The sequence below is a fragment of the Saccostrea echinata genome, unplaced genomic scaffold (genome assembly GCF_033153115.1).
Source record: "Saccostrea echinata isolate AGI-Se365-2 ecotype Australia unplaced genomic scaffold, CSIRO_AGI_Sech_v1 ptg000019l, whole genome shotgun sequence".
Taxonomy (NCBI): domain Eukaryota; kingdom Metazoa; phylum Mollusca; class Bivalvia; order Ostreida; family Ostreidae; genus Saccostrea; species Saccostrea echinata.
The window spans coordinates 4,987,059-5,059,147 of record NW_026889768.1 but is presented as its reverse complement, the minus strand read 5'-3'; the positions used below and the strand labels follow the sequence as shown (position 1 = coordinate 5,059,147).

Here is a 72,089-nt window from a genome sequence, read left to right as displayed (position 1 = left end):
GATGCTGAGTCAGTTGTCATGCTTGGACGACTCGGGCCTCCCCCTGGATGACTATTATGAGGAGCCCCCTCACACTAAAGTGGAGAAGAAGGGGTATAACTCAGAGGATTTTAAGAAGCTGTGGAATAAGTGCATGGAGAGTGACAGTAAGTGATGTCAGATAAATATATATCTGTTACAAACTATGAATTTTTTTATCATTAGAAGGTAGCTTCTGTGAAAATGTGATCAAAAGTTGTGTTCCATAGTTGCAATTTTGTTATTATTTTCTGTACATATAATTTTTATGAAGAGATCTTGCCCATTTATGAAGTTGATAGTTTTATATGAACAGTGACAGACAACAATATTATTATTCATTTATCTTGGATGTTATATGCTGATTATAATTCCCTTGATTAAACTAGTAAACACACTATGTGATCTAATTGTAATCACTTGTCCTAAATAAACATTATTTCCTATTTTGGTAGACTCATTAGTAAAAAAATAATCAAGTATTATGAAAATTTGTAATGTCTGTTCTAAGTTTCCACCCTTCTCCTGAAGAGTTTAGAGAAATGCAACATGACTATAAAGGTATAGGTAAATAGCTGTTTCATTGTCATTACCTGGATTTAATCTCTTAAGATATAGTGATGATGCTGAGCTGATAAAATTTTATATCATTTCATATATAATACTTGCATTCATTTCATCTGAATGATAAAATTTGATGTAATTATCTATCGTGTATCTCAAATAAGTATTTATAGTTACATAACCATATGTTATTTTTCCAAAAATCATAATGTGTTCAGGTGTTGTATCCTTATATGTATCCTTATATGTTGAATGACAATATGAAAGAAAAGTGGCAGTACTCTAAAATTATAAAATTATACACTGTACATGTAATACTTGGAAAATTATCATGTCCTTGTAGTGCAACTGGAGAGAGATGTGGAAGAGAAGGACAAAGAAATAGTGGAGACAAAGAGGGAGGTGGAGGAAAAAGACAGGGAAATAGTGGAGACAAAGAGGGAGGTGGAGGAAAAAGACAGGGAAATAGTGGAGACAAAGAGGGAGGTGGAGGAGACAAAGAGGGAGGTGGAGGAGACAAAGAGGGAGGTGGAGGAAAAAGACAGGGAAATAGTGGAGACAAAGAGGGAGGTGGAGGAAAAAGACAGGGAAATAGTGGAGACAAAGAGGGAGGTGGAGGAGACAAAGAGGGAGGTGGAGGAGAAGGACAGACAGATGGAGGAGACCAGACAGGAGATGGAGGAGACCAGACAGGAGATGGAGGAGAAGGACCGACAGATGGAGGAGAACAGACAGGAGATGGAGGAGACCAGACAGGAGATGGAGGAGACAGCTGAGGCATTGGAGATGTCTCTGAGGGTAGTGGACGAGACCACACAAGACGTAATGAACAGTCAGCAAGCCCTACAACAGGAGATATTGGCTAATCAGCAGAAGGATCAAATGATTCAACAGAAGGACAGAATGTTAAATCAGAAGGACAGCCTACTGCAACAGGAGAGACAGAGAGTACGAGAGCTGGAGCAGAGTCCTGAGGGGGAGTGGCAGAGGAGGCTGCGTGAGTTGGAGGAGGAGATTCGTCGACTGTCCGCCCAGTCTAACCGCTCCAAGTGTAAGATCTGCCTTGTGGAGGAAGTCCAGGTGTCCTTTACCCCCTGTAATCACTTAATCTCATGTCAGGGATGTGTAGACAGACTGCCGGAGAGAGTTTGTCCTATTTGTAGGGAACCCATTCAGAGGACAGTCAACATGTTCTTTGCATAAAGAGACAGGTGAAGTGTATGTAAATGCTGCAGCTATCAAATATCTGTTTTATAGCCCCTTTATATGGTTGTCTTATTTTTTTGTAGTTAACATACCTTTAGTTGGGGGATGAATTAGCCTAATATAAAGCAAAATTTATTTGTAATTAATGTTGAATGCATAGAACAAAATGACTTGTAAAGGGATTTTATTGTAATTTTATAACCCTTGGAGAAGATTCTTTATTATGTTGTTTTTTCCTATACAAAATTTCTCTTTTTTAGTATATGTACAATCTGTTATGACAAATTTTAAAATGAAATCCATTTCAATTCTTAGAAAAGCTTTTTTTGTGTACAGCAGTTTCATTTGACAGAGATTTGATGAAGCATGTATGATATTGGTTAAGAATGGCATTTTATTTCACTGTGTTTAATTGTATACTTAAGGGCAGCTTGTGCAATACAACATAATGAATGGATGTTTTACATATCTTGTTGACAGTGGATGAAAGTACTGTATTTTAAGACACATGTACCAGTATATTATCTCATCACTTATTTCTTATAATATGTGAAAGGTATATAGTTTTGTTGTCTAATGATATTTGTGAGGGTGTGTGTGTGTTTGTGTTTGTGTGTGAAACCAAGCTTTAGGCATGAAATGTAATGAGTTATGTAAGTGGATTGGATGTGGTTTTTATGAATATACATGTATGTATAAAAGTTAAAAAATATGAAAATTTCATGAAAACAAATGGAGAATGGCAGCACTTGTAAAAAGTATTCATATTACAAAATGAGATGAATAGCAGCTTTATAGACAATACTGATTTTTTTTAGATAAGAAAAATGCATGTGAAGGGAGTCTTTTATAAGAGATAAAACTTCACAACATTGTGTGTGTGGTTATTTAGAAAGCAATGTAAAGTGTTTTAAGTTTTTCAGCATTGTTAAGAGTATAGGAGCAGTAGATGACACATGATGTTTGTGTAATCACAATGTAACAGTGTAATCAATTTATTGCAATTTACCATAAAGAAAAGGACAGTAAAACTCGGTTATAGAGAATCCTGTAGGAGACTTTGTACTTTGTTCCTCATACAGGTATAAAAACATCTTGGTTATAAGGAAGCAAAATTCAAATTCTTAGTGAAACCAAGTTTAACTGTAAGTAAAAAAAATATCCATCATACTTAAATTCTGTCAAATGTTTCTCTTATATTGGAAGCAGTACAGTCCTTTACATTGTATATTGCAGCATCAACTGTGCTTTTTCAAATAAATATAAATTTTTGAAATGGTTTATATCAAGAGCAGATTCATTTCATAGAAGAGGATGAAAACAATTAATGGGTTACAATTCTTAAAATAGTGCTAATTTTAATATACATGTACATGATTTTGTTTGAGGTTAAAAAAGTAGTATTGTAAATAGAATATTTTGTTGTATTTTTGTTTATAGGGTACACTGTGTCTCCCTACACAAAAAGAACACAGAACAGATAGAAATATGTGTATAAATAGTGCTATGTACGAGGGTTGTTCGGAAAGTTAGTGGACTATGCCAATCTTCGTTATACTAACTTCAAGAAATTTAGAATTAACACATTATCATATGTAAAAATACTTATTTTGTTTAAGTCTGATGTTTCATTCCATGCGATTTAATAGAATTTATGTTATTTAATTTTAAAATCAACACGTTTTGTAACCATGGAGCAAACTCAACAACACTGTAACGTCAACAACTCACCGACATGAGGTTCTCAAAAATACTACTCCTATACATTTCACACAGTATTGCCCAATACCAGTGCACTCATTAAAAACGTTTCTCTATCACTTGAAATCTATTTTGCTAACAATTGTTCGAGTAGCATTATTTTGTTTGTCCATGTTATATTTTTTCACTGCATAAGTGCTTTCACAAGATCAGCATCTGTGAAGCGCCAAACTCTTATCAAGTCGTTACTAACTTTTCAATGTTTTTGATAAGATTTTTACAGATAATCCGTTTTCTCACAGACCACCATCGTCTGAGCAGAGTAGTCTATCATTCAAATACTGCTTGTACCATGCACACACACATGCTTGGCTCGCTTTTGACATATTTCCTACTTCCTCTGGCATTTTCAGAGTTTTTTTAGCTCTTCTGAGCCAAAGGCTCAAAGAGCTAATGCTATGGCCATTTGTGCGGTGTGCGTAAACTTTTTAGAATATGGGCCATAACTCAAGAACCCCTTGGCCAATTATTGTCAAATTTGTCACAGGGTATCCTTGGCCCAAGGGCTCCCTTTTATACTAAAACTGGGGTTGTGACCCTTTAACAAGGGGAGATAATTAGGAAAATAGAAACAAAAGTACTGGTTGCTAAAAAATCTTCTTCTCAAGAACCACTGGGCAGATTATCACCAAACTTACACAAAAGGATGAGGATATGTTGTAGATTAAAATTTGCACGGGGATTTACCCTGGGGCAAAGGGCGTGTTCTCAAGGTCACTTCAAAGTTGACCAAAAATTACATTTTATTAAAATGTTGATATTTTGCTTACTATAAGGACTAGGATCATCAAATCTTGTCAGTTGGTGCATCTAAGGACCTCATATCATGTTGACTCAAAAGTAGGTCACGGTGACCTACTTTTTAAATTTTGCGGCCATTCTTTTTCAAAATGATTTAGAGGTATATTTTGAACAATTTAAGGCCTATGATTATCAAACTTTGTCAGTTGATGCATCTTGGGTCCTCAAAGTACGTCAACTAAAAAGTAGGTCACCTTGACCTACTTTTTGAATTTTATGGCTAATCATTTTTAAAACAATTAAGGTCATTAATTCGAATACGGGGAGGCTTAGAATCATTAAATCTTGTAAGACGATGCATCTTGGGGCCATAAAACATATTTATTAAAAAGTAGGTCACAGTGACCTACTTTTTGAAATTTGCAGGCATTCGATTTTAAAGCGTTTTAGAGGCATAATTTGGACATTTTAAGTCCTATGATCATAAAACTTTGCAAGTTGATGCATCTTGGGTCTTCAAAAAAGGTCAACTGAAAAGTAGGTCACCGTGACCTACTTTTCAATTTATATGACTATAATTAAATATTTCAGGTACTAATTGGCTTAGAATCATCAAACTTTGTCAGTTGATGCATCTTGGGTCTTCGGAGTAGGTCGACTAAAAAGTAGGTCACAGTGACCTTTTTTTGAAAACTTATGGCGTTAATTTAATATTTCGGGTACTAATTGGCTTAGAATCATCAAACTTTGTCAGTTGATGCATCTTGGGTCTTCAGAGTAGATCGACTAAAAAATAGCTCACCGTGACCTACTTTTGAAAATTTATGGCTTTAATTAAATATTTCGGGTACTAATTGGCTTAGAATCATCAAACTTTGTCAGTTGATGCGTCATGGGTCTTTGGAGTAGGTCGACTGAAAAGTAGGTCACCGTGACCTACTTTCGGAAAATTTATGGCTTTAATAAAATATTTCGGGTACTAATTGGCTTAGAATCATAAAACTTTGTCAGTTTATGCGTCATGGGTCCTCGGAGTACAACAACTGAAAAGTAGGTCACAGTGACCTACTTTTGAAAATTTATGGCTTTAATCAAATATTTTGGGTACTAATTGGCTTAGAATCATTAAACTTTGTCAGTTGATGCGTCTTGGGTCCTCGGAGTACAACAACTGAAAAGTAGGTCACGGTGACCTACTTTTGAAGTTTTATGGCTGTATTTAATATTTTCAGGAATTTTTTGGCTTAGAATCGTCAAAATTTGTCAGTTGATGCATCTTTGGTCCCCGGAGTAGGTTGACTGAAAAGTAGGTCATTGTGACCTCCTTTTGAAAATTTATGGCTGTAATTAAATATTTTGGGTACTTATTGGCTAGAATCATCAAACTTTGTCAGTCGATGTATCTTTGGTCCTCGGAGTACAGCAACTGAAAACTAGGTCACGGTGACCTACTTTTGAAAATTTATGGCTTTAATTAAATATTACAGGTACTAATTGGCTTAGAATCATCAAACTTTGTCAGTTGATGCATCTTGGGTCCTTGGAGTAAAACAATTGAAAAGTAGGTCACTTTGACTTACTTATAAAATTTTATGATTGTAACTTTAAAAAATACTTTAGGTATTAATTGGCTTAGAATCATCAAACTTAGTTGATGGGTCCTCAGAGAATGACAAGTGATAAGTAGGTCACCATGACCAACTCTCAGGTACTAATTGGCTTAGAATCATCTTGGGTTCTCAGAGTGTGAATTGGAATTTCAAGGGTTCATGTAAATATACAGGATACTTCGAGGCTTCAAATAGAAGTGATAGGTTGTACAGTTTATTAGAAGAGCGATTCAAGGCCCATGGGCCTCTTGTTTATGGAGTTTTCCAGAGTACAACACAAAACTGTATGGTTAACTGCTGCTCCGTGACGTTCTACGACATCATCTTTTTTTGTCTTTTTCAATGAGGACTACCTATCTTCTGAAACTGATTTCTTTTCAACGAAGCAAAATATTAAGTCATAATTTGGAATCAGAAACGATGAAACAATACTTACTTTGAAGCTGTAGAATTTTTTCTGTTTTTATGTCATTTTACAGAAGATATGACTTCAGACATTATTTAGTGTCTTGATTGTAAATCGCAAAATTTTGACTTGCTCCGTGATCCGATTTTCGCATTATTAAAGTCTAAATAAGTTTGAAATAAACCACGATATTTTAAAAAATTTTAATACACATCATTTGAATTTACTGTTGAAATATTTCTTCCAAATTTGGATATAATATGGCGTTCAGTATAAAAGTTATGACGGTAGTCCACAAACTTTTTGAACAACCCTCGTATGTATACATACAGTATGATTGTATAATTTTGTGGTAGCATAGATCTATTAACTGAATAATGAGCTCCTTTGTTTTATGACTTTTTTAAAGTATTGAAAACTCTGAGATCTTTACATGAATCATTCATATTTTTGTAAATATTTTTGATACTCTGATGTTATCTCATTTTAAGATTAAGCTTCCTACAGATCTGCACTGTAAAAATTGTGTTTGGGAAATAAACACTTCTGATACATGTTTAGATCTAAACATGTATAGTATTGTGTTTAACAACTAAACACTTATGTCTTAACATGTTTTATATCTAAACGCGTTTAGAAATTAAACACGTTTTACTGTAAAGTGCAGAGTTATCTTCCCGGAAATGACACACATATATTTGAACGTTAATTTGAGCGGCTATCTAAACAAAGGAAACACAACAAGCTAAGGTGATGTATCAATGAGAGTTATGACAACCCAATTCAAGGGATAACCATGACTAAATAGTGAAATACGTGAAAGAGTATCTTGCTACTGCAATACATTAAAGGTTTGTTTTCTTTTTCTTTGAATTAATTAACCACGATGAGCAATGTAAATAAAGTTGACTAGGGATATCTTGAATTCGTTAATAGACTTGTAGGAGAGGAAATAATATTCAATGTCATTAAAAACATTTATATTTATATCAGTGTAGTTTCACTAAAATTTGAACAATAATCTGTTTCAATATCAGTGATAGTGTACTTATTCTAAAATCAGGCTTTCTTTCCTACAGGCACTGTACATAGTCCAGATTGAACTCAAAATACACGTATCAGAGTACCTGGTGTCATCTTCAAGTGCAATTTTGTTGTTCCGTAATCAACACTTTGAAACTTCATTTGTTGAAGACTACTTAGTTAATTCGACAGTGTTTACAATTATCCTCGTGCATTTGAAATGGATTACTTTCTGGCAGTTATTGATGGGATGTAGATTATAATATGTGGTGCTTTGAGACTTGCTGAAAGTTAATAAAATTTGATATTTTTGTGATTGACATGAGGAAAACTCTGCAGCCGATTCAAATTATAATGATTATAATAAATATATATATATAAAATAAAATAAATATACATTTTGTATTTTTAATTTAAAAATTCTTTAATAAAGCCTTTTAAAAATATTCAATGAAGTTTTGATATTAAATTGTCAGCTTAATATTATCTATTTAATAATCTTGAAGATTAAAAGTTTGTTATCTATGTGTACGTTATAAATTATGTGTCATTCTGATTGAATTGTTGAGACTAATCAAATCTATTCAGTTCTATCTCCTACATTATTTGTGTAAATTAAGTACATGTACATCGCACAGTGTCCATTGTATTGTATAATTAAATACATATCCCAACGTTCAGTGGCTTTATAGAAAATTGATATTGTTTAAATATTTTGAAAATTTTGACAATTATGCGCATTTAAAAAACATATACGTTTTGTGCCTAAATTTACTAAGAGTGTTTTGTTTGTGTTTAGATATTAAACACATCTGCTGTTATGTGTTTAGAATTTAAACACTTGTGTTTATGTGTTTAGATATGTTTAATTTCTAAGCACACAAGTGTTTAAATTCTAAACACTTTCTAAGACATGTTTAGGAATTTTACATGTTTAGAAATTAAACATATAAAAAAGGAGGTGACAAGAAAGTGTTTAGAAAAGTGTTTGAATTGTAAACACATTTTTTACAGTGTGTATTTAATTCTCCTCATCTTTTCACTTTTTTCTACGCCTTTTGTATAATTTCCTTTCTGTACATAACATTTTGTCGTCTTTGTTTGGAGAAACAACAAGAAGATCAATTTTAAAGCAATACTTGCAATGTACATAGAATATCATTCAATAATTAATAAAATATGCATAAACATGATGTACATTGTTCATTGATGTTTTTTGCTATCCTGAGCCAAAGGCTTTCAAGAGTGAACTTTTGCTATGTCCTTTTTGTGCTTCGTGTGGTACAGAACTCTTCAATACCGGTAGCTCTTTTTCTTACACACTTTAAATACTTTCTAGGTGTTTTTTTTTTTATAGAAAACTTGCCTTTTTAAACTTTTCTCACTGCACATAAACTTATCCATCTAGATAATGCATTGAATTTCACTGAAAACTGATCGAGTATCAAATTTACCCCCATTTTCATTATGGACTTTTTTTCATATTTTATTCCCCTTTGTATTAATTTTATGTTCAATATCTTCCATTCAAACCTACAGTTATGTGCAAACCCCTGCGAGATGAAATTCATAATTTCAGGAACTTTGATGAATCGTTCATGAAAATTCATGATGTATTCATGACTGGTTCATGACTGGTTCATAAAGATGGTTCATGAATTTTATTCATGAATATATTCATAAAATGTAGTTCATGAACAAATGATGAATATATATGAATATAGGTAATTTTCAGTTTAAAAACAGAAAAAAACATTTAGTTCAAGGTAATGAATGTTCATGAATTTTCATGAAGACTTAATTGACATAAGCGATTGCCAGAAAACACTCATAACTCCCATAATACAACTTTTGCATGCAAATGCAGTGTTGAACAAGCCCATGGTATAATCAGGTCCAGTCCAAAGACTATTTCTACCTACGTAGCTATTAATAGTAATTAATGCAAAATTGTTAATTTACGACGTAATCAATTTGTGGCCAAAATTTTGTTGTATTCATCATCAGTGTGACTGCATTTAGAAATTTGGTACTCACCATGTTGCGCCATTCAGCCGTTTGCCCACAAAATGCAAGTAATGCAAAAAGTAGGTAGAAATAGCTACTTTGGGTAGGTTTAAATACCTACGTAGCTATTAGTTAATAGACTTTGTACTGGACCTGATAATTTTTCATTTATCTACTATCTAAAAAATATAAATCATGAAATCTGTATACATTTCGTGTTTTGATTATAATTAAACAAACACTGCATCATGATAGCCAGCAATTTTTTTTTTATTGAATTACCTATGTTCCTTTATTATTTTAATTAACCAGTTACATTGAAAATGTGCTTTAAATAATCTTATTTTTCACGACGCAACGTACTTTGTTCGACCGAATTTTCTCTAATGTCAAAATTAAAGCAAGTTGTGAGAAACTGAAACAATTAAGAAAAAACTTCGTAATCTTCGTTAAAACACGTCATATATTTATTTACAACTAAAAAATTATATGTCTTATCCGTACTGTACCGTACTATTCGTGGGTCGAAACGTTAAACGCTTTATCCCCATACAAAAATATTGATGTAGTTAAAAAGTCATACTTTTTCCATGCATCGTGTCTAAATGATACAACACAGATTGCATGGTTGTGAAGTATCTATGACATGATCCACATTCGTATTTTTTTCGTCTATTCTCCCATACGTCTTCATAGTTGTTGTCCTCCCGTTCCCTCGTCCGCCATATTTGTTATGATAATACGAAACGAAGACGCTCATTGAAGACGTAAAAATTTTCTTTGATTTCATTAATTGATAAAAATTATATTCATTTTTAAAATTTAATTCCAGTGAAAAAATATTCAGATAGTCTTTGTTATTTTTTTAAAATAAAAATATTGAGAATTCGAAACTATATCCTAGCTCTGCCTTACATTTTTAAGAACCCAAGTTTCCATTGGTCAAGACGAAAGGCGCAAACTTGAAACGCGCAAGACGTTGGAAATGTGAATGATAGAGTAGGAGGATCGATGTTAAAGTATTATAATTAGCGTAGTCATTCTTTGTCAGCCTCTTAAGGAAATGTCAGAATACGAAGAAGGAAGAATATATATATTCAGAGGATAAATCTACTTTGCAGCCATAACTTCAGAGATTAGTGGTGAGTTACAAAAAACGGTAGGCAATCACTGATTTAATCATTTAATCAGATATCTGTCGGTAGATGTTACTCTATTTGTTAAATTATTATGCCTTTTTTTAAATGAAGACTTTGCCAAACTTTGCTTTGAGTGGGGATCCAACCAAAGTAACATACATTAATTATAGATAAGCTAGTTTATCAAAAATTGACCTACAACATGACAGCCGAGGGAAATAAGCAAACTTCCTCTCAGACTGCTCTATGGAAGAACTGCTACCCCTTCTAGATCTGCTTATGATGCATAAAACTAAAATTAATAAAACTTGCAAGAAAAGTATGTTTCTTTCTGTATCTTTAGCTAATGGCAGGGAAGGGGATAAAACCTAATTTTGGTAAATTTACAATAAGAATTCAAACTTTTTAAATTTAGAGTATGATTTTTTTTTGAAAGGGGGGGGGGTGGGTGGGTGGGGTTCCTGACCACTTTTACACTTGTAATCTAATGGTGCTTTAATTGATTAGATAAGGCACATACAAAGTGTTTTGACCCAAGACTGGATGCTAATAAGAGTTGTGTAAAATGAAAATTCTAAGTTAAAAGTCATATAATTGTTTTATTGTAAATTTCTAGATGACAAGAAACATCTTGAGAAAATAAAAGAAGGAACTGGAGAACTTAACCATACATTTCAGGATGCATCAGTACGTATGAAAAGTTTCTTTTAAAGTGTAAGCCAAACAGTTCAGCTCTCTTAAGTTAATCTATTAGAATAATTATACTTTCACAAATTAAAATGATTACACAGACACAAATAGTCTATCATTGAAAATGAAATATTTTTTTTCTAAATAGCATCCTGTTCGAGCAAATATTTTCAAGGCAAACAAATTTGCTCCTTAAAAAAAGCACCAGCTTCATCATCTGATTCAGCAACAGAAAGGCAGTCACCACCTGCCACATCACTAAATACTACAGGTAAATCAAGCAGGTTAATGTACAATAGTAACCTTTGAACTGTTTGCAGCATCTCTCTGCACTTACCTTTTTAATATCTTTTTTTTTTTTTTAAGGGAAAAAAAATCTTATTTTTTTTATAAATTGCCTGAAAATTTCTTTTAATTCTGTTTTAATAGGACACTTTCTTCAGAAAGTGACACTGAAGATTTAAACCATAAATTTAGGTCCAGGGAATCTTTAGACAAAGACAAATTAGTACTTTTCATATTTAATTATGTTATAGTGTTTAAGCCATGATAAACTTTAAAGAATCATTGTTTTAATATTGGATGACCTGTAGTCCTAGGTAAATTTATGAACCCCTTTGCAGTTTCCCCTTTGCAGTTTCGTTTGCAACTTTATGTCAATCTGTTTTGGTAAATGTAACTTTTTAGCATTACACACCAAAAGTTGCTTTTAATACTACACTTTTCAGCTAAATAAAGAGTATACTATATATTTAGGTCTTTCCACCTTTCTGTGGAAAGACCTATTGAAATTGTTCTGTTTATTATTATTTTTATTATTTTTCCGCCGGACGATTTTTTGTTTCAAGATCTTTCAAAAAGATTTATAGTCCATGAGAATGTACTCCGTAAAACATTTTTGCAGTTGACCCTGTGTATATGAACTTTGACCCCTCGAGGAGTTACATCCCCTTTCGAAATACAAGCTTGTTATCGCTACTCCTTTGAAACCGTAAACCGTAGAAATATGAAACCTTCACCAATGTCTTCAACTAATTTAGGAGATTCTTCAATCTATTCATTGCGAAAGTATTCGTCGACCCCTTCAATGAGTTATTGCCCCTGAAAGTTTTTGATTTTTACAAATAATTTAAAATTTTTAAAACAATAAGTCATAGAGACATGAGACCAACTGCATTAGATTCTTTGACATCAGACCTTTAAATTTTTGTAAAGGTCAAAGGTCAAGGTCATTCAAAATTTGAAAAATAATGCTTTTTTTATAACTCTTTTGTCTTTCATTATATACTAAATCTCTTTGCATCTTTAATATGTCCTCTTAAAACTATTGCAAAGATTTCATACTTGTCCCCTAAGATTTACCCCTTTAAAAGTTATTGCCCCTTTTACTGAAAACCTTGTTATCGCTACTCCTCCGAAAGCGTAAACCGTAGAGACACAAAACCTTCACTAATGTCTTTAGGGTCTTTAGACACAACTTCAATCTATTCAGTGCGAAAGTATCCGGTGACCCCATATATGAGTTATCGCCCTTTAGCGTCTTTGCGCTTACTAGTAAACCTTATAACTTTAAGACTAAAAGTCGTAGAATCCTGCGACCAATTGCATTGTGACTCTTGACCTTTGACCTTGAATATTTGTTCAAGGTCAAAGGTCAAGGTCATTTCAAAAATTTTCAATTTTTATTTTTTCCATCTTTCAAACCATTTCTGGTTTCTTTTGTATAAGAATAATCAGCAGAGAGTTAAATATGAAAAATGTATGAAAATTAAAGAAGGTGGAAAGACCTCTAATTGTTCGAGAACAATTAGTCTACTAGTTATAGATGAATTTTTTTAGGTGAATGTTCTTGGCAAACTTCATTATAATACCATGTTCAAGTGTAAAAATGTTAAAGTTTAAGATTTGTTGATTCTCATTAGTTAAGAAATGTAACAGAAATCTTCATGGACATTTTCAGAAAATCTTTGTTCTTGTAGGGAAAAGGGAAGCAGTTCATAAGCAATGTTGATGAGTTGAGATCAGAAGATAAGAAACTCTGCAAAAAAATCTGGGCTCTTGAAAAAACAAAAGAAAGAAATGAAAATATGAATGATATTCGATCAAAGGATCCGAATGATGAAATTCTGGAAATTCCAAATGGAGAACCAAGAAGAATCTTGGAATTGACCATTTCTGCTCGAAAATGCTTGAAAGCCCTCAAAGCTGTTGCCCTATTGCTAAACAGACTTTTCTCCTACACTGGAATTAAAAACTGTTCCATTTCTGGCGAAAAAAAAAAAACTTTGAATTATGCTGAGGAAGGACCCCGCCCTCCTCTTGACCAAGTAAGGTTTAGGATTCTACAAAGAGTCGTGTTTGAAATTTTTCATAATTTTACCAGGAATAAACTACATGTACACGAGAAATTCAAAACATTCAAAAAGTTGCAAGTAAGTGGTAAGGCAATTGTAAAGCCTTCAATTCTATGAAAATGTGTTGCCATTTGAATGCTGTTTTTTTTTAATTGTTATTAAAAGAAGAGGGAGCTCAAATTCAGCTAATATCAGTTCTTTATGTCTGTCTGTAAACAGTGTTTCAAGATACTTCAACTCTTTCTAGTTTGTCACTTTAAATATTAAATAAGAGTAAAATAAGATATACATGTATATATAATTATGGATGTCAACTTATCAGAGTTGTTTACTTTAAAAAAAAAAAACATTTAAAGACATTTTGTTGCCATTGTTGGAAAACAAACAGAAATTTTGTGAAATCTTTCAAGATGCTGTATTATAAAATATCTTCTTTTACAGTTTTTTGCTTGATTAGACTTCTTGCATTTTCATGAATAAAAGTGAATAGTACAATTGCATTTTTGTATACAAATAAGCAAGAATATTCATGAATAGTTCATGAATTTTATTCATTCATGAACATTCCTGAATAAATTTTAAAAATTATTCATGAACAGTTCATGAAGATGCAATGAACTTATTATTGGACAATTCTTAAAATGATGAATCTTCATGAATATGACTCTTCATGAATTATTCATGAAAAAATATATTCATGAATATTCATCAACTTTCTTTCATGAATAAAAATTCATGATTTGAAAATGTCCAATAATAAGTTCATAGGATCTTCATGAACATTTCATGAACATTTCATGAATAAAATTCATGAATAATTCAAGGAAAATCATGAATTATTCATGATCATCTCACAGGGGAAGTATATACGAGGGGTGATCAAAAAGTTCACGAACCAATTGAATAACTTAGATAAAAGAAATAAAATTAGATGTTGATGTTTATTTGTATTTAAAGTAGTCCTCTCTGATTTTAATGCACATCTGCCACTGTATAGCCCATGCGCGAATCACATGCTTTAGACGGTCACGTGACATGCTCCAGAGCGTTCTGTTCACAGAAGCTAAAAATTTTTCCGAGTCTTATATTTCTTACCATGCAAGTTATTTTTAAAACAAGTATTGCCCATTTGTCATAAATGGCCAAATCTTGGCAATAGGATGGGTGGATAAGGATATCCTTTCCCACAATGAGCATGGTGACCATCACAACCCGACTTCTCTGTCTTGGGTGTGTTGTTTTTCCACTGTGGATAAAGTATGGGCGCCTTCTTTTTATCATATCTGATATATTTAAAGTCTAAAATAAACAATGCTTGAGGGATTTTATAATTATAATATTCTTAAAAAATTCAACTATATTTCTAACTAACTTGTTGATCTTTCATAACAAATTGCTCAACTAAGGACACATATCTTCCCCAGCTTACTTTCACTAGGCACCAGAACAAACATTTTTAACCATCTCCCTTTCTTCACCAAAACAATCAATCCAATGAATGATTGAACTTCTAGCAAGTCTTTTGTCTCCATAAACCTTGTACGAATTATTATATGCTACTGCAAAGGAATTTCCAAGATATACGTTTAACTTTACAGCCTTTTATTTGCTCGAGTACGACCGAGTCAACCATTTTTTATTACAAGTCGCCTACATATTGACGTAATTTTCACATTGTGACGTCACAAACATGGAGCAAAACATTACATAACATCTGCTATTTATAGAACATGTGTATGACTATATGTGTGTCAAATTTCATTCTGATCTGAATAGTGGTTTTGTAAATATAGAGATAGTTTGTGAACTTTTTGATCACCCCTCATATAAATGATCATTCTCATTTCAAAATTATGAAAGGTGTTTTTTTTTTTGTCATCCATTTGACATTTTGGAATGAGTCAGGTTTTGCAGCTCTGTGTGATGTCTCATACATTTCAGAAAGATACTAGTTAATCAAGAGGGGAAAAAAAAAATTTGGGGAATCGATTTCAAAAACATTTGCATTTTTTTTAATCACATTCACAGGAAACTAACCCCCTCCCTTTATAGATCTGATGAAAAATCCACCAGTGGTAAAATAAATATCCTGAACTGGGCTGGTTATTCTTAATATTAAGTTCATTAAGATAATTTTTTTAATACTTGAGTCATTTAAGTCTGCTCAGGATTTTAATAATGATTTAAATGCTGCTTCATCTTGTCACCTAAATATTGGTAATATATACACTGTACATGTTTCATAAAATTACGATTTTTGAAAGATCATGCTATAAGTCCTTTAACTAATTCTATTGATGGTCATGTTCTGCCATTTTACAACGAGGTACTGAATAATAACAGCATTAATTCATTTCAGGCTGAATTCAATCCCAAGTAATAAAACAGACCAGAAACAAATGTACTCTCAAAATTTATTATGGTTATTTTTTGTAATTTATTTATCATTTTACATTTATGTACCAATAACTTTTAAATATGCATAAGTACAGACTCCACTGCATAGCTACAAATAGCAATAAAACTTGATCTAAGGAACAATTTTAACCAAAAAGTCCACATAATATTTTAGTTGGAGGTCCTAAATTATTGCATGTATACTTGACCAATTATTAATGCAAAGTGTTGCAACTGGGTAGTAAAATTTAACACAAGTCACACCTAGCATATACATGTATATCTACAGTATCTCATTTTACCTACATTGATTATTTTTAGTCTTACATTAAATCCTCTCAGTCATAATTCATTTCACATACCTCTTTTTATGAAAGAAAAATTATTGTTTGCAATGTATAAAATTGTAATAATACAAATGGCAAGTGAATTAATTTCAACTTAATGTCAGATGACGAGTTCCTCAATAATATATATGAAATGATTGTATATATACATGTACATGTACTGTACATATACACATATTCTAAATTGTAGCAACACTGACAACCTAGAGGTGGAAAACAGCCAATTATACATTATATGTATATTAATAAATTATTAAATAAAGATATTTCTCCCTAATGTTTATGTGAGACAAGAATGAAGAGGGATAATTCAAACTAGAACTGTCCAAAAGGGACAAATACCCCCCGCTGGGTTTTTCAGAGAAGGTACCAAATCACTAATGTTTTCTAGATGTGAGAGGTGTTCACAATTTGCTTAAACATTTAGAGTGAAAATTTAATTACTCATAATATTTTTTTTTTAATGAATGAAACTAAGGTGCAGCCTAATAAAACATCAATACTAGTAATTTTTATTACATTGATAGTTTGCAACTATCTTTCATCTTTGTGAGACATGACACTCTGCAAATTGATTGTTGAAAAAAAAATATCATAATTAATTATACAAAATCAAATTGATCTTAATACTCAAACTCATTTAAAAATAGAAGGCTGTTTCCAGTAACTATGTGTTTTGACAGACATAAATTACAATTAAGAGACTTAGACAACAGAGATCTTTATTTCTTTCTGCCCAATTCCCAGGAGATATAGATAAGACCTGCTTGATCAGAGATGCCCTAACAGCTTCCCACACTGAACTCATTAATTAAGGAAGCGATTGCAAGGCGTCACGTGATCGACTCATGTGATGTTTAAAAAAAGAAAGTTTACGGTAACCATTTCTGGAATAAGGGGCGTGGTATGATTGCGCCAATGACAAAAAGTCATTCATGAACAGAGAAAGAAAAGGACGTGACGCTGCAGAGTGTTGGGGAGCGTCGAAGCAGATTTTTTCATCTACGTATTTTGTTTTTGACGCGTCTAGCTTTTTTGTATATAGTTCTGAACATTGAAATCTATTTCATTAATAAATTGAATTTATATCTGGATTTTTATGTCCTCTTGTTTTAATTAATTAAAATATTAGAATTTACTATTGGATCTACATCAACCTATGTTTTCATTTCCTAGAAGCTTCAGACGACGTGATTTTCTCAGTGATTAATGAATAATGATGAACAGATGAACGAATGCGATTTTGATATACAGTATATACGTTATAGACTAGTTTCAGGTTGCATGCTGGACATGAACGTCTTTTTTTTTTTAATATTGCAGAGGAAATTTGTTTTAATATATTTTGTTGTAAGATGTTTTGTGCGTCGTATTTTGTCAAAAATTGAGACTGAACACACTTCTTCTGACAGAAAAGAAAAGTTTCTTTTAAAAATTTTCACAAATCTAGGAAAAAATAATTTTTAAAATAATAATTTTTGAAAATTCACGAGGACATGAACAAAGACGCTTCACACCGGCATATTTTATGAAGCGCATAAGCACGAAGCGACGCAAATTTATGTATTCAACAATAGGCCTATTTTTGAAACTAAAGTTTCTAGTTTTGACGTCAAGTGTGGAATTATGACGTCACAATGGAGATATTCTTGCTCCCTCATGTACCTGGTTCATGAGAAAATGATGCGAAGAATATGAAGGAAAAATATTTGCAAATGTAAATATTAAATAGCAAATAACTATTTTTTGCCAAATAAGATATTAGGATTTTTATATATTTATTGCAGATACAAGTTCTATGAAATAACCCCTATTCATTCAATATGTTCAGACAGGTGTCTAACCCCCCCCCCCCCCCCCCCACCATTCCAGGTCACAGTGCAGAGACCTCGATGTTTGTTCAGCGCATGAACAATTTGCCCCTTGGACCACTGTGTACTGGTTTAGAATATATATATTTATATTGATATAATAACGGAATGAATGTTTTGGAGATGGGAAAATAATAATAAAAAAAAAACAAATGTGCATGTTGTTATTTTTTTGAGTACATGATTTTATTTTTTTACTTTTGTTATTCTGATTTACATATAAAATGAGCAACAAATGCAAGATTTTCAGAAAAAAAGTATTTATTAATCTATACATATTGTTTTTTCTTTAGTCTTTTAACAGACTATACATATTTAAGGTTCAGCAGCAAACCATCATAGGAAAATTTATGAAATCTTATAATATTTTAGGAAGGGGGGGGGGGGGGTATTGAAATGCATGTAGCCTCAAAATGAACGTGATGACCTTACTTCATATTTTAACCATAAATCACTTATAATAATTAATACAAAATATATTAGTTTTTGGAAAATTCATTGGGTGATTTTTTGTCAAGACGTTGAGAACTACTCTTGAGGTGAAAATATTACTGCAAATTTACAATGAATACTCCCCAAAGCAGCAGTGGCATTACTACATCTATCAATAGTTTCCGATACAATTTTTATTTTCATTGAATATAAAGCATATTATTTAATATTTTGTGGATTTTTTTTTTATTTTGTTTCAATTTTGATACCTGTATGGGATATATAAAATTTCACCTCATAAATATCAAAATATTGAAAAACTGTGGTTACCATGGCAACCATATCATCCTTATAACCCTGATGACCATGGTTGAAATTTTCATATTATGATACCATTACGTAAGGCAAATTATATGTAAAAATGAGAAAAATTCATTGAGCGGATTTTTTTCACAGACCCTTGCAATCGCTTCCTTAATCTTTAACTGGATGCATGTCCACTCATTACTCCCAAGGGACAAATGGATTTACACTATCTGCTGTGTAATGTAAAAACTGTTTTTAATACTTTGTGATTTTTTTTTTACTTCTAATGAGTAGTTTTAAGCTGTAGTTCACATTTTTGTACAGATGTTCTAGATTCTATGTCTCAAACCTTAGACATGAACCCGAAATGACTTAGTCAATAAAAATGAAAAAAAAAAAACACCTGTAAAATGCAGAAAAATTATCAAATAATGTTGAAAATACCAGGTGAACATCTTCATATGGTAAATAATAAGTGTACAAATTTTCATACAAATCTATGCAATAGTCTCTGGGAACAGATCCCGACAAAACCACATAATAAAAATGAAAAAAACACCTGTAAAATGCAAAAAAATTATCCAATCATGATGAAAATACCAGGTGCACACCTTCATATGGCAAAGAATAAATGTACAAATTTTCAGACAAATCCTTGCAACAGTTTCCAAGAAATGGTCCGGACAAAATCTCGTCTACAGACAGACGGACAGACGGACAAGCTGATTCCAATATACCCCCCCTAAACTTCGTTTGCGGGGGGTATAATAAGAGGAGCTTATAACTGTAGAGTGCATGGGTACAGAGATTATGTCTAATATCATTGTTTTGAAAATATTTTTATGCGGAATCAATAACTTTCACTATATATAATAATTTTTGTGAAATACATTACATGTATATCATTTTGTGCATTCCATTTCCTCCATATATTTTATTAAAAAAAAATGAACTGGCGCATGTAACATGACAATGATAAAACTGTATGCTTCCATTATTCATTCATTTACACATACATCATAGATGAGATTGTGATATTCAGTTTATTTGTACAAAGTATAAGACCTATACTTCATATATCATACATGTCAATAAAAATAATCAAGACATATATAACTTCAAACAAAACATAACAGCTTGAAGCATATCATTAATATGAAAACCAATACATTTTCTGCATAAAAAAGGTAAAACATGCCCATTTAAATACTTATACAGCAGGTGCTCAATATGTTTCAGCATGTATACATGTTAGTCCATGACTAGTCACAAGTACAATAACAATCTATCTAATGAGAGAACTTTATAACATATAAAACTATCGTATTTCATTGGCCTTCTGATAAGATACTGATAAAACAGCCCATCTCGTAACATTTCATTTAAAAAAAAAATCAACTGAAAGACAGAGTAAAACTAAGAGTGTCTTTGGTGAAGCCTTTATCAGCTGCGTTTGACTGGGGTGGAGTATACGGATATAAAACTGTCTGTACTGCCGGCAGCCAGCTTTACCTAAAATCAAAGATAATTTACCGAGAGGGTCTGTTAAAGAAGTGTGTACATGTACATTTATTAAATAATTAAGTGTAGAAGCAGAAATAATTGTTGGCAGTGAAATTCTCTTTATTTCATTGATAAAATAAAAAAGGATCCATAAAATATTTTAATATTACAAATCGAAATTTTATCCACTATACTGAACAATTTTATTATGAGCATACATAAATCAAATTTCTGCAAGCTTTTTCACAAATGTTTCCACCATTTTACAATTCATTCCACTCCCTTATAAGCCAGTTCTTATCAAATGGAAATTAAATAAGCAAAAGACTTGTGTTTATGTTTCAGTGAAAAATGACACATGTAAATAACCCGAAACATGAGCTCTGTATACAGAAATACATTTAACTTATTATCCCATAGTGCTTTTTTTTAGCCTGGATTACTCTGAAATAAAAACTTTAACTGTAACATTTCATAACCAAACATCAAACGTTTTTGTACCTTGTAAGGATGGAAAGCCATACAGCTAGCTGCCCCGATTCTCTGCCCCAGAAATCCCTCGTGGTACTTAATGGTACTCAGATTGTCCCCTGATGTATTATACACTCCAATAAACTGGTTTGGTGATCCACTGTAAAGTATAGAGGACTTTTTTGTAACAGAATTGGCAAATTACTATTTGTACTGGATTTTTTCTTCTTGGTACATGTAAGATACACATGTCCATATTCTTGAATTTTATAATAATAATATTCAATTGTACATTACGATATCAAATATGATTCGATATCATAACTACATGTATTTCTTACGTCTATTTCAAAAATACTGCTATAATTAAAACTTTGTGTGCAAACAAACTGGCATACCACACAAAAAATTTATTACGTAATTTTATGCCCTTCTTCCTTTTGATGTGTGTACAAAATAGAAGACTTCATCAGTGGCTTTTAAAAATTCTTTGAAAGTCTGACAATATATGAGCCTCGTCGGATAGAAATCGACCTTATGGCAAAATTTATCGAATTTGAGATATTTATGTATTTCAGTAGTCCATGTAAAACTATGATAAAAACTGAAAACGAAACCAAAATATCTTCATTTATAACAAAGTTATCCCATTTTGAAATTGGTATGTTTTCAAAATAAACTCTGAGCATATCGTAGTTTTTTCACAATTCAATTGTGACGTCATGGTTTATTCTCACTTGTACTGTAGGGGCACCTGTCATCGCGTATTCACAGAGCAATGGCAATTCAAATGGTCATCATGCATATCTTAAATAAACGAAGTGCTGAATTAATGAAAAAAAATAGATGATCATGATCATGATCTTTCTTCTTAATGGTAAATCCCTGAACTGCATTTTAAATCCTTTAAAAACTGAGTGCTCAATCCCAATAGATCTTCGATTTCTTCTTTTCTTTCTTTCGTACCGACAGATTCGTCTCTATGAACAACTGAACTTCTAATTTTAACAACCATATACAGAACAAGAGGCCCATGGGCCACATCGCTCACCTGAGTAACTTTGGCCATGCTCTTCTTTACCAGATTTCCCCCTTGTAATACTTATTGTGGCCCCGCCCTACCCCCGGGGGTCATGATTTTAACGATTTAAAATCTACACTATCCCAGGATGCTTCCACATAAGTTTCAGTTTTTCTGGCCCAGTTGTTCTTGAGAAGAAGATTTTTAAAGATTTTTCTTAGTACATATTTCAATGTAAAACTTAGATTCCCTATTGTGGCCCCGCCCTACCCCCGGGGGTCATGTTTTGAACAATTTAGAATCTACACTATCCTAGGATGCTTCCACGTAAATTTCATCTTTTCTGCCCCAGTGGTTCTTGAGAAGAAGATTTTTAAAGGTTTTTCCTTTTTATTTCAATGTAAAATTTGGATTCCCTATTGTGGCCCCGCCCTACCCCCGGGGGTCATGATTTGAACAATTTAGAATCTACACTACCCCAGGATGCTTCCACATAAGTTTCAACGGGTGATCAGAAAAGCTCACTTGAGCTTTCAGCTCAGGTGAGCTAAAAAGGAAAAGGGAACCAATGTGAGTCCAAATTTACAGGAGGTCGATCTCAGAAATACTCCGTTTCTTATAGAAAATACATGATCCATGTAGCCAATTAAATCACAACTAGAATCACACTACAATAATTATTCTTTAGTTTAATAAACAAGAGGCCCAAGGGCCTTAACAGTCACCTGAGTATAATACAACAATTTAGAGGATCCATAGAGTATAAAATGAACTGAAAGGTGAATCTTTGTTGCCCAAAAGCAAGAAAAATAGGGTGATCAGGATCAACAAAATAATTAGTCTAGTGTTCATTAACAGTACATAAATTAGGTTCTAATCTGTTCCCCATTTATCACTCTCACCAGACAGTATATAAACAAACTTATAATCAGTGCTTCTGTACTCTTTTAATTCCTTGTTGAAATCTCTTACATTGGCCTCTCTTGGTCTTTGATGAACATTTAATAAGACAAGTTATTTTTGTCTCATTTTTATTTATCTGTTACTTACAAGTCTACCTGATCATTAAAACTACAGTATGAAAGTACTTTTTGTATTTTACAATAAAAATTCTTGCATAATTCTCTTATTCTATTAACCTCTCAAGTACATTATTTACAGTGATTAATTAACATAAGTAAATGGCAAAGGGGAATAACTCCTCTCAATAGAATACAAATTAACAGAGCCCTGGCCTGGACCAGAACACTTGATCAAATGGTTCTGATGTTCAAAAATCTGGTAAAAATACCCTTCCTTATTAAAACTTTTACTATATTTGCCCTTGATATGCCCAGGTGCAGAGAAGATTTTTAAAGCATTAATGCATTTTCACTATATAATAAATAGAGCCCCGCCCTAATATCAGAACCTCTGATCCAGGGGTCATGAAATTCACAATTTTGGAAGAGGCATCCTTGCTTATCATAACCATGTATTTGTTTAAATAAAATCCAAGAGAAGAGAAGAAGATTTTCAAAGAAATAAGGCACTTTCACTATATGATCTATATAGCCCCGCCCTAGCACCAGAACCCCTGACCCTGGGGCTATGAATTTCACAATTTCGGTAGAGTCACCCTTGCTTATCATAGCTATGTATTTAATTTGTTTAAATAATACCCAGGAGTAGAGAAGAAGATTTTCAAAGAAATAATGCACTTTCATTATATGATCTATATAGCCCCGCCCTAGCACCAGAACCCCTGACCCTGGGGCCATGAATTTCACAATTTTGGTAGAGTCACTCTTGCTTATCATAACTGTGTATTTAATTTGTTTAAATAATACCCAGGAGTGGAAAAGATTTTCAAAGAAATAATGCACTTTCATTATATGATCTATATAGCCCCGCCCTAACACCAGAACCCCTGACCCTGGGGCTATGAATTTCACAATTTTGGTAGAGTCACTCTTGCTTTTCATAACTATGTTTTTAATTTGTTTCAATAATACCCAGGAGTAGAGAAGAAGATTTTCAAAGAAATAATACACTTTCACTATATGACCTATATAGTCCCACCCTAGCACCAGAACCCCTGACCCTGGGGTCATGAATTTCACAATTTCGTTAGAGTCACCCTTGCTTATCATAACTATGTATTCAATTTGTTTCAATAATACCCAGGAGTAGAGAAGAAGATTTTTTAAGAAATAAAGCATTTACACTATATGATCTATATAGCCCCGCCCTAGCACCAGAACCCCTGACCCTTGGGCCATGAATTTCACAATTTTGGTAGAGTCACCCTTGCTCATCATAACTATGTATTCAATTTGTTTCAATAATACCCAGGAGTAGAGAAGAAGATTTTCAAAGAAATAATGCACTTTCACTATATGATCTATATAGCCCTGCCCTAGCACCAGAACCCCTGACCCTGGGGCCATGAATTTCACAATTTTGGTAGAGGGCTCAATGCTTATTACAATCATGCCAACAGTTTGACTGCTTGATGTCCAGGAGTAAAGAAGAAGATTTTTAAAGATTGCATTAATTTTGATGGTTTTGGCCCCACCCCTCAGGCCCCAGGGGGGCAGGGGCCACGAATTTCACAATTTTTGTTCCCCTTCACCCATAGATGCTATATGCCAAATTTGGTTGAAATTGGTTCACTGGTTCCAGAGAAGAAGCTGAAAATGTTCAAAAGTTTACGACCGACGGACGACGCACGACGACGGACGAAAAGAGATAGCAATAGGTCACCTGAGTGACTCAGGTGACCTAAAAATGTAGAAATTTTCCACCATACCAAATCGGACGTAATTCAATGATCTACCCCGCTGCTTCCGAGATAATTCGATCTGATTATTTCATGACATTTAAAGTTCTGAGCATAAATTCCCTATATACAATAAGAAAGCAAAACAAAAACAATATTAAACACCCAGTGCAGATAATTTATTACTGCATATAAAATGCTTTTTCTTCGTAGCTCGTCCATCATAAGCCATTATTTCAACAAAGCTGAAAGGAATCTAATGATTACCAAAAAGAATGCGATGTATTTGCAAAAGCACGTAACAAAATCGTAACACTCAAACCCAATGTTCGTAATGCAAAACCTTAGACCTGAAAAAAACCGTAAATATTCTACTTAGGACGCTCGAGTCTATCTTCTTCCAGACGATCGTTTCTGCGCATGCGTGGATGTTCTAATGGTAGGCCTAAACACCGGGTTGATTAACCGTCGCTATAAAAATCACAACTGTTTTCTTCCTTGCGCGAATGAATTTAAGATATTGTTTAAAAACATCAAACATCACATAAACATTTGTTACATATAATTAAATTGTACATTATGACGAAAATGCTTCTTCAAAATTGAATATATATAGGCCTAATTGTGCAATTTAACTTAGCCCCACCCTGGGGCCTGGACCCAAAACTGAGGGGTAATACATTCCACATTGTTGAGGGCTATTATATTCATGCCAACATTTAACTGCTTTCAGATCACAATTTAGAAACATAAGACATTTTTTTTTAATTTATACATTTTCAATATATGACAAAGTTACATTTGTAGCCCCACCCTGGGACCTGAACCCTGAACCTAGGGGCCATAGATTTCACAATTTTGGTAGAGAACTCGTTGCTCAATATAATAGTAAAACATTTAACCTCCTTGAAATTTGGGAGTTAAGAAAAAAATCTAAGATATTATGCATTTTCAACATTCACACACCTGACCTTGACCCCACCCTAGAGCCTGAACTCTGAGCCTAGGGGCCATGAATTTCACAATTTTGGTAGAGGGCTCAATGCTTATTATAATCATGCTAACAGTTTGACTGCTTGTTGTCCAGGAGTAAAGAAGAAGATTTTTAAAGATTGCATTAATTTTAGTGGTTTTTGCCCCACCCCTCAGGCCCCAGGGGGGCAGGAACCATGAAATTCAGAAATGTTGTCCCCCTTCACCCATTAATGCTATATGCCAAAATTCGTTGAAATTGATTGAGCGGTTTCTGAGAAGAAGCTGAAAATGTTCAAATGTTAACGCACACCGACGGACAAAAATGGATAGCAATAGGTCACCTGAGTAAACTCAGGTGACCTAAAAATAAAGCTTTTTTTTTTTTCCAAAAGCAAGGAAAATAGTAAGATTTATCTATCTGTCCCCCATTTATCGCTATTACCATACAGACTTTTAACAAAATATCTCAAACTGGCCTCACTTGGCCTTTGAAGAACATTAAAAAAGATAAGTTATTTTTGTTTCACTTTTATTCATCTATTACTTCCAGGTCTACCTGATCATTAAAACTAGGAAAGTACTTTTTGTATTATACAATCAATGTTCTTGCACAATTCTCTTATTCTATTAACCTTTCAAATACATTATCTACACTGATTAATTATCAAAGGTGAATGGCAAAGGGGAATAACTTCACTCAGTAGAATACAAATTAATAGAGCCCTGGACAGGACCAGAACACTTGACCAAATGGTCCAGATGTTTAAAATTCTGGTAAAAATACCCTTGCTTATTAAAACTTTTACTCTGTTTGCCTCCAATATGCCCAGGAACAGAGAAGATTTTCAAAGAAATAATGCACTTTTACTATTTAACACAGCCCTACCCTAACACCAGAACCATGACCGAGGGTCATGAAATTTACAAATTTAGAAGAGGTACCCTCATCATCATAACTATGCAATTAGTTGAAGATTTTCAAAGAATTCACACATTTTCACTATATTATCAATAGAGCCCCCCCCCCCCCTCCCACCCCCTCAGAAAAACAGCAGAACCCCTGGGACCACAAGTTTTAAAAATTTTGTAAAAGCATCCTTGTTCATCATAACTATACACTTGTTTCTTTGCTTTATAACCAGGAGTAGAAAAAATATTTTGAAAGAAATTATGAATTTTCACTGATTCAGGGGCCATGAAATTCACAATTTCTGAAGAGGCACTCTTGCTCATCATAACTATGTTTTTAGTTAATTTCTTTAATACCCATAAGCAGAGAAGAAGATATTCAAAGAAATAATGCATTTTCACTATATAATCAATAACCCCCCCCCCCCCCCCTTCACCAAAACCCCTGACCCAGGGGCAATGAAATTCAAAATTTCTGAAGAGGCACTCTTGCTCATCATAACTATGTACTTAGTTAGTTTATTTCATACCCATAAGCAGAGAAGAAGATTTTCAAAGAAATAATGCATTTTCACTATATAATCAATAGAGCCCCCCCCCCCCTTTCACCAGAACCCCTGACCCAGGGGCCATGAATTTCACAATTTTGGAAGGGGCATTCTTGCTTATCATAACTGTGTACTTAGTTAGTTTATTTTATACCCAGGAGCAGAGAAGAAGATTTTTGAAGAAATAATGCACTTTTACTATATGATCTATATAGCCCCGCCCAGGGGGGCAGGGACCATGAAATTCACAAATTTTGTCCCCCTTCACCCATAGATGTTATATGCCAAATTTGGTTGAAATTGGTTGAGCGGTTTCAGAGAAGAAGCTGAAAATGTTCAAATGTTAACGCACAACGCACGACGACGGACGAAAACGGATAGCAATAGGTCACCTGAGTGACTCAGGTGACCTAAAAAAAAAAAGTCACATCATTTTTGTATATAGTGATTACGTGAAATCAAACATGGTGTGATACTAGCCGTGTGCCTCAAAGTTAGCTCATTTGCACTTTTCTTTTTATCAGGATTTTTTCCTAAAACATTTTCAACTGCAGCCACATTCACTTTCAAATAGCGAGTTCATATATACCCTCTCTTCATCCACATCATTCTCGCTTGGTTGTAATTGGACGGATAGCTCGGCAAAAAATTAACCACTCTGTGCCTTACATTATCCCCCCCCCCTCCTAAAAATCATTCGCCTTTTCATAACTTTCTATTATCCATAATGTAGAAAAACAAATAAGTAAATAAGATATTGTGTTAAACAGTATACAGATCATTGATTGATTGATTGATTATTGCTTAACACCTAGTCGGCAAGATTTCAGCCATAAATCGGCAGGAAATTATCTTTTGCATGCAAAGTAGTTGTAAACCTTGACATTGGGAACTATTTAACATTCCATCCGACGGACTGTAATTTCAAAAAATATGTAAACCGTTAAAAAAGATTTCTCTCTGTGTCCATCAACAAAATATCTCACATAATGTACTTCTAAATTTTAACTTAAAATCAATTTGATGTAAATAATCTAAAATTCTCTTAAATTTAATATTTGTAAAAAAAAAAAAAAAAAAAAAAAAAAAAGAATTAAAATTAAATAATAATCATGCATCGTTCGTACATTATTAGAAAACCGACTTCGAATATGAGAAAAACCAGCTAATTTTAAAAGTTAGCGGAAAGTCACGGGAAATATGTATACACACTGGCTGAAATTCTCAATTCAATAAGTATGCATGCATTATTTTTGGACGACATGTGCTTATTCTTTGAATAATCACTTCGTTCTGACGTTTTAGGCGGAAGTCTGATGATTTGTTAAGTTTGTTTTTTTATAGCATATAGTTTATTTGTAACGCAAAATTCCAATGGATTTGACAAAGAAAATTAACATAAAGTTTTACAAAATAGTTCAGATCAACAGAAAAAAAATGAAGGGATTAATATGAAATGCAAAACTTATAATTTCTTTGTTAACTGGAGTATTAGAAAAGTATTGAGGGGAAAAAAACACAGGCTAGGTTGAATTACGATACAAAATTATGCGGCACATTTTCTTTCTTTTACAATTCAATTAACTGCAAACGAACTGAATGTTAATAAAAGAGTTGATTACGTAGACTGTATTGAGAATGTCTAAATAATTATTTTATTAGGAAATACAGTTAAACCAATAAAAAAGAATAAATAATGCTATGTACAAAAAAGTCGGATTCAGCTGGGGACAAGGTGGGGGGGGGGGGGGGCGTAGGATTCTAAGTTATATCATATTTAGCCAGCGAGGTAGCCTTATGCTGACTTTAGAAGCCCCCCTAAAAAAACATTATAACCCTCCCCTAGAGAAAAATGATGTTTATGAAGCCACGCGGCATATGCATAGACAATATTCTGCTATCCTGTTCCTAACCCAGTCCAACACAACGTACACAAAAAAGACATTTCATAATTATTTGTTTTCTGATTTTTTTAATTAAAAATTTAAATAAATAATTTTATTTTAGAAGTTATCTGTAGTGGGTATCGCCCCTCTCTTCAGAAAAAAATGCAAAATGTATAAGAATTTTATAATGTAAGGAACTTTTTGATGTTATAATGGAAAGTCCTTGTACAAAGCGAAACCAAATTCCTATTTATTCACGTACACGTGAATTCCTTCTCAAGATGATTTTTGCAGAGAAGTTTGGTAACTGAGCTCAAAATACTTAACATTATGGTGAAAATTATTGAAATTTAGGAACACCTTTCACAAAACTATTGTTTTTTTTATACATCAGACTTTAAAATAAATTTTTCGGTTTACAATTCTTACAAATATTAATGACGTAGAAGGATATGTTTCAAAAACCGGGCCCATCTTTGTACATTTTCGACAGCCAAGTTAAAAAATTAAAATATAGATAACCCATCGTCGGTATATTTTATAAACTTGTAAAATAAGGAGCAAAATATTTAAGAAAATAAACTGAAAAACTGGTAATGGAAGAGAGACAAAAGATAGAGAAATGATTTCCCCGTGTTGAGCCTCTTCTTGCGTCAAAGGGAAGCAACTTGCGCATTATTGAATCTAGTCGCTTCGGACAATGCACATTTCTCAGAGAGGTCTACGTGATTCCGTTTGAGTTACTGATATGAAGAAATTGCCTTTCATAGTGCCAGTATTACTTGTTTCCTTATATCTTTGTAAATTTTAGTTAGAAAAGTGCGTTTTGAAAGTTGATGAATCGAGGCCTTTGTATCTTGTACTGACAATGTTGTTTTTGTTTTGGTTGGTTAATTCCTATAAAATTTGCCATTACTCATACGTACATTTATTTGAAGACATGAAACATTATAGTATGTATATCTAATATAATATTGTTAATTTAATCTTGAATGAATGAATATACACAATGATATTAAATGAAGATCACACAATAGCCTACTGCATCAGTGCATGTGCGATTTTCTGTGCCAAATAAGCCTCCTTCGGCTAAACTTTGTAAATTTATATTCCAAACTACAATAAAAGACATATTCTGTGCTTCCTCAGTAATGCACCATACTAATTATGCTTTGCTAAATGTCTACCAACTTAATTTTTATCTGGTGTTAGATTTAACCTTGTGTCTTCTGCTGTTTGAAAAAATAAATGTATATCGGACTCGGCATTCCTTTCGCCTGTGTTTACATTGATCCATGGTAACAGTAAAGGAGTTAAAGGCTCTACGAAGGGGAATACATTTAAAATTTGTTTATTTTATTAGTACATATTTAAAATGATCCGATTTTTTGGAGAAAAAATCTTAGAACTGCAGTTGATGATGTCTAAAACATTCCTTAAAGTGAAAACCATGTGTAGGAAAAATACCGGGAAATTTTTCTTAACTTTATTCGTTTCTTTCTCATTATGACGTTGCATACGATAAGGTCGATTTCTTAAACAGTGTCATAAAAGAACCAACTCACCAGGCTAAAACATCTGCATGCTTATGAATCTCTAAAGCAGTGATTCCTTGGGTCAGGTTTAATGTTTTTACTGACTCTGTAAACCGAGGATCCCAGAATCTTACATCACCTGCATTGCTACAAACATTACCAGATAGATGTATCAATAATGCTAAAAGAAAACACAGGTACTTGTGGACAGGAACCTCCCCCCCCCCCCCCCCCCCCCCCCCTCCAATATGCCCAACAGGTCAAAAAATATTTTTATGTATTTTTTTCATAAATTATTCTTCTAGTACACATTTACAATGTATTCCATAAGAAAAATCCAAAAAATAACGCAGAATTAACGTTTTACTAAAAAATCATACCCGCGGTATTATAAAATAGAGAAGGTAAGTCACTTCCATTTGTTTACACTGGACCCCTCTTGGATATCAGGCCCGAAATATCATTTACCTAATACATGTCACCGAAATGTGTCATGATATCTTGTTTCGGTAGATATTTTTGTCTTTAATCGTGCTATTTAATTGCCCAGGCATCCCATAATAATCCGAGTATTCATCGTCAAACGTGAAAAATGCTACAAGATTTGGAAATGTCAGAGTAGAAATTACGGAAGTGATGCAAAAACGACACCTAGCGTATAACTCTCGAGTTCCGAGTGTTATAGAACTAAGGGGAAAGTAAGAGGTCTACGAAAAAGTTCGGGAAAATTTTGATAAAGAAGTCGAAATTGATTCATTAGAATTAAATTCTGCTTAAGATTTTCGAGATGAGCGAGGGTAGTCGTCAATATTCCCTTTAAAGGATGTTATCATTGATACCAAGTAGCGGTTTAAAAATCGCTTAAACATTATAAACTTGACATGTTAACCCCCCCCCCCCCCCACCACCTCGACCGCCTTCCCCATCTGCGTGGACATGAAATTTTCATTAAATTGTGTCTGCGGAAAGGTGGATATCCGTTAAACTGATGTGGTAGTAAATATAAAATTTAGAATGATAAACTAGTTTTAAAAATAAGTAAAGACAGAAATGTGATTATTTAAACTGTACAAAAAAATCTCTTTTTTTCCCCATTTGTTATGAATTCGCTACATGTATTTAATCAATATTGATTAATTTGGGGACGGGGGCTGTGCAACGTCATTACAAGTTACAGTGTTGGAGAAAAACAAATTGACCGGTTGATGAATGGTTGTACAACCCATGCAATATTTAAACGTCAATTGCTACGTAATACAAGTTGCAATTATCTAACTATGACTGTTAGAAAAGACGTACCTAAAGAACTTTTTTAAAAGTCTTTATTTTATAGAAGTTAAGCTTCCGTTTGTTCAATTAAAATAATAGCAGTTTGATATATATGTAATCAAGGCCAGAAATAAACTTAGCAGTGCGATGCGAAAGTAAAGAAGAGCATGAAAATTATTTTTAAAAAAAAATGGGGTTCTGATTTTCATTCTTAAGAATTAATTTTGAAAAGACTCACATTTAAATTCCTTGGCAAATGATAATCATCGCATAAGAATATTAAAAAATACACATAATTATTAAGCTTAATATTATCGGAATTAATTGCAAGCATGTCCATGTAGAAGGGGAAGGGGGGTTACATGTCTTGTAAGTTGTAAATAAATGTTTAAGTGATTTTTAAACCGCTACTTGGTATCAATGATAACATCCTTTAAAGGGAATATTGACGACTACCCTCGCTCATCTCGAAAATCTTAAGCAGAATTTAATTCTAATGAATCAATTTCGACTTCTTTATCAAAATTTTCCCGAACTTTTTCGTAGACCTCTGACTTTCCCCTTAGTTCTATAACACTCGGAACTCGAGAGTTATACGCTAGGTGTCGTTTTTGCATCACTTCCGTAATTTCTACTCTGACATTTCCAAATCTTGTAGCATTTTTCACGTTTGACGATGAATACTCGGATTATTATGGGATGCCTGGGCAATTAAATAGCACGATTAAAGACAAAAATATCTACCGAAACAAGATATCATGACACATTTCGGTGACATGTATTAGGTAAATGATATTTCGGGCCTGATATCCAAGAGGGGTCCAGTGTAAACAAATGGAAGTGACTTACCTTCTCTATTTTATAATACCGCGGGTATGATTTTTTAGTAAAACGTTAATTCTGCGTTATTTTTTGGATTTTTCTTATGGAATACATTGTAAATGTGTACTAGAAGAATAATTTACGAAAAAAAATACATAAAAATATTTTTTGACCTGTGGGGCATATTGGAGGGGGAGGGGGGGGTCCTGTCCACAAGTACCTGTGAAAGAAAAGGCTAATACACAATCACAACATACAATAATTACAAGTGAAAATGGAGATGCATTACATGTATCATTCCATCATACTTACATAGCACAAACCATTTTGCCCTCTGAACCTATGTGTTATACCTACCTAGCACAAAGTATTTTGCCCTCAGATCCTCTCTGTTATATGTGTACTTACCTAGCACTATTTTGCCCTCAGATCCTCTCTGTTATATGTGTACTTACCTAGCACTATTTTGCCCTCTGAGACTTTCTGTTATACTTACCTAGCACTAACTATTTTTCCCTCTGGACCTATGTGTTGTAGCTACCTAGCACTATTTTGCCTTCTGAACCTCTCTGTTATACTTACCTAGCACTAACTATTTTTCCCTCTGGACCTATGTGTTGTAGCTACCTAGCACTATTTTGCCTTCTGAACCTCTCTGTTATACTTACCTAGCACTAACTATTTTTCCCTCTGGACCTATGTGTTGTAGCTACCTAGCACTATTTTGCCTTCTGAACCTTTCTATTATACATGTCCTTACCTACCACTTACTATTTGGCCCTCTGAACCTTTCTATTATACATGTCCTTACCTACCACTATTTTGCCCTCTGAACCTTTCTATTATACATGTCCTTACCTACTAACTATTTTGCCCCCGAGCCTTTCTGTTATACCTACCTAGCACTAACTATTTTGCCCTCTGAACCTTTCTGAAGGTGGACCTTAACAACCCATCTATTATGCTCTCTCAAAGTCATAACTCGACTGCAAAACAATTAAACAGTACATCTTTTATTGAGATATTTATGATTATAATTAAAATATATGTCTAAAATACATGTATCAATATAAAGTACCTAAAACAATCTGCTTGAAAGTTCTTTATACATGTATTTCTACTTATCAAACAAGCTTTCTTCCTTTGTATTACAGAAAAGTCTTTGTAATACTAGTAGTTCTAATTGCTTAACAAGTTACTCATTGTGACCATTTTCAAAATAAATTTATATGTTTTATTTTCTTTTGTGGATGCATCGACTGACACCTTTGATTGTGTAGGGCAAGTTTCAAACCCTAGTGTGACTTTTAACTTTCGTTTAATGCCATACAAAATCAATTGCTCACCATTCTGATGGAGCTAGCCTTCTGTCAAACAGTCGCACTGTTCCATCACCACAGCCTGCTATCAGGAGTGACCGACCAAACGAGTCGGAGGCCAGGCTGGTAACACAACTCTCTGCACCAGTCGGTATATCCTATACATACACAATAACTGTCATTGCTTGGTTTGCTTTTAAATGGAAGTACACTCATTAAAAAATATTTAGTTTACAATGTATGATGTACTCTGGACATGTATTCCATTAGCTTTACATATCTATAATTACAAACAAATTTCCAAATTTTTATCACTGTGATGAATGAACTTTTGCCTACAAAATGTTTTTTGTTTTTGTTGTTGTGAAACTGGCACTTGACTGTCATTAAATATTCTCTGATCACATCCACTTTATCATTTCCTACCTGTACTTTGGTCTCTCTTTGAGAATCCCAGATCCGGATGATGCGGACATCTCCGGAGGCCAATAACATTCCAGATTCCTGCTCCCAGTCCATCACAAGACCAGCTCCTAGGGACACAGAAAACCAACATATTCATAACTAGTGTCTGAATCAAAATGCAACACAGAAGAATATCCAGCTTTATTCATTCTTGACATCAGTGCATGCAGTTTGTAACAGTAAAAGCAAAACGTGTTGTAAATGAGACATACAACTTTTATTACATGTACATGTAATTTGTTTAATATAGTAACTTACGTCTGACTGTTGGGATAAGGTCAGTTATTGCTTGAAATGCTGTCACCAATTCTTTCCCATCATACCCCTCTGTGAGGTAGTTCCTCCATATCCTGACTGCCCCGTCATCTGTACACGAAACACAGAGTAATGACAATATAACACTTACATGTGTACATGCATGCATTCCTAATTCAGATATTGGACCTAACACTCTGAATTCAGAATATCAGCAGAAAATACATGTATCTTAAAAGGGATTTCTGAAATCTATTATAAAAACAAAAATAAAACCCGTAAGTCAGAACTATCCATGTTAATATTCTGTAAACTTTTTACCACATTGTGCATACAAAAATTGCTTGAGATATAAAAACTCTTTTTTTTTTATGCAGAAGAAAATGGAAACATTATTTAATGCAATACACAAAATATCATACACTTCCACATCTACTTTGCCCATCTTTCTAAAGCCTACCCATCCCTGGCAGAAGCAGTGTCTCGTCGTGGGGGTTGATGAAATCCATGGCTGATATTTTGATGTTTTTGAAAGACTTACCCATCCCACACAGGAGCAGCGTCTCGTCGTGGGGATTGATGAAATCCATGGCTGATATTTTGATGTTTTTGAAAGACTTACCCGTCCCACACAGGAGCAGCGTCTCATCGTGGGGATTGATGAAATCCATGGCTGATATTTTGATGTTTTTGAAAGACTTACCCGTCCCACACAGGAGCAGCGTCTCGTCGTGGGGATTGATGAAATCCATGGCTGATATTTTGATGTTTTTGAAAGACTTACCCGTCCCACACAGGAGCAGCGTCTCGTCGTGGGGATTGATGAAATCCATGGCTGATATTTTGATGTTTTTGAAAGACTTACCCGTCCCACACAGGAGCAGCGTCTCATCATGAGGGTTGATGAAATCCATGGCGGATATTTTGGTGTTTTTCAGATTCTCATTATAGATGTAGTTTTTCTTTGTTCCCTGTTCCCAGTCCCAAAAACTGAAAAAAAACCCAAAGGAATACATGAGGATTCCATCATTGTTTTTTTTCTAATCAAGAAATAAATGTCCCTATATTGGGAAATCCAAAAGATTGGTTTTTCGCGTGTATATGCATTCCAGTTTATTTTAATATTTTGGAAGACTAAAGTCCCTGTCCTTCACTATCCTTTACTGGAGTTAATAAAAATTGCAAGGCTATACTGATAACACTCTCTAGGCCCTACTGATAACACAAGGTAAAATATCTGCTTTGCAGATGATTGGCATCAGCAAAGCTTAATACCCATAAAAGCTTCGTACCACAGATCACAGCAAAGCACTCAGGCCTCGCATGATAATCACTATATACATGTACATACTTGTAAATGTATCTAAGCTGTGGTTTCTTTTAAAGACTTACCAAATTCCGTCCTTGTCAGCGACTGCTACATGGCATTCGTATGGATGGAACTTTATTACAGTGGGAATCCCCTGATTTTTATTTACAAACACTTCTACATCAAGTCTGTTAAAGCCTGTAGACAGAAAATCCACAACTAGTATTTGTGATGTCTTTATGTATAAGTCAAATAAACTTACTGTTCTTACTGATTCTACTTGACTTCTAAACTTCTTGTTAGATATAAGACTACATCTGTTAAAACCTATTTCTAAGAAAGTAAAAGCTGAAATATATGTTGCTTTAAAGATTGGTTTCCTTTGTTTGACCAGCATTTTAATGTTCAGTACAGATATACTGTAAAATCACGATTTTCTGGTGGTTTAATTATCATCGTTTTCATGGTATGAAGAAACCCACTCATTCATGTCCTCAAGAAATGTCAAAATTTCTAATAACATAATTATTTTTGTTTACCATCCACAAAATCAAATCCCCATAAGCCAATATTTTTTCCTCAAACCACGAAAATTTGACCCCTTCAAAAATAAGTGATTTCACAGTGCACCCTTCTACTTTTCATTAATGCCCAATCTTTTAATTACCTGTTTTACCATAAATACCCCTGTTTCCAGTGGATATAATTTACTCCATTTCTAGTAAGACAAAATAATCTAATCTACACTTTGCAAATTTTTTATCCCTTTGTGGGGTACACCAAATGGTCAACCCTTTATCCTGGGGCAAAATGGAAAGAAACAACATTTCTCCTTTTTATGCCACCAAACATTTGGCGTGCTCCGATAAATGCAAGTTTTATTTGTACAACTACCTGACAATAACTGACATGAACATGTACTGTATGTGAAACTGTGTGTTAATATGCTCCCAGAAAGTGGACAACTACATGTGTATATATCTTATATAAATAGTGGTATAAATTATAAATAAATTGAGGGTAACAGTTGAAATTGACACCCCAAGGAAAACCGTTGTCAACCGATGTGTAAGCAGAGGTTGACAATGGTTTTCAGAGGGGTGTCAATTTCAACTGTTACCCTCAAAAACGTGCACTATTTATTTTATTATACTGAATGTCTTATTGATTTCGGATGTTATAAAAAAAATCGGAGATCATCGTTAAGTTCACGCTTAGAAAGCTTTCAAACTCCCCGCTTCTATTTTTCTCAATAAGAAAGCTTCGGAAAAGATTTACCAACCTCTTTATTGTTTGTCTGCTACTCAAAAAGTCCTTTATCAAAAGTTTGCACTCGCAAGGATGTTTTGTCTGTCGTTTGTTGTTTTCAAGTAAGCTACATCGGACGCAAGCTTTTATTGACGTCGTTATTCGGCTTCTTTCAAATGCACAACCGACGTTTTGAGAATTCTACGGTGAACCGTACGCACATGATTTGAACGCATGTGATATTTTCGTAATGTTACCCATTGTCAAGTGTGTTGCTAACGCTGAGGGTAACATTACGGATTGTTAAATGCGTCTAAACCAATCAGATTTTAGTATTTAACATGAAAGTATAATAATATTAATTACTACCTGCCCTGAGTTGCTCCTCTCTTGCTTCCTGTCGGACAATGGCATTCCGGAGAAATCGGAACTCTCGTTTATGATGTGAGGAGCTCTCAGGATCCTGTTCTTCTGAGAGACGCATCAGAGGTTGGGCAAAATGGCGACAGCTCCACTCAAAGAACTCCGTGGTCACCGAGATCTGCTTGATACTTCGTGAATCGTCTATCAAATCTTCATGTATCTGTCATATGTTATGGGGTTTAATTACAAGGAATTTAAGCACATATATTTTGTTTTTTTTCTATTTACTATTAAAACTCAATTCAACAAAATTAGAAAAGAAGGTCTTTACAAATCATAGAGGTACATGTATACAAGATTCATTGGGACATTTTCAGTAACTTTTTAACTCTGCAAAACTAAATTCTTTAAATTTATGGATACAACAAAATTTCTTACCATTCCTGTGCCTTTGTCAGACAGCATTCTCTTACTGCGGGGGTGAGGACTTGTGTAGGAATTAACCTTGCCTGAGAGGTGAGGAGATGAGTGGTCACGCTTCATTTGACCGCCGGGGGTCAAGTGTACACTGTCCTCATGAAAGTGGTTCTGTGGGGGTGTGCTTTAACAACAAATCATATCATATCACATTCATATCATTATTTTACTAAATTATCTTACATTACAGTAATTTCTTATGGTTTAAAAACCTATAAGTGTATTATAAAAAGAAAGATGTGACACTTTAAAGCAAAGTTTTTGGCATTTCAGTAAATACATGTACACTTCAACTCCATGTAAATGTACATGTAAATTAGCTTGTTCATTTTTTTTATTTCCTTTGTGTTACTTACCCATGTATTGGGGCTGAATTAGAAGGACTTGATGGGGCGGAGAGAGAGGATTTGGAGTTCTGGATCACATAGGCAGGCCGCACACTCAATGAAGCCTATGAAATACCGTAATGAATTAGCATAAAAATGAAATAAACATCCTCTTCACTGAGTATATTTTTTTTCATTAATTAGGATAACCTGAATGTCATTTTACTTTCCCTATCACATAACAGAGCTCTACAGAGATACTGTACATGTTCTTTTTTTAGCTGTAACTTTTAGTGTCTTTCACGCTGCTTCATGTCCCCTTGCACAAGTACTCACTAACACATGTATATGATATTAAAAAAAAACAAACCCACATATAATAGCTTGGTTCTAAAGGTGCTGAATTACAATTATGCTAATCAGCTGAAGAAGACTGTACTACATTTTGAGGGTGCTATTTCATGTATGTTAATAGTATGATACATTCTATCCTGGGAAGAAATCAACAGAGAGAAATGAAGATTTCGGCACCTACCCAGAATTGGAGAATTTATGTTTGTAGCATATTTTAAGATTGGGTGTTGCATTTAATATACCTTAAGCTTAAGTACATTAACGATCTGTTTTGCCATTTCCACCACCTCTCTGTGTGGCCCAGTTGCCAACTGAACCAGAACCTTCCACACAGTCATGTACACACTGCTGAAGGTGGTGCCACTCAGGGTGGCACTAGAGTGTGTCCGCCGGATGGTGGAGCCCTCACCGTAGAAAGTGTCATTAGAACCAATAGAGCCGCCAAATGAGGAGTTAGTGGTTGAAGACTGGGTAGCTAAAATCATAATTATAAAATCATTCTACAACTGAAATATAGCTAGTGGTAGAATATGAACATAAGTGAATAATCATAATAAGTTAACTTACTTATAAAAAGCAAATATATACATAATTAAAACCAATAAATTCAATTATTCAATGTACAGTCAAACCTCATTATCTCAAACTCAATGGGACCAAAAAAAACTTCGAAATATCTGAGGGTTTGAGATATTGATGGTTTAATACTTTAAGAAAATGTGTTTGGGACTTCCCAATCACTTCAACATATCTATGGTATTCAAGATATACGTGTTCAAGATACCGAAGTTCAACTGTATATTAAATTTGTATTCTATTTCAAAGAATCAAACATAATATACCATGTATTGGTTAAATATACTATATGTTAAAAATTTGATAAAAAAATACTGTATTAAAAGGTTTTCAGTTAGAGAAATCTATTCAACTAGCTTTTTTTTTATCATGTGCTTGTTATAGATGATGTAATACATGTAGATTTTAAAAACAGAAATTTGTGTGCAGAAAGAAATAAGTGGAGGTGCAGGGATGAGTAGCACATCATGACATGTAATATACATATATTTTTGAACACTGTGCAGATATTATACAAGTAATCCCTTCACCAGGTGTAGGATTTTCCATGTACCTACATACATGTATATATAACATTTCTAAAGCTCCATCAATTTCAAAAGCCTGACGTACAGTGTAAAAGTGTATAATATGAAGCCTGTCGTGGGATACTTTAAATTCAGAGATGCTAAACTATTCAAAGATCATGAGTAAACAATTTTACAGAGTAAACAGCATGTGATTTGACAATTAATGACACCCCAACTGATGGACTATCTACCATGATATTACTACTAAAGTACTGGAGTCTCTCTCTGCTTACTAAACACTGACAGCATTAATTAAGGATAGCACTAATAAGTCCTTGGCATAAAAATGCTCAAAATTCTGAAATCACTAAAAATTAAGTATAAATACAGTATTAAATCCAACTTCAAGTGAATAATTGGTAAAATTCTGATTCAATATTCATAGAAAAAAGCACTGAATGATAAGAAAATGCACTCATCTTATAAGAACCATTTCATATCTGAAGGATTGGAAATGACGAAATTGTTGAAGAGTTAAATTCATATAAAGGTAACCAGAAAAAGTAATATTTTTACTTATTAATAATTCACCAATATTGATTAATTTAAAACAGACAATAGACAGAAGCAACAAAGGAAAGGAAGCGGTTAATACCAGTGGAGCCTGTTACTAGATTCCACCCACCCGGAACCTCCGCGGTCACCACTGCGCTCTTCTCCTTCTGTCTCTCCTCCTCCATCCACTGCACCACCACATTACAGAACTGGGACTCAAACTCCAGAACCAGGGCTGATAGCGCGACCACCACCTCCTGTAACAGACACAAACACACTGTATATAAAATAGTCACCACCACATTACAAAACTGAGACTCAAACTCCAGGACCAGGGCTGATAAAGCTACTACCACCTCCTGTAATAGACAGAAACACACTGTATAAATAATCACCACGTTACAGAACTGGGACTCAAACTCAAGGACCAAGGCTGATAGTGCAACCACCATCTCCTGTAATAGAAGAAACACACTGTATAAATAATCACCACCACGTAACAGAGCTGGGACTCAAACTCCAGGACCAGGGCTGATAGCGCAACCACCAACTCCTGTAATAGAAGAAACACACTGTATAAATAATCACCACCATGTTACAGAACTGGGACTCAAACTCCAGGACCAGGGCTGATAGCGCAACCACCACCTCCTGTAATAGAAGAAACACACTGTATAAATGTATAAATAATCACCACCATGTTACAGAACTGGGACTCAAACTCCAGGACCAGGGCTGATAAAACTATCACCACCTCCTGTAACAGACAGAGACTTAAAACACAAACAAGAGATGTTTGTGAAACACTTATGCCCCCCCCCCCCCCCCCCCCCCCCCCAATATTTCTAAGTCCAAGGGGCATAACTCTTGTCAAAAATTGCTCGATCATACTGAAAACAGAACTTGACCTAGATATTCTTATGATAAATCTGTATACCAAATTTCATTTCAGTATGTGCAACCTCTATGCAGAAAATGAACAGAAACTGTTGCTGGACAGACCGACCAACAGACAGCAGCAAAGCAATATGCCCTCCCTTCTTCCAAGGGGGGGCATAATAATAATCACCACAAATTTACAAAATTCAGTCTTCCACAAATCCAATGTCCTGGACTTGGAAGCAGGCATGTAGAAAATGCCTCCTAACAAGCGCGAAAGGCATGTAAATTCGGAGGCTTAAACCTCCATATTGTTTATAACTATGTACGTTTGTTTTTACCGTATTTCAAATGATTAATTCATTCATCTGATGTTTCATTTTCATTTGTGAATACATGTAATTATAACTTTTTGAATTGAATAACATCAATAACTTTAAATAATACTTTAAGGAGGAGAAGGACCTTGAGCTGAAAAAATACTTGTCATTCAATTTTTTTCATATTTTGTATATTTCTAATTAAGTATGTCCCACATATCTTAAAGCAGTTATATCATTAGGTTTCTTACCTTATTTTGGAGATATCGATTGACAAATACTAGGCCCTATAGTATCTAAGTGGAGTTTTAATTCTCCATGTTGCCGGGCTCATTACTCTGTCCATAGTGGGATTTTTTTAACATATATAAAAAATATTAAATTTGACATGCATCTTTTAAAATATTTCAGAGTATAAATAGGGTTTAAAATTCGAAAAAGCAAGTTTCGTCTATCACACTGCATCCAGATAGGGAAAACTACGCACTTTTTAAGACAACTTAAACAATAAAAAACATAATTTACAAAAAGTTCTATCATTCAATATTTTTTAATTTATGTTGAAATGCAAATCCTTCAAATTATTGATTAACTGTAAAAATTTCGAATGATGAAGCTGACCTCAATATTTCACAGAACATCGTTAAAGAGGACATAAGCATGACAAAAACGTGTCATATTACATTTCTCGAGTACGGGAAAAACCAACTATGACGTCACACGTTAGCCAAATAAGCGAAATAAGATATACATAAGATTTCCGTCATTAGCCATGCAAAAATAATTTTTGTTTTCCCCGTTTTTCTAAATATTTCAGATTTCTAAATACTTCATGTACTGGTTATGACCTGTTTTTACATAATAATACCGCCCCTGTTTTCACCGAGTATGATCTTGCTGTACTAACAGATCGAGTATGACGTCACCGACTTGTTGGATGCACAGTTTAGGGAAACAGAGGGGTGGATCAATCTTTTTCATAATTTGTTAATGTTTACAAGAATGTTAAAACTTTTTAATTTTTTTTATATAAGATGGTAATAAAAGTTAAAAAATTGTCAAAAATTTATACAAAAACTGATGCTTTACACGTTTTGCACTTATATAAACGGAGACTATGACGTAGTTAAACAGAGTCATGTGACCATGTGTCCTTCATCCCCTTAAAGTGTTTTTGTTTGATTAATTCATCCAAAATGAAGCATAAAATTTTAAAAACGGGTTATTCTACTGGGATTTCCAAGAAACTCTTTCTCATTGGAGACACAAAAAGTATATACAATAAAACTCGGTGATAGCGAAGTCCTGGGGACCTGCAAATTTACTTTAGGAATGACTCTAATTCTTGGCCAAATTATTCGAGTATAACCTGGTTTGGGTCAGTTTACGCTTTATAATCCGCGAAGCGGATTATAAAGCGTAAACTGACCCAAACCAGGTTATACTCGAATAATTTGGCCAAGAATTAGAGTCATTCCTTATAATTTAATTTTACAATCATTAAATAACTAAGGGTGTAAAATTTCGTTGCTTTTCATTAGTTCAAATTTGCCGCTCAATAATACAACCGTAGTAACGGAAGTGATGGGAAGCGAGGGGAGGTAAAAACTGATGCATAGGCCTAGCAGCCATGTTGTTTGTTTGCATATGGTAAGATCGAATTGTTGTTTGAAGTTAAAGGTACATTTATTAAATCTGGAATTTTCCATGAATCCCGAGGACTGGAAATGAGAGGATTGTATGGATACAGATAATTCAGCTGGTTGTCAGGGGGGTGTGTCCCCATACCAAACCAGGTTATACAGAAATAATTTGTGTTCCTTTTTGGATATTAACCAATCAGAGGCTAGAATACAAACGAAATTAAATTATTTCGTTACATCCGTAGTCGTTATATTGGTATAAAGAATTATCCATATAAATAAATATAGCAAATTCGCAATATACACATTTTCCTTCAATTAGTACTAGCGAATATGTTAGGGAAGCCATTATTACAAAACACACCTTGGATAACTAAGGTTTTAGTATGAATTGAATTTTATATACAAATACTTAACAAGAATAAAGTCAGTTCAATATATATCAAATTTTGAGATCCTTGAAAATTTATTATAAAAGATGTAAATTTCAGTTCGCTATATCCGTAAATTCGCTATATCAGAGTTTGTGATACCTGTAAAATTTTACATTCATTTTAACAGAATTGTTAAGAATTTTGTCGAGCAAAAAACTTTGTTATATCCGTGAATTCGGTATATCTGTGTTCGTACTAAAGGAGTTTAACTGTACGTTGAGAACAATGGCATGACAAAAGATGTTCTTGGAAAAATGGATTTCCTTGGCATGAAAAGGAAAAAAGAATAAAATTACCTAATAAAATTCAGGGCATGTTAAATTTCTTATTAAATTTATAAAAAGATTTGGCAGAGACTGAGAAGTGAAACTAGAATTTTAGGAACAATGTTCACAATGCAATATAAATAAAATTCCTTTGATCTAATTTATTTTACTGAGTGTGACTTCAATATGCCACAAACCCTCCAGTTACCTAGAAACCTAGAGCATCAGATGACGTGCCACCACCTCATACAACATCTATGTCAACTTAATCATAAAAAAATAAATCTTGTCAGTGACACAAACCATTAATCTTCTCTTAAAATTGTAGTAATTACATACTTAAGTTACAGTAAGTTCGGCTTTAGAAAAAGATACTATTTTATTGGCCTACGTTTACAGCGCAACTCCCACTTTTTGGAAAAAAAATATGGAAAAAATATCACTGAAAATGGGGAACTATAAATTTGACATTATGCTTAAAAAGTGTATAGATAGTCATGAAAAAGTATCCTCGAAATGGAAAAGAGTGAATTTTGGAACAATCTCTTAATGTGCAATAAGGAAGGAAAAATTCTGTGGTTACCTTTCTGACAAGTGGACTACCATCATGTCCTACAGAGGCCAGCATCATCCCCACCCCTAGGTCAATGTTGTTAGCCTGGTCACTACGGTCAGACACACTGATAAAGGTCCCCAGAGCAAACACTGCACTTGCCCTAACCTTATGAAAGAAATGCAAAAATAATAAGTCACCTGCAGTTAATTCTGTAAATTTTACAAATGAATTTTAAGTACTATTTTTTCCCCACAAGATCTCATTTACTAGACATCATATTATTTATACCAGTAAACTGAATGAATGAAAATATGTATTTTCTCACATTTTTCTTATAGAAACAATTTACTTTTTTTATTTCATTTTTTTTCACACTTTTCCCCTTAAGATCACATGATAGAGTACCTCTGGAGATGGATCATTCAGAAGTAAAGACAGTTTCTCATGAGCTCTGTCCCTCACTCCACACCATCGAGCATTGTCAAAGTTAGACCAGACCTACAGGTAAATATACAATAATATCAAAAGGTGACTAAAAAACAACTTTCACATTTAGAATTTGCATTGTATCAATATACATGTCACAGAAATCAAATTAAAACCTTATAAGGAAAGTAATCTATCACATGTACACACTATCTCCTTTAAGTAATGTTTCCTTGGTACATGTACCATTATGATGTTTTGCAGGGTACATATATGTACTAGTATGATGTTTTGCAGGGTACACACTTGTACACTGGTTAATTTGTAGTCTAGGATTTTTACCTCCTACAGTAGTATAACAAGAGTTACCTTTCCTAGACAGAGTGCCAGCCATTGACGCAAAGAGGAGCTGGAGTCTGATAACTGCTCCAAACAAATAGAGATCACATTCCCCTGTAAGGCTGCCTCCTACAAATCAATTTATTCATGTAGACAACAATTCATCTCACCAATGCCAAAACAATGTCCAGAAAAAATCCTAAAACACCTACAGGTATATGTCTCTGCACTTCGCAAAAATAGTTTTATTTTTTAGGCAACAATTTCAGAAACAAATAGTGGTGAAATGGATTTACCTGCCCTTGTTTGTAGTCATTGACAATCATTGCCAACACAAAGGCTGCCATAGTTCTGTGTTCTGCCTGTAATCCAAATCAGGATAATTAGTTCAATTAACTGATATGTGTACATATTTCAGGTTTAACAAATCAGAAAATTGACTTACTGGCATGTATGGGTCTGCTAACACAGACAGGAAGTACTTGTGACCATTGTCTTTTACCAAGTCTGTTTGACAAGACTGTAAAAACAAAAGCATTTGAATTTGCAGTCCAAACCTATAATTTGACATAGCTAGCCCATCATATTGATATCAGATATCCTAGAACTTTTTACTAAAAAAAATTCATTGGAATTTCAGTTTTATTGTTAAAGTTAATACTTACACTATCAACAGACAAAATCTTGGCCCAGATGAACACCAGCAGGGGACGTAACTCTCTGGCCGAGCTTTGTAGAAGTTTCAGGACGTAAGGGAAAATACCAACTGATAAAGCCTGCAAGGTTTATTTAATTGGATAAAAAAATCAAGTTTTAGAGAGTACATAAAAATATATGGGAAAAATGAAAAAAAAATGTTTTGATCAGATAAAACTCAAATTAAAGCTATGGTATATGCTATTAGTAGAAACATACCAGACTGACTGCCCAGGGACCCAAATCCAGGAATCGTCCCAACAGGTCTAAAGCTCTAAGTCTGTGAACCTGACTAAGTAGCACCTGAAAAAAGAACTACAGTGAGGAGTTTACCTATCAAAAAGTCAGAATATACTGGTATGTGTAAAGACATACATCTGTACATGTATTAATATTTGAGCAAATTCAGACTTACACATCTGCAAATTTAAACCCTTATACAGGACAGTACATGTATATTAAATAATAGCCAGAACCGATTCAAAATGAAATTACACAATCAACACAAAAAACATTTGTCATGTATTACATAGATTATACCTGTAGTACTATGGGAGTTGTTTGGGGGGGGGGGGGGGGGAGGTTCCATTTTTTCAATACATAAGATAACCTGATTACAATTACATGTAGATCATACCTGTAGAACTATAGGGAATTGTTCTGGAGGTTGCTTTTCTCTGACTCATACAACAACCAAAGTACTCTGGGGATTTGTTTGGGTGGATTCCTTTATTTGAGGCATAAGACAACCAGATTATAATAAGACCATACCTGTAGTACTATAGGGAGTTGTTCGGGAGGGTTCCGTTTCTCTGACCCATAAGACAACCAGACCTGGAATGCAGTCAGCTGTTCTGTGAAAAAAGGACTGTGGTGAAACTGAGCATTTTCGTCCTCCAGTAGGGTAGGTAACTGTCGCAGACAGATGTCTAGAGCTAGATCCCAGGCTTGCCTAAAGTATACATAACATGAGGTTAACAAAAGAGAACCTCTTACCAAAATAACTGCTAATAAGTGGTTGATAATCAGAGTATTTATCTCCTTCAGTAACATCTTACCACATGGGGTGTTGGTACGTAGGTGGAAGACGGGGACTGGACATAGGCGTACAGTTATACGACCTCATGATTCTCTCAGCCAATAGGAAGTTACGGAATAAACTGGCCACCAATAAATCCTGTCTGAAGAGCTTCTGGAATAATTCTGCAAATAAAAGTCGTGCCACAACCATGTTATATACCATGAATACTGGTCAACAACTACTTAATACACTGCATGCAAGTGAATTTACCTTTCTCTGCTGTACTCATTCAAGTGTTGTTTCATACTGTGTTATAGTTACACTATAGATATTAATTGACTATCCAATTAGCCAATTAATATCTATTGTGTAAGTTACTTGTACCAGAGGACCAATGAGAGAAAAGCAAGTTGATAATTAGCACCGCCTACTACACGGTGTCAAACCATGGTCCGGAGTCTGTAGTATAAATAGCTGTCTTCATCTGCATTGATCATATTTTGCTATGGTGTTGCTGCTGCAAATCACTAATAAAAAATTCGGAATGGGTGCATGTGATGATGTACTTTGGAAATGTTGAAGACTCAGAAGACATGATTTTTTGGTCAGGCACAGGGATAAGGATTGTAAACTACACGTATTATAATGACGCAGTCAACTCTGAGAAAAAAAATCATCTTTCGAGATCGTTATTTTTAAAAAGGGGGGGGGGGGGTGTCAATGGAAAACATTGCAGTTGAAAATTTTTATATATGGCAATCGACGTATAGAAACAGGGACAGATATACTGTCTAGTATATAGGTCCCTGATAGACACTATGAAATGATTTCCGACATTTTAATGAAAGTTTGAAATGCTATATAAAATACAAAAAAAAAAAAAAAAAAAAAATAACCCAGGGACTTCTGATGTTAAATTGCTACATGTACTTGGAGAAAGAAAAAGAGAATGATGAGAATTCGAGATAGAATGTATCATTTACTGAATAAGGAAACGCATAGAAAAAATACGAAAAAAATTATAAGACGAATTTTGGCAAGTTAATGTTAGTATTTTTAAAATTAAAAATGTTGACTTCATTCATTCATCAGCCATTGCTAAGGTATGGAAATTAACATCATTCATTCATCAGTCAAGGTCTTGTCACGGTATGGCTTGATGCCAAATAGTGGGTTGACTTAAAAAACTGTGATTCTTCTGGCAAATACACCACAGCAACATCAAAGCAAAATCTAAATTTACCGCCAGTCCTATGGTACAAGATATACATATCCAATGTACATGTATATGTAAATGTAATGGACAACAAGAAAATAAACTTTCAGTTGCATATAATTTTATCATTTTAATTATGACTCTTCAAACATAAGTCCACATTTTTATAATCAAGTTTATAATTATACTGCAGGACTGAGTACAACACAAATACACGTGTCTTTAAATGATGATAAGAAAGAAATCAGAAAATATTTCAAGTGCATGAATAAAATTTTTAGAGAACATCACCCTTTCAAATGTAAGGATCAGATGTTTCCTTGCACACAATTTCAAACTTTTTAGCTTAATTCATGGTTTCAACAATGTAATAACAGAAGAATTAGTTACCTCTTGGCAGTGTGTTCCATGCTATGGTGTCTGTGATGGCAGTAAAGATCCAATTAAGTTCCCCTAACATGGTTCTTCTGTCATTCAGCTGGCCTGGAACTCTTAAAATTCAGTAATTCAATTTGAAAGATGCTGGCCCTTAAAATACTTGTTCCTACATGTACATCTTATAGTATACACATATATAGTGGTTTTACATCCATTTTTTCATATACATGTAACTTTCAATTTTCATTATTTTCATCAGATATTTAAAAAGACAATATGAAATCAGCCAGATTTAAATTCGAATCATTATTTATCATTACACTGTAAGTACTTACTTATCAACAAGGTCCAAGGTAATATTTGGTACTAATTTCCCAGTGTTTTGAAGAACATACCTAAATTTTTAAAACCCGTTATTATTTTAACTGTAGTTTACCACATAAAATTGTTTAATAACACATTCAGTTTTCATTACAAAGAGTGATATGTTACTAACAAGAGGGCAATTCATAGAAGTTTTCAGAAAGGACAGATAACTCTATATCAGAATGTCATACCCACCATTTAAGTGCTATTCTTATTGGTGTTGTGAGACAGGAAGTGAAGAGATCAGCTGGTAGCTCGGGATTCATGGGAAGTAACTCTGATGCTCCGCAGGCTGCCAGCTGTATACAGTTCCTAGCTGAGGACACAGCAGGGGTTGGATTGCCAAACCGTGGACTAGACCCATTCAGGGCGGACTGTCAACATTGATATATTTAATGAAGAATCATAATATCACAGGGCCAGCTGACAACATTGAAATATTATATCGTAATGCCATTACATTGTTTGCTTTTTCTTGTCAATCAGAACATCACAACTTTCCAAAAATCAAGCTCATTTTTATTCGAGAAAATCTGGAAGTTTTTCATTGGTTACCTCTAGTTCTGAATCCCTCTGTAAAGAGAACTGTCTAAATAGTTCTATGATGATCCCTGCATTAGAGCAGTCATACACATAGATAGAGGGACTCCCCATCCATGTTTGGAGGTCATATACAGAGAGAGGGATGTATTGTGTGTAGCTCTAAAATATATATAATGTATGTTTTACATTTTTAAAATAATAATCAAATTGTCTTAATAAATCCATCAAATTTCTGAAAACTCTATACTGTGTCTAAAACTTGAATTATCATGGCAAGTGGACATACATGTAACTACTGTGGAATCATTTTAATTTGTGGGCAAGCAAAATTTTACTTGTTCGTGGGGACGTAATTTCGTGGGTTACTCATTTATATGCTAGATTCAATGAATCAATATGTTTACAAAATAAAGGTTCATGGGGATGTAAATTCATGGGTAAGGGTGACCCACGAAATCCACAAACATTGGTTTCCCACGAACAATGATGATTCCACAGTATTCCAAATCATGTTCCATGAAAATTATGGGCATCAAACACTGTCGTTCATTTGTTTTATAAACAAACCTTGTTGAAGACCCAGATTTCCCCATTGACTGTAGGTCTTGGCACACCATGTCCATTGTAATGGAATAAAACTCTCTCTTCCTGTAAAAAAAAATTCTCTTCACTAAACTTATTTCCACTTATTGTTAAATAAAAGACTTTACTCTTAATACCATTTATTAATAGTTAACTTCCATGTCAGTACTAAATGATGTGTTGCAATACACTTTGCTTAAAAGATCAAAACTTGCAAAAATGTAATGTGCCAATATTTTTGATACAATCTGTCTTTAGTGAATGAATACTGTACACCCTTAAAGACTGACATATGTATCATAAAAAAGCTCCTACTTTTGCATTTCTTCTGAGGGATGAACATAATTTCTTCACTTCATCCACAGTTGGGTCAAGGCTTTGCTTGTATCTGGCCCTGGGTTGCCATCTCTCATATTGTTTCTGTAGATTTGCTCCTATCGCCTCCAGGGCTTTCTGAGAACTTAGGGGATCAATCCAGCATTCCAGTCGAGCACAGGGGGATGTTTTCACGACATCTGGAGGGTCAACCCCAACATTCAGACATAGCACCAAGGCTACACTAACTGTTTTCATCTGTAGTAGCAAGGAGAATTGTTAAAATAGTACATTTATTATCATGATTACATTCTGATATATTCAGGTTATCACTCAAAAGTCTACTTGCTAGGCACCAGTTCTCCAACACCTTTTTCCTTTCTTCTTTCAAGTACAACAATACTGCTCAAACCTCTAATTCAAACTCAGTTTTTACTGAAAAGCCTATATATTTTCTCATAAAATTTTGTATATGCTGCACATATGCAAAAAGCATATGCATAATTAATAATTTGTGATGTAATTTCCACATTAAGTTGTTCAGAAAATCCAGAGGGAATAACTTGTGAATGGGACAAAGTGTTTTGGACCAAATTTTAACACCCAGACATCTGACTTACATGCTTGTACTTATGATATACCTTTGTGGTATTGATGCAGACATTTTTTTTTTAAAGCAGGTGCTATTGCTGGCAGCCTGGTGGGCTGTCCAAGAACTAGTACAATACATGAATTGGTTTTCAAGGACTTCTCTGGTGACTGTAGTGAAATCTTAGTGTATTTGCATTTAACTTTTATAATAATTTATGAAATGTTTTTGACAGTGTTCTGATTGAAAACCAGATCAAGTGTGAATCATACCCTCTCTTTCATTCTCCATGTCTGGGCCACTTTCTTTGACCCCTGGATTTTTTCTCTGTGTCTTAATTCATTAAAAGCTATCAGTAAGTCCCAGTCTTTAGCTTCATCCTCCTCCTCGTGTAAATCGTTTAGAAATGGCAACTCTAGTTCACTAGACATCGTAAACAGAAACGTCTTTAAAGGTTACTTTGTCCAGGGACACTAAAGTAATTTTGTTTACATACTGTCTTAGACATTTTCAATTTGTTAACAAGCTCTGAGATCGATAACATTTGTTCAGGACACTTCTGTAAATCAAACCAACTCAATATCATCAAACTTTCCATTAATCATCCGAAGAGACGCAGTTTTTTCTGAAGGAAAACCAAACATTCACCAACATGTGAGACTTCAAAGTAGGGTCTTACTAATACACGCAGAAAACTCGCGAGATAGCATAATGTAAAACAAAAAGTAATCATGAAGGGAACAAAAGAGCATAAATTGTAAAATTTTATTTACTTATATATAAATAGACGAATATATGTATAAGTAGCTTAATGTACATTTGAATTTACTTAGGATGAAAAAAATTAATTCAATCGGGCTCGCCCCTATAGCACCAAGATTTGGCTAATTACATGTAGTTTAGAAATAGAACTGGCCTACCTGCTTGATATGCGCGATATACGATAGAGACAGGAAATACCAGTTTAGTTTAGAGATTGAAATTGAAAACATTTCAAAGTAAATTCAACACTTTATGTATTTGTAATTAAATGTTGATATATTAAACCTACAATTAAAATCAAGAGTTTTTTTTTACTCGAGTTATTCATTATTCTATTCAAATTGAAAACAGATAGCTAAATTAAGTTCTTAAAACGTTTTAACTAATACCACCAAATTCCCGAGAATGAGAATGGAGTATACCACTACTTTAAGAAGCCTCTCTACGTTGCACACTAAAGAGTTCTGATTCTGTGGTATTTTTATGCAGTTAGAGTTAACTGCTCCTAGAACTAAATTAAAAGAAACTGAAATCCGGTGTTTTACTCAGTGAGTCTGTAATCAATTTAAGCATTCAAACATTTTAATATGCCAAAATAAGTTAATTGAACACTTAATTGGCATGTATTTTCTTCACAAAGGTTGACAATAGTGATTTCTGTTCATCTCTTTTTCATTATCTTTAAACATTATTCCTGTTGGTAATATTCCTGTTGGTAAATGCAAGGTACCCTATGTTGAAAATGAGATGGATATATATATATATATATATATATATATATATATATATATATATATATATATATATATATATATATATATAAGCTCAATATTTACACCTTTGTGTTTAACATGCGTTTAATATAATTTTCTCAATGTCTAAAAAAACATTTTGCGAAAGTGTATAGAGGGTCCTTAAATTTAACTACTTTGACAAAACTTATCAATTTTGCAATAAATAAATACCAGTAAATAAAAAAGAAGAGAGAAATAAAAAAGACGTTAACCTGAAATTGCAAAAGAGTTGCAATCCTCTCTTTTTATGTTTACAATAAAAAAAAAATTAAAAACGATTATTAATACAACTTTTAATTAATTTACAAATTTTCTAAGAATCTTGTATTATAACAAGCGTTGACAGAGGTGTATGTGGGAGCATAGCGGGAACGACAACTCTGGATAGAGAATGGTATACTGGGGTATAAAATAATTCTCCATGGCACCTGATCCCATCTCTGATGTTTTGGAGGTCCGTGTTTGCTCTGCTCCTATTTTGTATTGTTTAATGAACTTTTGAGCTTGAATACTGTCCATGTTTTGTTTTGCTTTCGATAAATAATCGCGCGAAGTTCGAGCCAGGTGAGGAAGATGACGAGAAAAGAGTTGCAATCCTCTTTTTTATGTATCAGTCGAGAATGATATATTTAAAAAGCTTATTGAGACAAAGGATTACATTATCGATAACATATAGTGCATATTAGAATACAAAAATAGAAAAAAATTATGTCGATCCCAGAAAAAAATGGAAAGGGGAGGGGGGTCCAGCCCCCAAGCACCTGTGGTGTACATCCAATATATGCATCATCCTGATGCAGGTTTGGTCAAACTCTAGGCTTAAAGGTATTTGTGAATGCACCGGCCCTAAAAACTTTTACCTGGTCACTCATCGAGAAAATGTAGGTAAGATCCAGCATCCGAAGCAAGTCTGGCAGTGTGCATCCCTAGATACCTGCAGTTTAGTTTCTATTGCATAGCACAATTAAGCTCAACTTTCGAGGCGAGCTAATAATTAAGACAGGCACAGAATTAGACTGAAAGACTGACAAATAAAAAGACAGACGGGCGGACTGATAGACATATACGTACAGTGTAGATATATATTTAATAAAAGGTTTTGAAATAAAAAATCTTGTACTAAAGATCTTCTTTCATCAGGCTCCTCTTTCTTATACTCATCCCATCCGAACAACTAAAGAAATTTATTACAGTCTTTCATGATGGAAAGATATAATACAATATGAAATACTGTGCCAGAGCTGGAATATTATTTTGTAAATTAATTTCTGTAACGTAATAATTGTTTGTCACCGATGAAAATGCAGTGGTTTACTGTATGATATCCTTTAATACTATCTGTAAATAGGCAGACCTACAATGTTTTTAATCACTTTGAAGTTGACTTCGAACTTTACACAGATCATTGCGTGCACCAGTTTCCATTCCAATGTATTTTGCTAAATTTTCCGAGATTTTTTTTTATAATAAAGCGTACGCAATCTTAACTTTTAAACCGTAGCGTGGGCCAAGTGCGTAAATACATGTAAATATTACCGGTAAGCCCCTTTTACGTGATTTTCCAAGATGAACCTATTTTCTACCTAGACGCGTGTTATTCCTTTGCCAAACATAATCCTCTTTGTCAATATATAGTGTTACATTTGAATAGATTATTGGAGCAAAAGTGACATATCATCAAAATTTGGTATGGCTGTGTTGTATTACGTCTTTGAACTGTTTCTACACACTACAGCCAACCGGATCCCGTTTATTTTCCCGCTGTGTTCCGCGATACACCGTCGCGATTTCATCATCGTTGTGATCGTGGGAAATCGAGATCACTGTGACGGTGTGAGCTACCATAGTTACTAAAAACTGAAGATGATGATCCTTAGTGTCAGAGTAATGATATTTAATTGTGAATGTGTATAGGTCTCTTCTTGCTAACAGTAATGCACCTATACATTCAAGTGAAACAAGATCATATTCAGAGACATATTAAAACTATATTAACTTCTGTTGCAAAGCAGAGTTGTAAATTCTTTAGTTGGATAGTTTTCTAGTTCTACTCTAAGCCGATCATAGTTAATTGGCGTAGATGCTAGTCATGATCGGTTTTCAGCAAAACAAAACAAAACAAAAAAAAAAAACAAAAAAAAAAACAAAAAAAAAAAAAAAAAAAAAAAAAAACAAAACAAAAAACAAAAACAAAAACAAAAACAAAAAAAAAAAAAAAGCAAAAAAACAAAAAAAAAAAAAAAAAAACAACAAAACAAAACAAAAAAACAAAATTTAGGATTTTTTGCTTTGGTCTTGTATTGGATGATTCGATATTTTTAGATAAAAACTTATTTCTTCCATTTTTAAAAAAAAAAAAAAATTAATTTGCATTTTTGCATACATGGACATATCTGCCATATGACTTAATACAACCATGGGACCAACTGATTGTTGACCATTGTGGTATATCATTTCCATACGAAGGGTTTGGTGCTTTTACAGGAATTTTAAATCTATTATTACAAAAATCTGAATGATAGAACTCTAAACTATTTAGTATTATAACCTCCGTTTACTTTTATTGCCCTTATTATGCTGATATAAAATTATATATAAAGCCAATGATCAAAATCTTGAAATAAGTTATCTGGAATGTTTTTTTTTTTTTGTACTTTTGATAACCTATATTGCATGCCCTTTAATTATTTGAAACAATACTTGAGCTATAACACACCTATTTGCAAAATGATGTGAAAAAACACGTAGAATCTTAACTTTCAGAATAATACTGTAAGAAGAAAAGAAATGTAGAAAAATGAAGAAAAAAAATTAGTCCGAATATCCTCTGCATCATATATATTTTACCTATGGTGTTGCATATTTTCTTCAAATAGTACGAATGTAAATTTTAACATTGATAGTTGTTTATTTATTTTATTGTTATTTTGTCCATTTAGAGCAATTTTTGTTTTAAAATATTGTACTTCATAGCTATCCGTTTCTGTCAACTAAAACCCTGAGTAAACGTCATCCTTAAGTACAGAAGTGCAGTAAAAAAATTACCATTACCATAACTGAGCCAAGTGTGTGACTGAAGTCACCATATATTCTCGTACCGAAATTGAGGGCACCTAAGAGAATAATTCATTCTTCATAACCTGGACAGATTTGAAGCCTACTTCAATGACGTCATAATCATGGACAACATACATGTACATGTAGTCTTCGGAGAGAAGATCTTCAAACAAACTGTTCAAATGTGCGCTAATTATGCTCCTTTATTAGCCGACCTGTTTTTATAATCCTATGAACCAGAATTCATTCAAAAATCTTCTACATAAGAAAACACTTGCTGTTGCCGTTAACTCGAGATTTAGATATATAGACGATGTTTTATCAATTTAGTTACTTCCATTCATATGTCGACTTGATATATCCCAGAAAACTTGAAATAAAAGATACCACAGAGTATATACAGCATCTCTCTCATATTTGGATGATTTACTATAGACGATTAGGGCTAACTAACAACTAAATTGTATGGCAAACGTTATGACTTGAGCTTTTCCACTGTCAACTTTCCTTATTCATGTAAGTAATATTCCGCTATCACCTGCATGTGGTGTTCACATCTCCCAGCTTATTCGACACTCAAGAGCATGCTCCGACTCAATCAATTTTTTAACCGAGGCAGGCTACTGACAGATAAGTTGATGCCTCAGGGATTTCAACAACCTCGTCTAAAGTCAGATAAATTCTATGGTCGTTATAAATACTTTGTTAGCAAATATGGCCTATCATTGGATCGTACTTTGTCTGCCATGTTTCATACCAATTATTTGGCCTTTGTTTTCATACTGAATTTGACTATGAAATATTTCGTCTACCAGATCAATACATAGTGCTCATGGCGGGTTTGACCGGTCAACAGGGGATTCTTACTCCTCTTAGGCACCTAATCCCACCTCTGGAATTTCCACTGGTCCGTATTTTATGCCCTGTTCATAGATTTGTATTGTTTATAGATTTTTTTTTTTAGATTGACCACTGTTTGTTATCTTCACTTTTTTCATTTAGCGCCTTTCATGCTGCTAATTGATTCATGTACACGCTTACATTATTTGTTTTCAAGACTCAAGTGCGCTGATTTATTGCGCTAATCAGTTGAATACTAGAGAAAGATTGCGCTAAAGAGGATGTTACATTTTTTTTGTTATTTTCCCTAAAGTTTTTTTTTTTTTTAAATATACATGTATTTATTTTCAATATCATACAACAAAATATCGAGGCAAAACTTCCGCAGAAGCCCTCTGTATATACCTCACCTGGGGTGCCAGGAGCTCCCTGGATCGGTATTTTTTCAACATTTAATATACAAAATTATATACATTAGATCAAGAAAAATACATGTATATATATCATTATTAACTTTCATTTCTATACATATGCATATCTCATTGTGTAATATTTCTTTTGTAAATAAAATAAATATTGTAGATGAAATATCTACATTGTACAAAACACAAAGAAAATCATATTTGGTCAGCTAACTTTTTTTTTAAAGAATAATTTGATTTAACCTTTGCTAATAAATAATACTGATATAATGATGATTTAAAAAAAAATGACATTGCATATACATATACGTTTTCATTTTGTAATCTACATTTCATTTTATACTTGTATATTTTGTAACGTACAATATTGATATGAAATTATTATTATTATTATTATTTTATAGTGACATAATATTTATATAGATAGATAATTATACATGTATGTTGCAAGGGGAACACATAAAGTATTGTCCAACACACCCCTTAGCAACATGTATATATAGAGGGCCAGGTCACCCTCTTATACTTCATACAAAGATTATATTATAATGTATATAAATATAAATACATATGTATATATCAAAAATGGGAAAAAAGAATGGCAATTATTACAAGTTTAATGCCAAGGATTGCATAATATGAAAATTGCATGTGATACTTCGAGATCGTTTGGTCACTAGAAAAAATTTCATAAGAGCATTTTTCAAAAAAATAAGCATGTCTTCATTTGTAATGTTATTTTGCAGAATTCTACATTTCATTTTATATTTAAACATTTTACAAGCAATAAAGGATATGACATTATTCAAAACGAAAGTATTTTGGTTAATCCCATGACTGAAACCCACAACAATATTTCTCCAACTAATATCTATACCTATGACTTCAGAGACTCTGTTCCATATTGATTTAACTTGTCTGCAATCAAAAATCAAATGCTTAGAATTCTCTTCACAACGACATACAGAACAGTATTTATCAATATCTTTATTCCATTTACTAAGATATTGATTATTTGGTAACAAGTTATGTAATAATTTGTAATTAAACTCGGCAACATTTTTATCAATAATTTTTTTTAATTTTTTCATCATATACTTTTTGCCATTGATTTGAAAAATTAATATCAAATTCTTTTGACCAGATATTTTCCATAATTGGCTTTTGGGACTTTTGTTGTAATAAAATTTTGTAGAAGAATTTTGATGTTTTATCTTCAATATTTTCTTTTTTATTTTGAAATTTAAAGGAAAATGAATTCCATGCGTTGTTAATATTGATATATGGAATATTACACGAATTAATATCATGCCATTTACTAAAGATTGTTTTAATAACTAAATATTCACAAAGATAGTTTTGCGTTTTATTAAGTTTTTTCTGAATTTCTGTGAGAGATTTGAGACCGTTTTCATCAAAAAGATCTTTTACATATTTGTATCCACTTTCGATCCAATTCTTAAAAAAAAATCATTTTACCTTTATATTTAAAGTCCTTGTTAAACCATATATTTTCACGCAAGAATTGGTCTGATACATTTATTTCATTTCGTGCTTTACACTGATTAAACGCACAAAGAACTTCCTTGTAAAAGCGAGGTAACTTATAAAGTATATTAAAGTCTGCAATATCAGTAATATTTGATCGCACTAAGTAGGGTATATCAAGTCCTTGTTGCGCTAAACTTGCATTTAAAAGTTCTTTCAAGCTACTTTCATTATTTATAATTTTGGAAACCCATGCCGCTTTTAATGCCTTTACTTTCGTTTCAAAGTCAATAATTCCTATTCCTCCATTATTAACTTCGCGAATGAGTGTATTTCGTTTAATACGTTCACGATTTCCCCAAAGAAATGAAAATATCAATCTGTTTAATTTTTTAAGAAAATTTCCATCAGGATTATCTAAAACACTAGCTGTGTATATGAGTTTTGATAAAATTAATGAATTTATTATCTTACATTTTCCAAAAATAGTAAGTTTCCGGTTTCTCCAAGAGTCTAGTATTTTTTCAAACTCTTTAAGTTTACTCAGCCAGTTCTTTTCATTACATGCAATTTGATCGTTTCCAATGTATATGCCTAAGCATCTAATTGTTTGACTGTTAATTTTGGTTTTACAAATGTATGATTCCTGTTTAAATCTTTCTTTCAGTCGTCCTAAAACGATGCATTCAGTTTTTGATATGTTCAGTTTTATACCAGAAACTTTACCAAAATTTTCTATTATTTTTAATGCATTTTCTAGCGACGCTTTATCTCGTAGAGGAAATGTGCTGTCGTCAGCATGTTGAATACATTTGATTTCATTTTCAAGTGAGTCGATACTAAAACCTTTTACTTCTTCCGTAGAGATAATTTTCAAAGAAAGCACTTCCATAACAAAGAGAAATAGCAGTGCTGAAACAGGACAGCCCTGTCTAATTCCTCTTTTCATTGAACATTGTCTGGAGAGCCATCCATTGTTTTCCCTAAAGTTGTTAGCAGTTTAAAAGAAAAATTTTAAGTAACAGAAAACGGTCTTAAATGTTTTCAGATACAGCGGTATATACAGCGGTATATACAGCATAATGTAATAACAATATTTAGAAACTGCATATTGACTTTCAATTTGCCATTAAATGAAGTGTAAATTAGTCACATAGCAAAATAAGTCAAGTTTTCTGTTTTTCAAGTAGGGAATCCCCATTGTTCTGACAAATTGCCTCCTTGAAACAGAATGAATTTGATATACGCATAAAGAGACAGGATTTTTCTTCAAAACTGCCATTTCCGATTTTTGTTTCAAAGAGGCATATTTTTGAAAATCCCAAAAATCTAATAAAAATTATTATCCATCCGAAATGCAAAATGTGCACATAAGATAGCACATGATATTTCACTCTCGGAGCTGGTCTAGTAGTAAATCTCTATGCAGAGATTCTTTTTTTACCTGAGAATGGTTTCGAAGTTTATTAACATAAAAAAGCGCGAAGAATTCAAAAATCATGTCATTTTGCCATTTTATTGCCTTTTTAACGAAATCGGCACGCGTCAAGCACGTGCTACTTCCTTTATAATTCTACGTACCCGTAAAGTGCAGTTGTCTCACTTTCCGACCAATAGTAGGAGGACCATCAGCACCAACGCAAAGACTTAGTAATCTACTAGACATTCTTCTAAAACCATTTTGTTCTGGAGTCAAAAGTTATGTACAAAATGACTTCGATTTTCTCCGCCATTTACCAGAGAAAGTTGATATAAACAGCAAGCTCTTTACGTTGGATGTCATAAACTTGTATATATATCAAGTTCCCTGGGACTTGAAGCCGTGGAATACTATATCAGTAAGAATCCTGAAAAAATTAACGGCAGATTTTCAAGAGACTTTATTTTGGAAGCAACAGAAATAGTGCTGACAAATAATACTTTCACGTTTAATGGAAAACATTTTAAACAAATAAAAAGAACGGCTATGGGCACAAAAATGGCTCCGACATCTGCCACCTTAACATTAGGATACTTAGAAGAGAAAATGTATCAAAAAGTGGGAGAACAATTCAACGAAGAGGTAAAAAATTATATTACATTACTGGAAAAGATATCTGGACGATTGTTTTATTGTATGGAAATTCAGCGACAACGAATTATCTACCTTTAAAACATTACTGAACGAACTTAATCCTGATATAAGATTTACAGCGGAAGAAAGTACGGATAGAATTCCATTTCTGGATATTTTGTTAATTAAGGAAAACGACATCATCTTGACAGATATCTATTACAAACCTATCTTCATTTTAATTCGTGCAATCCACGACATACGAAAAGAGCTATATTCCTTATAATTTAGCGAGGAGAATATGCACCATCGTTAATAATGAATCAATCAGAATACAAAGACTACAAGAACTTAAAGAATATCTACGGAAACAAAGCTATCCAGACAAAATTATTGATGATGCTATTAAAAAAGCCACAGAATTAGACAGAAAGGACCTCCTCAACCCTGTGCAACAAAACAGGACAAATTCCAAGATCCTACCATTAATAACGACACATAATCCCCAAAATAAAAACGTTGCACCAGTTGTTTATCACCTAAACGACGTTTTGAAAACCGATGAAACTATGTCTAAAATATTTAAAAATCGAAAGTTCATAAACAGTAGGAGGCAGCCGAAGAATCTTAGACGAATTCTCACTAAGTCCTCTTTTAAAGAAACGACAGAATTTCATGTGACGAAATACAAGGATCCGCGTTGTGGTACCTGTCCATACATACAACAAGGACAACATTTTAATTTTAGCGGAAAACAGTTTACAGTTAATAATAACATGTCATGCCAAACTAGAAACGTCATATACGTTATAACATGTTCTGGTTGCGATGAATTATGTATCGGAGAGACGGGAAGTACCTTGTGGGATAGTCCGAAATATCTGACGTTTTCCAGGCTTTTTTCACGATTTTGATATTTTACGTGCCAGGAAAACGTCAGAACCGGCGCCATTACGAACTGGAAATTTCACCGTCTCCGACCGAAGCTGATTTTCAATACTTCCGAACTGAATTAAATGCCGAACTTACAATTTATCAGTAGCACAATGCTTCCAGTACTCACCAATATCGATGAAAAGAAAATATCACTCTACATTTCGATTTGGTCTTGCAAGATTTTAAAATGGACGAAATGTAAAGAAAACTCGACCGTCTGATAAAATGTTTTCACAAGATTGTATATTTCATAACAAACCCATATAAACGATGCTGGTGAGTACTAAAGGCATTGCATTATTGATAAGTTGTGAATTCAGCATTTAATTCGGTTCGCAAGTATCGAAAATCAACCCGAGAGTGCCGCCTCCAGTTGGAGGCGGCGAATTTCCAGTTTTTGTAAAGGCGCCGGTTCTGACGTTTTCCTGGCACGTAAAATATCAAAATCGTGAAAAAAGCCTGGAAAACGTCAGATATTTCGGACTACTTGTGGGAAGGATCCGAGTCCATAAACAACAAATGAACGTGCCGGAATACCGTAAACTTAAAGTCAGTGAACACCTAGACTTATGCAGAAATAAAGCTTTCACTGTCTTTCCATTTTATAAATTGTATAACTCTAATAACTCTAACGCAATTGAAAGGCGAAATAAAGAAAAACATTTTATAAGGACTTTCAAACCTAAATTAAATAGTTTAATGTAAAAGAATTGTATTTTATACATGTAGAGTATTTTACTGAGTCGCATTTATTTCTTTGTTATTGTATTATTTTGCCAAAAGTACGGGAAAAATATGACGTCAATCAGAGACTTTTTAACGTTAAGTTATTATGACGTCACAATAAACGTTACCATGAGTAGGCTATATTGTAAAACATCATGAAGAAGAAATAAAAGCGCTTAGGTTTTACTTGTTCTCTGTGTTTTTGTATGTTTGAATATTTTTCATATTTATCACCGACCACTGTGAGTTTTCTTGGATTTATCTCTCTCTCTCTCTTTCTATATATATATATATATATATATACACTAGATGAAATCCCGCGCAAGCGCGGGGTATTGAATTTATACCACTACCGACAGAAAAATTACAATAAAATATATATTGTAGTTTCTATTTATAGCCTACAGGCTTACAGAAGGAAGAAATACTTTGTTCAACGCATGAAGTAGATGTACGTCTCCACGCCCCCCCCCCCCCCCCCTTGTAAAAACTTGAAAATAACAATTTCATTAATTGATGTTTAATGTGAATCCTGTTATACTTTGTTATGGATATTGTACTTCAGATGCTCTTATTTCATTTCCGTCAACAATAAAAGTAGCGAATATGCACATTTTAGTGATAAATTGATTTTTTTTTAAATTCACAGGTACTTGGGTCTTGGTTTATAAATATGTATGTACCTTATTGATATGTAAAAAGTGTACGTTACTTTTTTTTTTTTTTTTTTTTTTTTTTTTTTTTTTACATATCAATAAGGTACATACATATTTATAAACCAAGATCCAAGCACCTGTGTAAAAATTAGCTTTAACGCCCTATGAATAGGCCGCGTATCTGTATTCAGAAAAAAAAACCAAAAACAAACTGAAATCTATTGATTAAAGCACAGCTTTAATTGTATTTGAACAATACCTCATTAAGTAATTTTCTCTTTTCATATAAGTAAGTTTGTTACAAAGTACAAATTGTACTTCGGGTTCGTTGCCACGATGCTCTCAGTGAGGAATATATACAAATTTTACCGATAAATTTATTAGGAAAACCTATATACTTCATATATATGTAATAGTCTTTCGATATATACCGGTAAATATATTCACAACCTATAGTGTTATCAATGATTTACCATTATTTCAGTAACCATTCACACAATTTTTTTTTTATGTTCATGCAGCTTTTTCTTTTTAACATCGGGACCGATGCTATATGATGTTTTAGAAGCTTCCGTCAATATTAAGATCGGTGAATGACGAAAATAATTTGCACATTTCCCTTTTTAATCGGTTATCACAACTTATTTCTTTTATATCATTTAAATCAAGTTTTGATTGAATAATTCAGTGATGACGTTTAATGAAATAAATAAACGATTGCTTGTTGTCATTTTCATTAAAAATTGCCAGTAACTTAGATCCGCCAATCGGAACCGCCGCCGTACTCACGTTTTTGATATTTCATGGCTGTTTATGGAAAATGAAAGTAGACTTTTAATTCAATGTACTTACCATGCGAGTGAAATCCAAATATAGTTTACGGACATCATCTTGTATCTAGTATATTGTTAGAGGAGTAAGTAAAAACCCTGGTGCACCCGTTTCGGAGTTTATTTGCAAAATTTATTAATTTATAAGTATAGATATATATTTTTTTCCTTGTATAATGAAAGTACAATGTAACATCTCTCTTGAGAGAGAAAGAGAGGGAAAGAATGTCAAAAAGTTTTAAATGGGTAATAATTTAATTTTAGTTGTAACACGTTATTTGATTGGATAAAAGATTTCATTTATATCGTATAACCACAGGCGCTTGACGTTAGTAACCTTTCTTTCCATAATTAAGAAGTCCCCCATACTATAATAATAACAAGGTTCGTCACGGTCGCCATCTTGAATTTTTCAGTTCAGCTACTTCGCCTTGATTTTTAGTCTACAATGTGTTTAAAATTAACGGATACAACCGTTTCCCTCAAGTACTTACTTTAACTATGCCTCCACTTTTGGGCAATTCAACTCAAATCACATTAAATCCTCTCTAATTCTTAAAATGTCGCTTCAAACTCAGTCTACTGCTACCAATTCCGTAAAACTTAGAAAAGGGAGGCCGGAAGTTGATGTTATTATGTAAATGGGAATTCCCTCTACTTAAATTTCATTGGTTAAAAGAAATATGACGTTTCGCGGGAAAAATCATGCAAAGACAGTAACAAACTTTTTCGACATGTTGAATGCTGAGCAGGCCGATGCTTTCCATAGTAATCAGAAATAATATGTGAAATATTTTTTTTCTTTTATTTTGTTGAAGAAAAAATTATGAGGAAATAAAAATTATGCTTGGTCCTGGAATTCTGGTTACTAATTTCTCGTGTAAACCAGACCCCTTGCATTCTGGCATAAATATTTCTTCCCTATAATGGTACTATTTTCAGTGTTTGGAAGCGATGAAAATTATAAAAAAGAAGGATAGATATGTGTATGTTTTATTTTTCATCACAGTGGTGAGCTGGCCCAGATCACTGAACCTCCATGTCCCTTCTTTCTACCTGCAAGTACGCAAGTGCGTTACTACACATCGTTTTAAAAAAAAATCTAGGTCTGAGAGAGAGAGAGAGAGATTGTTGAGAGAGAAAAAAATATTAGCATCATCCGGCAAATATTTTTGTTTCAAATTATTAATTGTCATTATTTCGAATCAAATTTTATATTATTACGTCTATTTGAAATCTTTTATTGAATCATTGCCAAATCGAAATAAATCATTAATCTATAGTAAGTGTTCTATAACAAATAAATAATTCTATAAGACCTTTGAGAAATTAAGTTTAATTATCGTCAAATGGCTTGATCAAATAGTATACTGGTGGATTTAGAGGGGGGCAGGGGACCCGCCCCCTCCCATTGTGTCCAAAATATACATAAGATTTAATAAAGCAATTTTTTGTGTGTGGCTGTGAGCCCCTACCCTGACCCAAACTGGTCGCCCCCCCCCCTTTTCAAGATTCCTGGATCCGCCACTGTAGTATATGATTTTAAAATTATTTTTGCTACCAACATTTAAAATACTTGTTGCTGAACATTATTAATAGTATACTAGTACATATTATAACAGAGAGCAGACGATACAAATGTAGCGGTAAAAGATTCTGCATGCCTCAAGTACATCTACAATAAGTTTCCGAGAAAGTTAAACTTCGTGTTAAAAACAATATTACTGTCTTGTTTTTCATGAGAAAAGCCAAATACCATGCTATTCCCTGCAAGAATGTGATTGAAATATTTGTACAAGCCAGGAGCTCCCCCCCCCCCCCGCCCCAATCAAGGCTTCGCCTAAGACCTACGGGTGGCCTCACAGATTATATTGCCATTCATTTATTTTTAAGGGAGGACCAATTGATTCCAGAGGGGGGGGACTGGGCTGGCAATTTTTTTCCCAGCTTTATTTCCATGTCAGTGAAGGACAATTAAATTTATTTTCAAAGTCTGCCAGACCCCCCCCCCCCCCCAAATTTCAGAATTAAATTGTAAACGCTTTTATGTTTTGACAATATAATTGAATTTTTATTTGAATTTAAGCCCCCCTTTACTTTCAGGTGTGTAACTACGCCTCTGTATGTAAAATAGTGTATACTATTCAGCCTAAATATTTCAGTGTTTCTTAAATAGCAGTTGAAAAAGTACACAGTTTTAGGCTTATTTGCAAACAGTTGGGGACTATAGATGTATCAATATAATATATATATTACTAAGTTATTTATAAAATACGTACCAGTAGTCTAGAACTGCTCAGGCTCCTTTTTTAAACAGCTCTTAATATTAATATAACTCTCAAGATATCCACCAATCAGAAAAGGGCTTTCCCGGATCGTGACGTTCTAACATCAACTTCCGGCCTCCCTTTTCTAAGTTTTACGGAATCGGTAGCAGTAGACTGAGTTTGAAGCGACATTTTAAGAATTGGAGAGGATTTAATGTGATTTGAGTTGAATTGCCCAAAAGTGGAGGCATAGTTAAAGTAAGTACTTGAGGGAAACGGTTGTATCCGTTAATTTTAAACACATTGTAGACTAAAAATCAAGGCGAAGTAGCTGAACTGAAAAATTCAAGATGGCGACCGTGACGAACCTTGTTATTATTATAGTATGGGGGACTTCTTAATTATGGAAAGAAAGGTTATAAACGTCAAGCGCCTGTGCGTATAACATAAGTTGCTTACGTCACAATGAGTTACGTCAAAAACGTATTACTCCGCTTGACGTTACTTTTAAAATATGCTCAATTTGAAGCCATTTTGGAGGAAAAATTGTCTTATTGTCTACACTAAAATTAAATTATAAGGAATGAAGCTTATTTTAACCTATGTTATACGATATAACATAACTTGGGGCAGGTTACGCTTTTTTATAAACCGCTTCCGGTTTATAAAGCGTAAACTGCCTCAAGTTATGTTATATCGTATAACATAAGTTAAAATAAGCTTCATTCCTTAAATATCTTAAATGCAATAAGAATTAAATTGTTTTCCTTGATATTGTGATCTAAAATTAATAAGACATATATTTAATGTTATTATTTAGTGGCGATGTCTTAAAAATAAAGTATTATCCATGATATACCGGTCGTATTAATAAAGTCATCTACGTAGCATTATCTATTTATAGAGATAACTCTTCATGCGTCGTGGGTATTTAAATGTCCTCGATTTAGGAAATAATCGCGAGTTTCTGCAACACCCTCTTTTGAGTGTGCTAGTATTGTAAAAAATGACATACATGTATTTTAAGAAGTTTATTTCATTTATACTAAGAGAAGGGTCAGACTCACATTTAAATTAGTTTATTTAAAGAAAAATACTAGATCAGGAATGAATCTCTATGGTATATTTAATTTAGACGTTGGCATAGATCTTCCTTTTCATATTTAGCCCAACGTCTAAACTAAAGTATGATTACCACTAAAATAAGTACGTTTAAAGTATCAATAGGATTTTGATCTATTCAAAATAGAATGTAAAGTTTGAAAGATATTCGGAATTTCTAAAGAAAAAAAAATTTGGCAGGTAGTTCCGAACTTTTTCCAAAGTGCATAAGAGATGATTTTGCTTTGTTTTTTTTAATAAAAAATAATCTTTAAATATTGTCTACAAAATCATTTTAATTAAATCAAAACATTTTAGTAGTCAATATTTGATGTGCATACACACTAGTACTTCAGGAATTCAATGGACTAATTATATCTGCAGTGTATGCGATGCTTCATCAATCTCGAATAGTCTGTGTCACAAAAAAGGGGGGAAGGGGGGGGGGTCGTAGTAAAAAATTGCCTATAAATCTACATTTAAATGCACTTTACATTTGAAAACTCTGATAAAATAAAATGTAAATATCATTTTTAAAGCAAAATATATTTTCCAACTTGGAATTTTTTTAAGTGTATTTGTAGATTCATAGTATTTTATCGCCCCAAGTCTGAAAGACGCTCGAGAAACGTGATTTAGGGAGAAAGGCGGAGAGGGTGATTTTCCGCTATAAATTTTAAAAAAATTACAAAAAAAAAAAAAAAAAATAGCGAAGATTATTTTCGCAACCCGCTACATAAAGAAAGTATTTTTTCCAAAATTAAACGATAGGTTTTTTTCATAAAAAATATTTAAATTGAAAAAAAATACGCATTTTTCAAGGCTAAGATGAACAATAGTTTTTCAGTTTAAGGTCTTAAAAAAAATTTGTGTCGATATATACTTCTACAAAATTACTTTATTTGTGTGTTACATGGTCAAACGAATTAGTCGATGAAGTTTAACCGCCAGGCTTTCCCGACTTTTTTGAAAATCAAGGATTTTATACTTGGTTGATTGAAAATTTCTTCTCCTCGTGAACAGCTAAAGGTGGGGGGGGGGGGGGGGTTAAATTTTGGAACTTCCTGTCCAAATACGACTCGAACGATTTTGTCCAAAATGTGCGTACACATAGTAGGTATAGTCGTGTATAAAATATACAAAAATAACGAAAATAATTAAACGACAGGAATTTTTTGGGGTGGGTGTGTTGTACATCCTTAAAACTCATTTTTCGACAAAATAAACAACTGTTTCTTCAATTAAAAAAAGGAACTTTACACACCTTGTCATTGGTCATCTGCAAACTTATTTTGTTTCAATATTTACACAGTTACTCCGAGGTTGATATTAATAAAAAGGTGCTTGGTTTTCTTACTGACAATGTCTATGTAGTTTTCGGAGACCAGGGGCCCGTTTCACAAAACTATCTTATGACTAAGATCTGTCTTAAGACCGAAAATTGTCGTAAGATTGCACCATACCCGTTTCACAAAACTGTCATATCTTATGATAATATTAAGATCTATCTTTTTCTTAAGACAACAAGATACCTGTCTTAAGTCTAAAGTGAAACTGGCGAGAGTATATCTTTTGGCTAAAAACCGAGGGATATTTAAAGAAAACGGTTTTTAGAGATAGAACAATCCTTTTGACTATATCAGGCCAGTCGGAACAATGACACCCCCATCCCCCACCCCGAGATAATTTGCCAATAAATTACGATAGAAAGCATAAAATGTACCTACTTTATGTTTGTGCCACTTTATTCATTTCAAGGCAATTTTCTTTGGTTGTGCCCCTCTCAACTGAAATTGCAACCCCCCCCCCGAAAATTGCTTCTTAACATCATGTAAATATGTACATGTATGTAAGATCCAGATATCATATATAACTTTATTCAAAATTGTTTAATTTTGAATTCAATACCCCACAAGAACATCACAATTTCTATGACCAACCATTGCTAACTTATGCAATTTTTAAAATAGCTAACGTAATGCGAGTAGTTTATTTATTTATTTGTTAAGTAAATATATTTTGAACTAGTATTAATTGTAACGGGGACCGTTACAGATGCTCCCCAACTCCCTTTTGGTGCCTTATTCCCAGTAAGATTCATTAACTATGGCAATCAAGTATGTTGGTCTTTTTTCGCATTACATGCACGCGCACGGGCATGCATGTGCATAATGACCATGTCAACTTGTCTACACTTTTAATACAAATATTTCATAAAGAAAACTGAAATAAAAATATATATAGGGACAACTCTTATAGTTTCTCTGAGAAAGACCTTTTTTAAGCAAGCTTTTGTTGAATAAAATCAATCAATTTCGTAAGACAATAAAACAAGAATAAATGAAAACCTGTACATGTATTTCACTTATGATAGTGACCCACATATCAGCAATAAAAACACAGCTCTACTCTTTTTATAAACCATAAAGACATAATGTGCAAATGAAATCGTAAGTGTGGATTGTTCTTTATGGTTACGTATGATAATAAAAAATTGCTTTGTTTAATCTTTTTTGTACATGTACATGGAAAAAAAATCATACAATTTTCGCAGACTTCTATATCTTTACAAATTCCTTGCAGATAAGATATTTTGGAGAAAAATATTGGAATATTTTGCAGGAGAAGAGGGGGGAGAGGGTGTCGTAACAAATACCGTGTTATATATTCAATAATGGACAGGACTGACTTATTTCCTGCTTTAGTCTAAAATGAGTGATTTCTTAACAAATTTATTTTTCTTAAGAATATTTTTGAAATGTTCATTTATTCCATATTACTCCAAAGACACTCACATTTAGGGTTAAAATGTTTTATTGAGTTCAGTGTTCTAAATAAACCATTGTGATAAGTTGCAAAACCCCTTTCAAATTTATCAAAGATTTTCCTTGTTTCTGATTCAAAAATGACGTTCAAATTATTGTTACAAATAAATAAATTGAATAGAAACACGTCCTTCTAACTTTTTTCGTCCTCCTCGTTTCCAAATAATTTAGATCTTTTATATGTTAAAATACTCGCAAAATTCAGGATCGATCTAAGCATCGCATTAAAAATCTCTTTCAATTTAAACAAAACTTTTTTGCAATTAAACTTCTATCCAGTTTTAGAATGAGCTCTTCAGTTCAGAAATGTTCATTTTAAGATCATTTCAGGTATCTTGTCAATTATTTTTTCCTGACTGTCCCCTTCCCAACTTTGAAAAACGATACTACGTGCCTGGACGGGCATGCCAAAGATCAGCTTGATATTTGCAGGCCTGTCCGAAAAAAAAAAATATCTGGAAAACTAAGCTGGACTTACTATCTAATCATCGTATAATGTTTATGATGATCAATACTCAGTACTTAACAAGGAGCGAAGCATCGCTCAAAAATGTCTTCAAGGGATAGAAATAGAATGTTCCTTCTATAAAATTACATTAACATAGGGACCAGGTAGAGTGAAAATTTTTCAGACAGTTACCCAGATGATTTTTACTACATGTATCTATAAAATTCTATCAGTTGAACATGCAGTTGCCATAAAGACTGCAATGTAAAATCAAGTTCCAAATGCTCTTAATTGTCTTAAACTAATTATGATGTTTATTAGATAAATGTCCATCCCAATTAATACTAATTCTAATTTAAAGTCACATTTTCTTACATTTAAAATTGCTCAAGGTAATTTTTTCCGTCCCACGACGTTAAGTTGCAGAAAATGACGTTCAACTTGCATTTTTCTTTTAAAACACCGTGATACTTCAAACTCTCTTGTTCAAAAAATATAATCGATATCGAAAAAAGAAAAAAAGGCAAAGAAAAGCTAAAAGTCTATACTATCAATTGACAAAACCCCGTTACTTTTTGAGACAGGGCCATTTTTGATGGTTCGTGGCTCTTGCTCTTTCATCAAAAGATTTAAAAAATCGGCTATATTAAGTATATTTGTCATTTTACGCATTGCACGCGCGCGCACTTGCAGGCATGTCCATGATGACCATGTCATCCTATCTACACTGTTAATATATCTAAATATTTTGAGTATCAAAGCATTTCTGCTTAAGACTTGTCATAAAATTTCTTATACTTAAGATAGTTTTGTGAAACAGCAGTGACAAATCTTACGATTGTCATAAGTCAGATCTTAAGATGATCGTAAGATCTATCTTAGGACAAATCTTACGATAGTTTTGTGAAACCCGGCCCAGGTCTTCCGACAATCTTTTGGAATTCCCATGGGTTTTAATTGCATCCCATTATTAGCAGATATATATTCCGATGAAGCAGTACATATTCAGAATATTTTTTACATGAAAAGAAGTCTCTTGCTGTGGCCTTCAATTCGACATTAAAATATATATACAACGTTTTATCAATTACGAATATTTACTTTCATACCATTCGTTGATTCCATATATCCAAAGAACTCGAAATAAGACACCACAGTCTGTCAAATCTGTTTCATACTTGAATGTTTTACTAGAGAAGACGTTGATGTCAAACTGAAAAACGGGATAACTTCATCTTTTCTGTCGTTACCTTCCCTTATTTATATACAATTATCACCTGCATATGTAGTTTATATCTTCCAGTTGATTGGATGCACAAGAGGAAATTTTACGTACGAACAATATTTAAAAGGAGACAGGCTACTGACATATAAGTTGACGATACAATAATATTAAGTCAACATTTTCCAAATTTTATGGTCGATACAATGACCTTTATTCAAATACAACCTGTCGTAAAGTCGACTGGCGTAGTTCATACAGATTGTTAGACCATTATTTTTACACTGAATTGTTTTTGAATTTTCTGTCTACCCGAACATGACAAGGAGCAGAGCTCGGGTGTGACCGGTTTGAAGGGTTTGTTCACTCCTCCATGGTACGTGATACTACCTCTGTTTTCAGAGATTCGTCGATCTTGGCTCTGTTCATAATTTTTAATGTTTGACTTTTTAGAATGACCACTGTTCTTCTTCATCTTTACATTTTTATTTTTAAACAATTGTTGAATTAATATGATGATATTTTTATTTATTATAAAAAATGTTTTGATTTAAAAATAAACATCGCGAAAACGTAGGAAGCTTTTATCCTTCATTTTAACAATTCTATATTAATTAAATCATGGTGCCTTCAAAAGATTTTTAGGCAATCATGACCTTAAAAGAATGTAATTTGATGCGGTTAAACAGTTTTTTATCCGTGGCTTTCCGCAGAGATAACCATCTCTTATGACGCAACTGACTATTTTGTTTGCTAGTAAATTTG

General features: G+C 33.3%; 3 protein-coding genes across 4 annotated transcripts in view; 2 read left to right on the top strand and 1 right to left on the bottom strand.

Annotated features, from left to right (window-relative positions):
* The window catches only part of LOC133189637 (uncharacterized), a 1,223-nt gene extending 1,069 nt beyond the window's left edge, over window positions 1-154 (top strand). Inside the window, exon 2 of the mRNA XM_061325040.1 lies at window positions 1-154. This exon is cut by the window's left edge and continues 55 nt beyond it. Within this exon, the coding sequence (XP_061181024.1) occupies window positions 1-154 (154 nt within the window).
* A 396-nt stretch (window positions 155-550) lies between these two features.
* On the top strand, window positions 551-1,899 carry LOC133189775 (capping protein inhibiting regulator of actin dynamics-like). Its single transcript, XM_061325174.1, has 2 exons — window positions 551-585; window positions 926-1,899. Exons 1-2 carry the CDS (start codon window positions 561-563, stop codon window positions 1,783-1,785), a joined length of 885 nt encoding a protein of 294 aa, XP_061181158.1. The 5' UTR covers window positions 551-560; the 3' UTR covers window positions 1,786-1,899.
* A 17,496-nt stretch (window positions 1,900-19,395) lies between these two features.
* Window positions 19,396-51,534, bottom strand: LOC133189615 (regulatory-associated protein of mTOR-like). Of its 2 annotated transcripts, none has more exons than XM_061325007.1 (30): window positions 51,170-51,534; window positions 50,309-50,566; window positions 49,979-50,059; window positions 49,424-49,570; window positions 49,064-49,242; window positions 48,838-48,897; window positions 48,515-48,615; window positions 46,946-47,090; window positions 46,659-46,839; window positions 46,107-46,190; window positions 45,857-45,967; window positions 45,637-45,711; window positions 45,488-45,553; window positions 45,222-45,320; window positions 44,832-44,924; window positions 44,454-44,591; window positions 40,429-40,585; window positions 38,931-39,163; window positions 38,365-38,459; window positions 37,970-38,132; window positions 37,538-37,751; window positions 36,004-36,118; window positions 35,477-35,601; window positions 34,615-34,722; window positions 34,318-34,424; window positions 33,919-34,049; window positions 33,472-33,558; window positions 30,512-30,628; window positions 20,877-21,006; window positions 19,396-20,384 (listed from the first exon to the last, which is right to left on the bottom strand). In XM_061325007.1, the coding sequence occupies exons 1-30, from the start codon at window positions 51,326-51,328 to the stop codon at window positions 20,316-20,318; spliced, it is 3,828 nt and encodes a 1,275-aa protein (XP_061180991.1). In that variant the 5' UTR covers window positions 51,329-51,534; the 3' UTR covers window positions 19,396-20,315. The 2 variants fall into 2 exon arrangements, with proteins under 2 accessions (XP_061180991.1, XP_061180992.1); XM_061325008.1 differs by having other exon boundaries at window positions 40,459-40,585.
* Window positions 51,535-72,089: the final 20,555 nt, after the last annotated feature.

What these genes read in the sequence shown, in the direction of transcription:
- LOC133189775 (XM_061325174.1), top strand. Translation starts at nt 561, where the DNA reads ATGCAACATGACTATAAAGGTATAG. An exon ending in ACATGACTATAAAGGTATAG is followed by an intron (nt 586 to 925) that starts GTAAATAGCTGT and finishes ATGTCCTTGTAG; the next exon opens with TGCAACTGGAGAGAGATGTG.
- LOC133189615 (XM_061325007.1), bottom strand. Translation starts at nt 51,328, where the DNA reads ATGTCTAGTGAACTAGAGTTGCCATTTCTAAACGATTTACACGAGGAG. An exon ending in ACCTTGGACCTTGTTGATAA is followed by an intron (nt 48,616 to 48,837) that starts GTAAGTACTTAC and finishes CTGAATTTTAAG; the next exon opens with AGTTCCAGGCCAGCTGAATG. An exon ending in ACGTACCAACACCCCATGTG is followed by an intron (nt 46,840 to 46,945) that starts GTAAGATGTTAC and finishes TGTATACTTTAG; the next exon opens with GCAAGCCTGGGATCTAGCTC.